The sequence below is a fragment of the Eleutherodactylus coqui genome, chromosome 5 (genome assembly GCF_035609145.1).
Source record: "Eleutherodactylus coqui strain aEleCoq1 chromosome 5, aEleCoq1.hap1, whole genome shotgun sequence".
In the NCBI taxonomy this organism is placed as follows: Eukaryota; Metazoa; Chordata; class Amphibia; order Anura; family Eleutherodactylidae; genus Eleutherodactylus; species Eleutherodactylus coqui.
In genome coordinates this window covers 199,149,450-199,221,538 of record NC_089841.1, presented here as the reverse complement: position 1 = coordinate 199,221,538, position 72,089 = coordinate 199,149,450, and the positions used below count along the sequence as shown (strand labels likewise).

At 43.3% G+C, this 72,089-nt stretch overlaps 1 protein-coding gene across 1 annotated transcript; it reads right to left on the bottom strand.

The window, feature by feature from the left end:
- Positions 1-28,874: 28,874 nt before the first annotated feature.
- DIRAS2 (DIRAS family GTPase 2) lies at positions 28,875-68,285 on the bottom strand. Its single transcript, XM_066601994.1, has 2 exons — positions 68,070-68,285; positions 28,875-29,716 (listed from the first exon to the last, which is right to left on the bottom strand). Exon 2 carries the CDS (start codon positions 29,676-29,678, stop codon positions 29,079-29,081), a length of 600 nt encoding a protein of 199 aa, XP_066458091.1. The 5' UTR covers positions 29,679-29,716; positions 68,070-68,285; the 3' UTR covers positions 28,875-29,078.
- Between the last annotated feature and the right edge of the window lie 3,804 nt (positions 68,286-72,089).

The following is a 72,089-nucleotide window of genomic DNA, read 5'->3' as shown; positions in this document are numbered from 1 at the left end:
TGATGTCCTTTTACATTCTCCTTTCTATATCTAAATATTTATTATTATTGGTTAATATTAGAGATGAGCGAGCGCACTCGTCCGAGCTTGATGCTCGTTCGAGTATTAGGGTACTCGAGATGCTCGTTACTCGAGAAGAACACCACGTGGTACTCGGGTCAATTGCCATTTTCTAGCCAATAAACATGTGGGGAAGGAATTACCACTTCCTGCTGTGACGTGCCAGCCCTATGCCCGCCAACAGCAGTGAGTGGCTGGGCCTATCAGGTGACCACCGAGTACTTAAACTGGTCTCGCCCATGGCTCGCCTCAGACGCATGCTGGCAGAGGTTAGGGAAAGTGCTGCTGCTGATAAAGGGATAGTGTTAGCGTAGGATCCTGTCTTCAAGAACCCCAACGGTCCTTCTTAGGGCTACTCCTCATTGTGTGCATTACTGTTGTGGCTGGCTGGGAGCAGTAGTGCACCAAATTTTTTTTAAGCATCTCGAGCTGTGCAGGCCATTTCAGCTATAGCGTTCTCAGTCTGCAGTGTATTACGCAGAGTTTAGGGACAAAGCTGCCTATATAGGAAAAGTTTTACAGGATTTCTGATCCTCTGTGCAAGGAACCCAACGGTCCTTCTTAGGGATAAATCCCACCGTGTGTATAATAGTTGTGGCTGGCTGGGAGCAGTATTGCACCAACTTTTGTATTACACATCTAGGCCTGTTCCCAGCCTTGCAGTTATAGCGTTCTCAGCCTGCAATGCCGTACAACCAGCTCTCACCGTGAACTACACTCTAACATTTCCTAGCCTACTGCAAAGTAGTTCAGTTATACTGTTCTGTGTGTGCAGTGCATTAGACAGAGGTCTCACCACGAAACAGTACTCTAATATTTTCTGGGCCACTGCAAACTATTTCAGTTATATCGTTCTATGTCTGCAGTGCATTAGACAGAGGTCTCACCGCTAAACAGTACTGTAATATTTCCTGGGCCACTGCAAAGTATTTCAGCTCTGCCGCTGTGCAGAGCATCTCACAATACCCTTTCCTTGGTGGGGTTGAGATAGCCGCAGTTACCAGCACTATCCACTGGCTTTAGAGTCTTCTCCCACTCCATACAGCCTCTCTTGTCTACAAGTCTCTGTGAGCGGTAAATCACCCCTAGGTATCAGCGCAAGACAGCGGGTTAATTTTTTCGAGTCACAGCATAGAGCCTCCGCTATCTACAAGTCTCTGTGTGCAGTGAATTAGCCACAGTTGTCAGTGCTGTACAGTGGGGTAATTTTATTGGGCCCTGCTCTATTCTTAATCCGCCATGATGAGGAGTCGGGGTAAGGGTCGAGGACGTGGACGCAGACGCGGGCGTCCAAGTGAGGTTGTGGGCGCAGGCCGAATTCCTGGGCGTGGTGAATCACAGCCAGCAACCTGTGTCGCACCAAGATCAGCTGGGGAGCCACCACTACCAGCTTCACCACCACCAGCATGCGCAGGCATATGATGGGCAAGCACCCCGCAAGGTGGGACAAAGGCCAATCACCACTTCCAGGTCACACCACTGCCTCTTCCTCTGTGCCACAACCTGGCACACAGATCCAATTCTCTCCCAGGACACAGGCATCAGCACCTCCCGGCCTGCACCCACACCCTCACCTCCACCATCCTCCACTCCATCCAGCAATGTCTCTCAGCGCAGCGTTCAGCTGTTGCTAACACAAGCGTTGAAGTGAAAGCAGAAATACGCCGCCACCCACCCTCATGCACAAGCTTTAAACGTGCACATTGCCAAATTAATCAGCCTGGAGATGCTGCCGTAGAGGCTTGTGGAAACGGAGGCTTTCAAAAACATGATGGTGGAAGTGATCCCGCGCTACTCGTTCCCCAGTTGCCACTATTTTTACCAGTCTGCCGTCCCCGCCCTACACCAGCACATCTCTCGCAACATAAATCATGCCCTCACCAACGCCGTTACTGGGAAGGTCCACTTAACCACGAACACATGGACAAGTACTGGCGGGCAGGGCCACTATATCTCCCTGACTGCACATTGGGTGAACTTGGTGGAGGCTGGGACCGAGTCAGAGCCTGGGACTGCTCACATCCTACCCACACCCAGAATAGCAGGTCCTACCTCGGTGCTGGTATCTGCGGCGTTTTAGGCCACCTCCTCCAAACCCTCCCCCTCCGCCACCTCTGCCTCTCAATTAAGAAGTGTGAGCACGTCACCAGTAGTCAGTAGCATGCGGCGCAGCCGCACAGCGGTGGGCAAGCGTCAGCAAGCCGTGCTGAAACTAATCAGCTTAGGTGACACGGCCCCCGAACTGTTGCAGGGTCTAACAGAGAAGACCGACCTCTAGCTTTCGCCGCTGAGCCTCCAACCGGGCATGGTCGTGTGTGACAACGGCCGTAACCTGGTGGCAGCTCTGCAGCTCGGCAGCCTCACACACGTGCCATGCCTGGCCCATGTCTTCAATCTGGTGGTTCAGCGCGGTTTCTGAAAAACTACATCCACTTGTCTGACCTGCTCGGCAAGGTGTGCCGGGTCTACGCACATTTCCGCAAGTCCACCACAGGCGCTGCCACCCTGAGGACCCTGCAACGTCGGTTTCAGCTGCCAGAGCACCGACTGCTGTGCGACGTGCCCACACGCTGGAATTCTATGCTGCACATGTTGGCCAGGCTGTATGAGCAGCGTAAAGAAATAGTGGAATACCAGCTGCAACATGGGCGGCAGAGTGATAGTCAAGCTCCGCAATTCTTTACTGAGGAGTAGGCATGGATGGCAGATATCTGCCAGGTCCTCGGAAACTTTGAGGAGTCTACCCAGACTGAGCGTCGATGCGGCCATCATTAGTGTTACCATCCCGCTGCTTTGCCTGCTGAGAGGTTCGCTGCTAAGCATAAAGGCCAACGCTTTGCGGTTGGAACAGGAGACGGGGGATGACAGTATGTTGCTTGATAACCAGACCACCCTCATGTCTATATCTCAGCGCGTTTTGGAGGAGGAAGAGGGGGGAAAGTGGAAAAGACAGTTGGCCACACTGCAGAGGGTACCCATGTGTACCCATGCGTGTAGGGGATGAAGAGGAGAATGAGGAGGAGGATCCTGAAAGTCATCCTGAAAGGACCCTCGCGTTACACGCATTCAGGCCAACATGGACTACTGGGTGTACACCCTTCTAGACCAACGATATAAGGAGAACCTTTCCACTCTCATTCCTGAAGAGGAAAGGGGTACGAGAGTGATGCAATTCCACAGGGCCCTGGTGGAAAAAGTGATGCTAAAGTTCCCATCTGGCAGCGCTAGTGGCAGAAGACGCAGTTCCGAGAGCCAAGTAGCAGGGCAGGCGCAGGAATCAGGCAGCATGTCCATCGCAGGCAGGGGAACACTCTCCAAGGCCTTTGCCAGCTTTATGGCTCCCCACCAAGACTGTGTCACCATTCCCCAGTCAAGGCTGAGTCTGAGGGAGCATTGTAAAAAGATGGTGAGGGAGTACGTAGCCGATCGTACCACTGTCCTCCGTGATGCCTCTGCACAACTATTGGGTGTCAAAGCTGGACACGTGACACGAACTTATGCCCTGGAGGTGCTGGCCTGCCATGCCACCTGTCAACTGACAGCGCCGACATGTTCATAAAGATAAACAAAGGCTGGATTTCCCCAGACTTCTCTTCTCCACTGGTGGAAAGCAGGATAATAAAGTATATTTTCGCTGCAACAGGAGAAAAATGCATCCTCTATCACCCCAAAAAAGGGGAGAATTAGCTTTATGTTAATATTACTCCTCCTCCTCCTAAAGCAGCATGTCATCACGCTGAACTGCCAATTTCTATGTGGCCCAAAATGCTCTGTTTAAAACTTTTAAAAGTTTTATCAGTTTTTAAAGTTTTGCCTCCAGGCTCTGTTACAAATTAACCAATAATGAGCTGTATCTTCAAAAAATGTTTGTGGGTTTCACCTGCCCTTGCGGTTGGGCAATTTTTCAGGGCTACACTTGTACTCTTAGTACACCAATTTTTCAGGGCATTGCCAATACTGTTTGCGAACTAATTTTTCCAGGCTTCGCCTATACTCTTAGTAGACAAATTTTTACAGGTGTTCGTCTATACTATTGGTACACCAATGTTACAGGGGTTCACCTATACTTTTGCTACAGAAATATTACTGGAGTTCGCCTATACTTTTGCTACAGAAATGTTACTGAGATCCGCCTATACTCTTGCTACAGAAATGTTACTGGGGTCCGCCTATACAGTTTCTACTGAATGGTTTGAGGGGTTCGCCTATACTTTTCCTACAGAAATGTTACTGGGGTCCGCCTATACTCTTGCTACAGAAATGTTACTGGGGTCCGCCTATACTCTTGCTACAGAAATGTTACTGGGGTTCGTCTATACCTTTTCTACTGAATGGTTTGAGGCTTTCGCCTATACTCTTGCTACAGAAATGTTACATGGGGTTCACCTACACTTTTGCTACAGAAATGTTACAGGGGTTCGCCTATACTTTTGCTACAGAAATGTTACAGGGGTCTGCCTATGCTGTGGGTGCACAAAGACTTCCCATTGCATTGTTTTACCTATCTGGCACAAATACACTGACTGACTAGGGCAGAAATGTGGGCTTCTGGCCAAGGTTCTTGGCAGGGTGAAACTCTGCCATGTTTGGGCACGCTGATTTCTTCCTGTGTAATACAATCTTTGTGCACCGACAGCATAGGCGAGCCCAAGGAACTCAAAGACTTCCCATTGCGGTGTTGAGCTATCTGACACCTACACAGAATAAATTGTGTGGGGACACATGGATTTCCAATTGCTATGTAACTCGCAGCACCTTGGGTCACATAAGGCGGAGGCTGGGACCGAGCCTAATCCTGGGCCCGCTCAGGTGCTTCCCACACAGAGTATTGCTGCATTGTGAGATGTGTAGAAGTGCTGGCACCTGAGTCCCCTTTATGCCCACGTTTGCGGCTCCTGTCAATTTTGTGACTGAGGTGGCACGGGATTGAAATGATGATCGTACGTCAATTTATCATTAATTCTCAACAGCATTGTGGGCTATCGCTCACACTTTCAAAGAGGGTTGCTGCCTGGCCCTGCCAACCCTCTGCAGTGTGTGCCTCCGGTTCCTCCTCATCCAGTACGCGCTTATAAATAGACATGAGGGTGGTGTGGCTATGAAGCGAGCGTGTGGCATGAGGCCAGCTGAACGCTGTGCAGGGAAAATTTTGGGTGCGTTGTGGATGCAGGGTCGTCTTGGGAGGTTGGACAGCAATGCCAGCAGATAACCCAGGAGAAGAGGCAGCAGTGTCACCCGCAGGCAGTGATTGTCCTTGGTTGCAGGTAGTGTGGTGCTTAGCTAAGATGTGCCAGCGCATGTGCCTTGCTAATGAGGGTTTGTCCCAAATAAATTGTTAGGGGGGTGACGCCAGACTCTTGCCCTTATTTTGGCTTAATAGTGGGACCTGGGAGCCTCAGATGCAGCCATGCATGCTGCCCCTGTCCTTCCCTATCCGTTTCTGTGGTGTTTCCATGATCTTTCTGATGTTTTTTGGTGTTCGACAAGTCATCACCTATGCGGAGCATCGGTCCCATACAAAAATGCTCGAGTCCTCCATAGATTTCAATGGGGTTCGTTACTCGAAACGAGCTCTCGAGCATTACGAAAAGTTCAACTCGAGCAACGAGCACCCGAGCATTTTGGTGCTCGCTCATCTCTAGTTAATATCTATCTATTGATATGTATATATTTATTCCCTATTCCTGTTGTAACTATGCAGTATGTATTATATAATGATGTGCAATATTTTAGATGGAAATTAAGACTTATAACATTATAATTAGGCTTTAACATACTGATAGTGCAAGAGTTAAGTATCAGATGTTTATCCTTGTTTTTAATTACACATGTTTTTTAAGGAAGTGGTGCGCATTGGGGTAATAAGGTGACCAAGGGCCAAGTCAGACCGAAACGCGTCCTGGGTTAACTTTGATACAATGGCATTAAATTAATAAAGGCTCTGGAATTCTTCATACAAGCAGTTCCTTTCCCCTATTGGATTTGTCTCCTTATGGACTGCCATTGGAGACTGCACGGCGAAAACTGCCTCTAAGAAGGCAGAAGTCAGTGTTACAGGGAGTGTGGCGGTGAGCATTATACATTTTTTTCTAGGTCGACGATAGCAGATCCCCTTGTTTTCTCTTCTACCTTTTGGAAGATAAAGTTGTCAGCAAGAGCAGATAAGAATTTGTTGGATCCATTACTTTTACCTGAGAGAGATTCACAACAAATGTCTGGATAGTTAAAATCTCCTATGATCACTGTCATGCTTCTTTGAGAGCTTGGCCATCTGATGTAGAAATTCATCAATATCTTCTGTTTGTCCAGGCAGCCTACAGTAAATGCCTACAATAGTGTCCTTTCTGTTGTTCTCTACTTGTATTCTTACCCAAACAGTTTCTACAGAACTCCCATGCTCTGAAACTTGAATCTCTGTGGAGATGAATGTTTTCCTAACATACAACACAACACCTCCACCTCTTTCTTTAGGTCTGTTTCTTATAAATAAACTAGCGTACCCGTCGCGCGTTGCTGCGAAGACAGACAGACATACATACATTCGTTTTTATATATCTAGATGACGGCAGCAGCGACCACTGAGGTTTTGTAGGCCGCTGCTTCCCCCTTGCGGGCTGAATAAAATAGCCGTTGTGTGGAACATCCAATTTATCCGGCTGCTGTGGCTTCTTGGGAAGATATCCTAGTACATGTTTGCCCACTTCCAACTCCAATGGAGACTGACTGTAAATGGCTGGCGTGCTCTAGTATTTATGGTTCCAAGCTGTACGTGTCATTGCATACAGTCTATCTATCTATCTATCTATCTATCTATCTATCTATCTATCTATCTATCTATGACATCAGGAAATGAGAGAATTAGATTCCGTACGTAAAATTTGAACGCTAATTCTTTGGCGCTTTGAATTGAATAATCGAGTTGGGACCCATTAACTTTTCCTATTTATGACAGAATCAATGCTCGAGCCAAATTTCAAGTTTCTATGACATTGGGAAATGAGAGAATTAAATTCCGTACATAAAATTTGGACGCTAATTCTTTTGCGCTTAGAATTGAATAATCGAGTTGGGATGAGACATAAGGCCTTGCCCATAAGCATTCCCCAACCTCCAAGAACTGAACCTACCTACCTGAATGAGATTTTGTAGGCCGCTGCTTCCCCCTTGCGGGCTGAATAAAATAGCCGTTGGGTGGAACATACAATTTATCCGGCTGCTGTGGCTTCTTAGGAAGATATCCTAGTACTTGTTTACCCACTTCCAACTCCAATGGTAATTGGCTGGCGTGCTCTAGTGGTTCCAAGCTGTACGTGTCATAATAGAGCCTTAATGACATCACAATGCAGCTTATGAGAACATGTTGGGGCATGTTCGCGCGTTGCTGCGAAGACAGACATACATACATACTACGTTTTTATATATCTAGATGACGGCAGCAGCGACCACTGAGGTTTACCGCTGGGGTATGTCACTCTTATTACTAATGGGGGGAGTGTCACTATTATTACTGCTGTGGGATGTCACTATTATCGCTGGGGTGAAGGTGTCACTATTACCGCTGGGGTATGTGTACATGTGGCAGAAATGGGCAGGGCTCTTTCAGAATAGACCGGGTGCAGATTTTGACTGCTTTTTAGATGCGGAAATGCTGCAGAATTTTCCACAGAAATCTCCGCTGAGGACATTCTGCAGTATTTCCGCGTCCAAAAAGCAGTCAGAATCTGCACCCGGTCTATTCTGAAACAGCCTTGTCCTTTTTAGAACGACGGGGGTAAAATCATACGTTGTGATAAGCCCCGCCCCCTGACGTGTTGGCACTTTGCGATACATAAGTGGGTTTTGGGTTGTAGTTTGGGCACTCGGTCCCTAAAAGGTTCGCCATCACTGGCCTAGTACATGTTTGCCCACTTCCAACTCCAATGGAGACTGACTGTAAATGGCTGGCGTGCTCTAGTATTTATGGTTTCAAGCTGTACGTGTCATTGCATACAGTCTATCTATCTATCTATCTATCTATCTATCTATCTATCTATCTATCTATCTATCTATCTATCTATCTATCTATCTATCAGGGTTATTGCATACAGTCTATCTATCTATCTATCTATCTATGACATCAGGAAATGAGAGAATTAGATTTTGTAGGCCGCTGCTTCCCCCTTGCGGGCTGAATAAAATAGCCGTTGGGTGGAACATACAATTTATCCGGCTGCTGTGGCTTCTTAGGAAGATATCCTAGTACTTGTTTACCCACTTCCAACTCCAATGGTAATTGGCTGGCGTGCTCTAGTGGTTCCAAGCTGTACGTGTCATAATAGAGCCTTAATGACATCACAATGCAGCTTTATAGAACATGTTGGGGCATGTTCAAGGGCGTCCGATGTTGATGACATCAGTGATGACATCACAATAGCAGGTGGCTTACTTATTCGATCTACGTGGGGGGGGGGGGCGTAACTTTCGACGAAGCTCGCGCGCCATTTATCGTAGGATATTTGTACTATGCCTATAATCTTCCCAGGAGTGTACTCAACAACTTCCCAAAGTTTCATGGCGATCGGATGAATGGTGTAGTAGCGCATAAAGGACAAACACGCACGCACGCACGCACGCACGCACGCACGCAGACAGACATACATTCAATTTTATATATATAGATAAACACAAGCCTTGTATTCCAATCACGTGTATCATTCCACCAAGTTTTCGTGATATTTATGACATCATATTTCTCTTTCTGTGTTAGGAGCTCCAATTCTCCTTGTTTGCTTCCCATGCTCTGTGCATTTGGGTAAAAACATTTTAGTTTGTGATCGGTGTCTCTTGCTCCTCTACTTTCCTTCTCAATTATTTTGTCTCTGTTGTTTCTTTCCACTTCTAATAGCAATGTTATCAAATGTATTCATTAGCTGTATATTTTTACCTGGCCTTTCACTTCCCTTCCCTTACCATATTGTTCTAGTTTAAAGCTCTTCTAATGAGTGAGGCAAGGTGCCCACTAAATATATGCTTACCTGTTTTTGTAAGGTGCAATTATGTAGTATTACAGTAATTCCCTAAATGTAGCTATAACACAAATAGACATTAGATATATTATGACTAGAGATGAGCGAGCACCAAAATGTTCGGGTGCTCGTTACTCGGGACGAAATTATCACGATGCTCGAGGGTTCGTTTCGAGTAACGAACCCCATTGAAGTCAATGGGCGACCCAAGCATTTTTGTATATCGCCGATGCTCGCTAAGGTTTTCATTTGTGAAAATTTGGGCAATTCAAGAAAGTGATGGGAACGACACAGCAACGGATAGGGCAGGCGAGGGGCTACATGTTGGGCTGCATCTCAAGTTCCCAGGTCCCACTATTAAGCCACAATTGCGGCAAGAGTGCCCCCCCCCCCTCCCAACAACTTTTACTTCTGAAAAGCCCTCATTAGCAATGCATACCTTAGCTAAGCACCACACTACCTCCAACAAAGCACAATCACTGCCTGCATGACACTCCACTGCCACTTCTCCTGGGTTACATGCTGCACAACCCCCACGACCCAGTGTCCACAGCGCACACCAAACTGTCCCTGCCCAGCCTTCAGCTGCCCTCATGCCACGCCACCCTCATGTCTATTTATAAGTGCGTCTGCCAGAGGAAAAGCAGGCACACACTGCAGAGGGTTGGCACAGCTAGGCAGCGACTCTCTTTAAAAGGGGCGGGGCGATAGTCCACAATGCTGTACAGAAGCAATGAGAAATCCAATCCTGTGCCACCTCCATCTGGAGCTGCACACGTGGGCATAGCAATGGGGAACCTATGTGCCACACACTATTCATTCTGTCAAGGTGTCTGCATGCCCCAGTCAGACCGCGTTTTTTTATAAATAGTCACAGGCAGGTACAACTCCGCGATGGGAATTCCGTGTGCACCCACAGCATGGGTGGCTCCCTGGAACCCACCGGCTGTACATAAATGTATCCAATTGCAGTGCCCATCACAGCTGAGCTAACGTCAGATTAAATGCAGGTGGGCTTCGGCCCACACTGCATGCCCCAGTCAGACTGGGGTTCTTTAGAAGTGGACACATGCAGTTACAACTCCCTGTGGACCGACAGCATGGGTGGGTGCCAGGAAGCCACCGGCGGTACATAAATATATCCCATTGCAGTGCCCAACACAGCTGAGGTAATGTCGTGCTTAATGCAGGTGGGCTTCGGCCCACACTGCATGCCCCAGTCAGACTGGGATTCTTTAGAAGTAGACACATGCAGTTACAACTCCCTGTGGACCCACAGCATGGGTGGCTCCCTGGAACCCACCGGCGGTACATAAATATATCCCATTGCAGTGCCCAACACAGCTGATGTAACGTCAGCTGTAATGCAGGTGGGCTAAAAATTAATTGGATTACACTGTAGGCGAGGGCCCACACAAATTGGTGTACCAACAGTACTAATGTACCTGAGAAAAATTGCCTATGCCCAACCAAGAGGGCAGGTGAAACCCATTAATCGCTTTGGTTAATGTGGCTTAATTGGTAACTAGGCCTGGAGGCAGCCCAGTTAAAATAAAAATTGGTTGAGGTGAAAGTTTCAACGCTTTAATGAGCATTGAAACGTATAAAAATTGTTTACAAAAATTATATGACTGAGCCTTGTGGGCCGAAGAAAAATTGCCCGTTCGGCGTGATTATGTGAGGTTTCAGGAGGAGGAGCAGGAGGAGGAGGAGGAATATTATACACAGATTGATGAAGCAAAAAGGTCCCCGTTTTTGATGGGGATAGAGAACGATGCTTCCATCCGCGGGTGCAGCCTACGTATTGCTTAGGTATCGCTGCTGTCCGCTGGTGGAGAAGAGAAGTCTGGGGAAATCCAGGCTTTGTTCATCTTGATGAGTGTTAGCCTGTCGACACTGTCGGTTGACAGGCGGGTACGCTTATCTGTGATGATTCCCCCAGCCGCACTAAACACCCTCTCTGACAAGACGCTAGCCGCAGGACAAGCAAGCACCTCCAGGGCATACAGTGCGAGTTCAGGCCACGTGTCCAGCTTCGACACCCAGTAGTTGTAGGGGGCAGAGGCGTCACGGAGGACGGTCGTGCGATCGGCTACGTACTCCCTCACCATCCTTTTACAGTGCTCCCGCCGACTCAGCCTTGACTGGGGAGCGGTGACACAGTCTTGCTGGGGAGCCATAAAGCTGTCAAGGGCCTTAGAGAGTGTTCCCCTGCCTGTGCTGTACATGCTGCCTGATCTCCGCGCCTCCCCTGCTACCTGGCCCTCGGAACTGCGCCTTCGGCCACTAGCGCTGTCGGATGGGAATTTTACCATCAGTTTGTCCGCTAGGGTCCTGTGGTATAGCATCACTCTCGAACCCCTTTCCTCTTCGGGTATGAGAGTGGAAAGGTTCTCCTTATACCGTGGGTCAAGCAGTATGTACACCCAGTAATCCGTAGTGGCCAGAATGCGTGTAACGCGAGGGTCCCGAGAAAGGCATCCTAACATGAAGTCAGCCATGTGTGCCATTGTACCTGTACGCAACACATGGCTGTCCTCACTAGGAAGATCACTTTCAGGATCCTCCTCCTCCTCAGGCCATACACGCTGAAAGGATGACAGACAAGCAGCATGTGTACCCTCAGCAGTGGGCCAAGCTGTCTCTTCCCCCTCTTCCTCATCCTCCTCATGCTCCTCCTCCTCCTCCTCAACGCGCTGAGATATAGACAGGAGGGTGCTCTGACTATCCAGCGACATACTGTCTTCTCCCGGCTCTGTTTCCGAGCGCAAAGCGTCTGCCTTTATGCATTGCAGGGAACTTCTCAAGAGGCATAGCAGAGGAATGGTGACGCTAATGATTGCAGCATCGCCGCTCACCATCTGGGTAGACTCCTCAAAGTTTCTAAGGACCTGGCAGATGTCTGCCAACCAGGCCCACTCTTCTGTAAAGAATTGAGGAGGCTGACTCCCACTGCGCCGCCCATGTTGGAGTTGGTATTCCACTATAGCTCTACGCTGCTCATAGAACCTGGCCAACATGTGGAGCGTAGAGTTCCACCGTGTGGGCACGTCGCACAGCAGTCGGTGCACTGGCAGATTAAACCGATGTTGCAGGGTGCGCAGGGTGGCAGCGTCCGTGTGGGACTTGCGGAAATGTGCACAGAGCCGGCGCACCTTTCCGAGCAGGTCTGACAAGCGTGGGTAGCTTTTCAGAAAGCGCTGAACCACCAAATTAAAGATGTGGGCCAGGCATGGCACGTGCGTGAGGCTGCCGAGCTGCAGAGCCGCCACCAGGTTACGGCCGTTGTCACACACGACCATGCCCGGTTGGAGGCTCAGCGGCGCAAGCCAGCGGTCGGTCTGCTCTGTCAGACCCTGCAGCAGTTCGTGGGCCGTGTGCCTCTTCTCTCCTAAGCTGAGTAGTTTCAGCACGGTCTGCTGACACTTGCCCACCGCTGTGCTGCCACGCCGCGCGACATTGACTGCTGGCGACGTGCTGCTGCTGCTGACACATCTTGATTGCGCGACAGAGGTTGTGTTGGAGGAGGAGGAGGAGGAGGGTGGCTTAGTGGAGGAAGCATACACCGCCGCAGATACCAGCACCGAGCTGGGGCCCGCAATTCTGGGGGTGGGTAGGACGTGAGCGGTCCCAGGCTCTGACTCTGTCCCAGCCTCCACTAAATTCACCCAATGTACCGTCAGGGAGATATAGTGGCCCTGCCCGCCTGTGCTTGTCCACGTGTCCGTTGTTAAGTGGACCTTGCCAGTAACCGCGTTGGTGAGGGCGCGTACAATGTTGCGGGAGACGTGGTCGTGCAGGGCTGGGACGGCACATCGGGAAAAGTAGTGGCGACTGGGAACTGAGTAGCACGGGGCCGCCGCCGCCATCATACTTTTGAAAGACTCCGTTTCCACAACCCTATACGGCAGCATCTCCAGGCTGATAAATTTGGCTATGTGCACGTTTAACGCTTGAGCGTGCGGGTGCTTGGTGGCGTACTTGCGCTTGCGCTCAAACACTTGCGCTAGCGACGGCTGGACGGTGCGCTGACAGACATTGGTGGATGGGGCCGAGGATAGCGGAGGTGAGGGTGTGGGTGCAAGCCAGGAGACAGTAGTGCCTGTGCCCTGAGAGGGGGTTGGATCTCAGTGGCAGGTTGGGGCACAGGGGGAGAGGCAGCGGTGCAAACCGGAGGCGGTGAACGGCCTTCGCCCCACCTTGTGGGGTGCTTGGCCATCATATGTCTGCGCATGCTGGTGGTGGTGAGGCTGGTGGTGGTGGCTCCCCGGCTGATCTTGGCGCGACAAAGGTTGCACACCACTGTTTGTCGGTCGTCTGCACTCTCAGTGAAAAACTGCCAGACCTTTGAGCACCTCGGCCTCTGCAGGGTGGCATGGCGCGAGGGGGCGCTTTGGGAAACAGTTGGTGGATTATTCGGTCTGGCCCTGCCTCTACCCCTGGACACCGCACTGCCTCTTCCAACCTGCCCTGCTGCTGCCCTTGCCTCCCCCTCTGAAGACCTGTCCTCAGTAGGCGTAGCAATCCAGGTGGGGTCAGTCACCTCATCGTCCTGCTGCTCTTCCTCCGAATCCTCTGTGCGCTCCTCCCTTGGACTTACTGCCCTTACTACTACCTCACTGATAGACAACTGTGTCTCAACATCATCGTCCTCCTCACCCACTGAAAGGTCTTGAGACATTTGCCGGAAGTCCCCAGCCTCATCCCCCGGACCCCGGGAACTTTCCAATGGTTGGGCATCAGTCACGATAAACTCCTCTGGTGGGAGAGGAACCACTGCTGCCCAATCTGAGCAGGGGCCCGAGAACAGTTCCTGGGAGTCTGCCCGCTCCTCAGAATGTCTCATTTTCATGGAGTGAGGAGGCTGGGAGGAAGGAGGAGCAGCAGCCAGAGGATTCTGAGTTGCAGCAGTGGACGGCACAGAACTGTGGGTGGACGATAGATTGCTGGATGCACTTTCTGCCATCCACGACAGGACCTGCTCACACTGCTCATTTTCTAATAAAGGTCTACCGCGTGGACCCATTAATTGTGCGATGAATGTGGGGACGCCAGAAACGTGCCTCTCTCCTAATCCCGCAGCAGTCGGCTGCGATACACCTGGATCAGGAGCTCGGCCTGTGCCCACACCCTGACTTGGGCCTCCGCGTCCACGGCAGCTTCCACGTCCTCTAGGCCTACCCCTACCCCTCAGCATGCTGTATTACCAGTAATGCAGAAACAGAACGCTGTAATTAAATGTGCCGCTTATTGACCTGTGGTTGGAGGCTGACTTCGCTTAAGGAACACCAGGAAATAAATTTGCGCAAGCCTGCTGTAACACTTAGCTGGCTGCGTATGAATTTGGAGAACTACTACCCCCAGCAGAGACCCAGAACACTGAGGACAGTCACAGGCAGCCCAAATAGATTTTTTTCCCCAAATGTTTTTGCAAAGGCCCACTGCCTATATTCAATCAATATGTCTTCTGTCCCTGCCTAACCACTTCTGGCCCTGGAGTATGTCAAAGAACTGCAGAGTGTTGCACTGTGGACTGCAATACAGCGGTGATTTAACAGCCCAGACAGAGCCAGGAAATAATTTTGCGCAAGCCTGCTGTAACACTTAGCTGGCTGCGTATGAATTTGGAGAACTACTACACCCAGCAGAGACCCAGAACACTGAGGACAGTCACAGGCAGCCCAAATAGATTTTTTTCCCCAAATGTTTTTGCAAAGGTCCACTGCCTATATTCAATTAATATGTCTTCTGTCCCTGCCTAACCGCTTCTGGCCCTGGAGTATGTCAAAGAACTGCAGAGTGTTGCACTGTGGACTGCAATATAGCGGTGATTTAACAGCCCAGACAGAGCCAGGAAATAATTTTGCGCAAGCCTGCTGTAACACTTAGCTAGCTGCGTATGAATTTGGAGAACTACTACACCCAGCAGAGACCCAGAACACTGAGGACAGTCACAGGCAGCCCAAATAGATTTTTTTCCCCAAATGTTTTTGCAAAGGCCCACTGCCTATATTCAATCAATATGTCTTCTGACCCTGCCTAACCGCTTCTGGCCCTGGAGTATTACTGCAGGGCGCAATGCTCTGCACGGCCGATATACCAAAAAAAAAAAAAAGTGCAACACTGCAAAAAGCAGCCTCCACAGTACTGCACACGGTTAGATGTGGCCCTAAGAAGGACCGTTGGGGTTCTTAAAGCCTAAAATACTCCTAACACTCTCCCTATAGCAGCTCCACCAAGACAGCACTTTCCCTAAAGTATGTCAGAACGCATCTGTGGCGTGCCGCGGGAGGGGCCGATTTTTATACTCGGGTGACACCTGATCTCGCCAGCCACTCACACACTGCAGGGGGGTGGTATAGGGCTTGAACGTCGCAGGGGGAAGTTGTAATGCCTTCCCTGTCTTTCAATTGGCCAGAAAAGCGAGCTAACGTCTCAAAGATGAAAGTGAAAGTAACCCGAACATCGCGTGGTACTCGTCACGAGTAACGAGCATCTCGAACACGCTAATACTCGAACGAGTATCAAGCTCGGACGAGTACGTTCGCTCATCTCTAATTATGTCTTAAATTTCTTTGTGGATATAACGGAATATCATTAAAGGCATTCAAGGTTATAAAATGAATGACAGCACAAAGGCGTAATCCTGCATATGAACAAAAAAACTGTTTCTGTATATGTGGCCATCTGTCAAACCAGATGTGATAGCAACTCTCATGTTCTCATGTGTTGGCATATTGCATGTTCTATAAATTGATACATTCAAAAGAACAGAACTTTCAACCCTTTGAATTACAGGATTTTTGCATTGATTACTAATAAATTGCAACAGGTTTGTTATCTAAGGGCCCTTTTAGACAGCACAATTGTGCAAATCATTAGATTAAATGATTTGCACAATAATTGTAAGGTGTAAATGCATGCAGTGAGCGAACGACCAGTGATAAATTGTTAGATTATTACTGATTGGATCTTTCATTAGGACTAGAGATGAGCGAGTATACTCGCTAAAGGCAATTGCTCGAGCGAGCATTGCCTTTAGCGAGTATCTCCCCCGCTCGAGACTGCAGGTTCGGGTGCCGGCGCGGGGGAGCGGTGAGTAGCGGCTGTCAGCAGGAGGGAGCGGGGGGGAGAGAGGGAGAGAGAGATCTCCCCTCCGTTTCTCCCCGCTCTCCCCCGCAGCTTCGTGCCCGCTGCCGGCACTCGAACCTGCAGTCTCGAGCGGGCAGGTACTCGCTAAAGGCAATGCTCGCTCAAGCAATTGCCTTTAGCGAGTATACTCGCTCATCTATAATTAGGACCTAAAAATTATTGGTTGTCTGCAAATCCTTTTGTGTACACAGGAGTCGAACAATCAAACTACTAATGACCACTTGTCTGTTGTATGTATGTGTGTGGGTGCTTCTCATGCTCTGCTACTGGTGACGTCATTGTAGGTCCTACAATATATATAAAACACAGAGCCTGACCGACAGAAGAACAACAAAGTTAGGGCTCTTAATAGGGAGGACAAAAATAACAAATGAGAATTCAACTAAGCTGTTATAATCTCAGACACAACTCCGCCATCTTGACAGAAGACACTGACCTACCACCACCACAGAGATCTGGCGAGCTGAAGGACCTGCGTTGACATCACTGCTGTGGAAGGAGCCATTGTGCAGTTTCGTAAAAAAACATCTGGTGGGCTGAAGGATCTGCGGTGACATTATTGCTGTGGGAGGAGCCATTCTGCAGTTTGGTAGAAAAAACTGTAAACTGGATAAGCCGACAGCAGCCACCAGGACCTGTGATGGCATCACCATCGTGTGATCACCTGTGTGGGTGGAGTCAGGGATCAGCTGGTGATGTATAGAAATCAGCATGGATGTACCACAGCTGTGTGTGTGTCATGTGTGGTAATCAGGATGGATGCAGTAGAGCTGAGTGTGTAATGTGTGTGAATCAGGATGGATATAGAAGAGCTGTGTGTGTGATGTGTGGGAATCGGAGGAAGTGGGGGGGTCACCTCATCTCCAGCTGGCTGACCCTTCTATTTCCTGTGACAAAGCGTACATTCACAGGCAGTCTCCTTCCTGCTCGGCAATATACGCTACGTCACCAAATCACCGTTTGTCTCTGCAAAAGATCAGCTTTCCTTCCTAGTCAGTAAACACTATGTCACAGGGACGTAACCTTTACTGACCTGCCGGAAGAAGAATGCCAGCTCCATAACAAGGTGAAGAGAATCCAGACATTTTGTGGTGAGCTGACATGCGGGACTGGTTAAGATCAGTGAGGGGAAAATGTGGCAAGGAGTCTGCCTGTGAAGGAATAGGTGAGTATAGACTTTTTTTAAATGACAAAACCCCTTTAAGTGCTACCTCTTGAAGAAGCTTAACCTTATGAAACTTGGTACAGAAGCGAGCAGGCTTTTTTTAAGGTGTTTTCTAGCAAAATTTTATCTGACCTTTTTGTTCTTGAGTCTTACCTCTAAGTTTGCTCCTCCACACCATTGTCTGGCTGAGTGCATATTTTAGGGCTTAAGGCCGTTGCGCCTGCCCTACGGCGATTGTGCCAATGGCGATTGTGCCTGCCTTATGGCGATCGTGCCTAGGGCGACCATGTCTGCTTTGTAGACTATCAGGTATTGCAATTTTGGCTTTTTCTGTGAATAATTAGTCTTACCTCTGGTTCGCATCTTCAGATAAACCCTCACTATTTACATTTAAGAAGGCATCTCTTGGTTGTAGACTTTGACAATGATATGTCTACTTCCCTGAGAGTGTGAGGGACTTAGCTGGATGTCTTAAAGAGGTTTTTCTTTACTAAGCGCTCCTTCACACGGGCATATTTTTCATCAGTATTTTGTAAGCCAAAACCAGGGGTGGGTCCAAAATCCGAAAGCAATGCAAATCTTTCCACCACACTTTCTCTCTGTCCTGGTTCTGGCTCACAAAATACTGATGAAAAAATGCCCGTGTGAAGGAGCCCTAAGGAAAGAATTCTGCAATCATCCACTTTAGTCATCTTCATGCTCTTCCAGGCCTTTCTGAGTTGCTTAGCTCACCAGTGCTTTCATTCTTAGTAAGAATCTACCAAATTATTGATTTTGCCACTCATAAAGTTTCTTCTATCTCTCTGACAAGTTTTCTTCCAGTCTAATGATGGCCTCCTTTACTTGCATTGACAGCTCTTTGGACCACATATTGAGAGATGTCATGAATGGCTACCAAATGCAAATGTAACATTTTGAATCAAGTCCAGATCTTTTATCTCCTTAATATATAGTGTAATAATGGCCAATTAGACCAATCAATTATCCAATTATTCTTCAGCCTGTGATAATGGAATAGCAAGGTAAAAATGGCTGCAATTTCTAAATAATTACAATATTTTTGTTAAACCTCTGAATTAAAGCTGAAAGTCTACACTGCAATCAAACTTTGCTTTTTGTTTCAAATCCATTGTTGTGATGTACAGAGGCTGGATTATAAAAACTATTGTCCCTATCCAAATCTACCGTGTATATTCTAGCCTATATTATATAAAATATATATCACACATTGAAAGCATTAGCTTCTATGCAATTGCAAACTCTTTACGCCTACCATTCATTACTAACTAAAGCTTTATATTCACTACATGACAATAATGCAATTTGTGCAATATGGTGGATTCTCCCCTTTGTTATTCTGCACTGTTTGAAGAAGACAAACAGCACATCTATTATGCTTTGAAACAAATTTGAATTTAATAGGATGACTGCAGACGGCTCATTTTTCCTGACTGCCAGTGAAAGAGATAGCAGAGACCTGAAAGGTAATCCTGGGCCAGACGCACATTATTTCTTCTTTGCTGATGATGAATCCAAGCATAGAAAATAGAATGAGTCACAGACTTTCCTGCCCACAGTATTATCTCTATGGAAACCACAGTTGCCAGGTGAGGAATTTTGTCATAGTTCATTACAATCACGTTGCCCAATTTAAGCCGTCACATTGAAAAATGTGTATCAATCAACTAAATATTATGCATTGTCTTACTGTGTCATATATAGTATCGTTTTATATTAATGGGTGATTTGTGTATATAATAGGCAGCAGGGACCCCTATAGTCTCTTTAAGATAGTAGCGGCCCCCATGTTTGCAGGGCCCTTGTACACTTGCACAGGTTGCATATATAGCTATCATTTAAACAATTTGATATATCATTAGAATGATGTTATTTGTGGAGTCCAGGCACTGAAGACTCCTGTAGGCAGGGGCATAGCTAAAGGCTCATGGGCCTGGGTGCAACAGTTTATCTTGGGGCCCCCCAACTTCTGTTATGCACAGGCATAACTTGAAGCTCCTGGGCCCCAATGCAAAACCTGTAATAGGGCCCCCAACTAGAATGCTTTATTCATGGTACTGGGATCCCTATATGAAGAAGAGAGGCCTTATGGGCCCCAGAAGGCTCCTGGGCCCGGGTGCAACTGCATCCTCTATAGGTGCACCAGTGCCTGTAGGCAATGAGTTTGTTCCCCTTTGTGCTATATTCTTCATTCAGTTCCTGATCCATTGCTGCAGACTACGAACCCTGTGCATTGTCTGATTCTGTAGTAAGGTTTTCCCATGCTTCTTGCCAACCCACTTTTGAGGAGTGTAAGTTTCCTACACTTTTCCAGGAGTATCTTATAAAAAGGTTGGATTATACGTCCATATTTAAAAATGAGTCAAAAGACAAAAACAATTTCCTAAGAGGCCCATTAATGAGATGTATCCTAGATATACATTATATCTAGGAGTGCACAATATATTCAGTGCACTAATATTCTGAAGATATTCGGCATTTAGATAGCTAGGAGTCATATTGGTGGTAAGACAGGAAGTAATTTTTGTTATTTTAATTATGATAGTAGGAATCTGACTGTACTGTACAATATGTACACAGTTATCAGCTTGTCAGAGCAGATGCTAGCATAGTAGAGGATGCCACGAAAAAAGGCTCTGAACGTCATTAAGAAATCTAGAATCCACAAGGAATCGGAAATGATGTCAAGTAATGCTTTTTTTTGGCATATAAAAGCAAAGGAAAACACTAATTGATGGAGAAGAGTTAAAGATATTGACATACAGTAGTTAAAGCAAGAGTAGACCTTGTATAGTAGCTAAAGGTTGTAGAACATGTCAGGCAGATAATGCTGCGGGTGTGATCTAAGTTGTGGGATATGAGATTTATAGAGGGGGCATGTAATAGATGGCATCTTTTGGGTCTGTATACTGTATTTTGAACTGTAAATAGTAGAAGATTAAAACAAAAAGGGACGAGGAAAAGGTGGATTTAAAGGGGTTGTCCCGCGAAACAAAGTTGGGGTATACACTTCTGTATGGCCATATTAATGCACTTTGTAATATACATCGTGCATTAAATATGAGCCATACAGAAGTTATTCACTTACCTGTTCCGTTGCTAGCGTCCCCGTCTCCATGGTGCCGTCTAATTTTCAGCGTCTAATCGCCCGATTAGACGCGCTTGCGCAGTCCGGTCTTCTCCGTGTTGAATGGGGCTGCTCGTGCTGGAGAGCGCTCCTCGTAGCTCCGCCCCGTCACGTGTGCCGATTCCAGCCAATCAGGAGGCTGGAATCGGCAATGGACCGCACAGAAGACCTGCGGTCCACCGTGGGTGAAGATCCCGGCGGCCATCTTCGCAAGGTAAGTAAGAAGTCACCGGAGCGCGGGGATTCGGGTAAGTACTATCAGTTTTTTTTTTTCAACACATGCATCGGGTTTGTCTCGCGCCGAACGGGGGGGCTATTGAAAAAAAAAAAACCCGTTTCGGCGCGGGACAACCCCTTTAATGAAAAGTCTACTAGTGATATTTTAAAGAGTATGTGCCAAGTTGTTAGAAACAACCAGTCATCAGTTGTGACTGTCGGCACTTATTGTACCTCTGTAGTGTAGTCAAGTTCATAATCTACTCCAGTGTTTGTTTGCTGGAGCAGCTGGTGTACTTCCTCTAGTTGCTCTCTACTGCCACCTGCTTCTCTAAGGCTTTATAAGGACACTACCCAGATGACTCATAATTAGAGATGAGCGAGCGTACTCGGTTCGGGTGTTTTTGCACTCGAGCACCGCTTTTTCCGAGTAACTGACTACTCGGACGAAAAGATTCGGGGCGGCGTGGTGGAGCGGGGGGTAGCAGTGGGGAACAGGGGGGAGCTCTCTCTCTCTCTCCCCTCCCCACTCCCCTCTGCAACCCCCCACTCACCCCCAGCGCCCCCCGAATCTTTTCGTCCGAGTAGTCAGTTACTCAGTAAAAGCGGTGCTCGAGTGCAAAAACACCCGAACCGAGTACGCTCGCTCATCTCTACTCATAATGCATCAACAATGAGCTGCTGCATGTCCTTTATATATTCCAGCTCAGGACTCTTTAACCCTTTCCAATCCAAATTGTATCCTGGTTTTCCTAGGGGGCTTACTCTTTTTCTGCCGTTATACAAAGGCGATATGTGCTGGCTAAAGCCAGTACTGCATGAGGTGACACGTTGGATAGGCTCCGGCAGCAGAGAGGCTGGCAATATACAGTAAGGGTACCCTAACGGATGTCTTCCAACATCGGAGCTGTACAGCCTTAAATCATAATGTCTTTAGATGTCATACAGTGGATTGGAAAGGGTTAATAGTTTTCTGAGTTCCTATTTATTGCAGAAAATGTGCTTTTGACTCTATATACATACTCATCAATAATCTTGCCTATTCTTCATGTCTATATGCCATTTAACTGCCTCAACCTCTCTCCATCCACTCACATCCAACCAAACTCCTCCTGTCCCAATTTCATGCTTATCCAACTACAATCCTGTGCTGCACTTTTCGATTGCTGTCAGCTGTTGCTATTGGAGACCATTAAGGGAACCACATCTAGGGGATGCACTCTGGGAAACTCCATGATGGGGTTAAGCGAGAAAAGGGGATTGTCTCTTAGACTGAGCACTCTTGTCTAGCTCTAAGCCAAATCCAATAGTGGCTTCATGAAGTCACCTCTTGGTTTGGTACAACATTTACGTGCACATACACATTATTTGCATTGCATGAGCAAAAATATTCAGAAAAGTGTATTTGGCAAATCAGTCTTTCCGTATCTTGCATTAAAAAAATGTGTTCTTCAGCTTTTGCAAATGGTAGATGAAATCATAGATAAAAGAACACAAAATGGAAATCTTTCCCCTTTACTAGATTAGGAAAGCACTGGTAATGACGTTATATTTCACCGTGTATGACAAGTGTACACCCAACCATTTAAAAACATTCTCCAAACAGTACTTCGTACTTAAAATTTTATTTCCTTATGATTCTTTATATTCATAACAGCACTGGAAACATAGAAACATGTAGGCACAGATGATTTCTGTATCTGTATATTGAGTAAAGTAGATGACAATAAATACAGCCTGAATACTACACGGTGTCATAGAATAAATATCATGCTGTTGTGTTTAATTGAACCATTCATCTTACATGTTCAACATATCCAATGGTTTATGTACATATCAAAGAATTGGTGTCCAATTGCATACATTCAAAAAGAAACAATTTATTAAAGCTGTATATTATTGGATATATTCTACAAGTTATTGTTTTACTACCAAAATAAGCATCGTGTACCAATTCTACTGTAGGAGAACAATCATTGTAACCAGTGTACTCTAGGCAAAAAGTACTGAAAAAACTACAATAACCATATACAGGTAAAAAACTGGAAAGGAACTACTCGTCCAAATCTAATATTGCTTACTGGTCTTGCTTAATTCCATGCAAGACTCTTACATAAATCATGGCTTTACCATTCGGAGACTGAAGATGAATAAAAGTGTAAAAAGAAGTCTTAACGGTTTCTTGGGAAGGGGTATGAGAATTAGACAACCATAAATAAAAAGTATAAAAATATATAGAACATCAGAGACAAATTATTTGCTTATAATGCTTTGATGATTTTTTGCTTTTGAAGTTCTACTCTTCATCCTTTCGCGTTCTTTATTTACATATTCAGTGCTTTAAAGCATTAGAACTATGCTGATAATACATACAGTAGATCATGTAAACACTGTTTTTGCTATATGGAAACAAACTACCAGTAAACAGACAGCAAATGTTAATAGCTTTCCATCGAAACACAAAAATACCACAATAAATAGAAAATATATTTTCATGCCAGTCTATCATTAAATAACGTCAAGACAAATATAGTGTAGCCATTGTGTATTGTTATAGGTGAGGGCGCGGTGCTTTAAAATTAGAATATATGCAAAGTGGCATCAAATATTTACAAATCCATTCCCAGGACTCTATGATATGCATGGCTTGATATCGTTACCAATCAGCAAAAAGTACCATGTTAATGTTGGCATATGTAGATGAACTTGTTTTTGTATACTAGAGTAGTCATAGTGGTGGTCTGGGCATGGGCGCAGCCCTCCAAAGCCATCTGCACCCTTGGAAGCCTCAATGACTCTTTAGAATAATAGCTGATCCTCAAAAGGCCTCAATAACTGATTCTCAAGAGGCTTCTATAAATATAACCTACATTATGCATAAAAATGGCAAATAAATAGCAAATTTTATTAACACCACTGAACTATACATAATGCAATGTATAGGCCCAGACCTTGAAGCCACAATCTTGTGCTTTGAAATACAGTGTCATATTTGATCTCAAGAGTCTAGTGTTGTATAGTAGTGTTTTATCAAAGTACTATAGTACTACATAGTATTATAGAGATATTGAGCACAGTTCATATTTTTTTGTTGTTGTTGCATGGTTGTATCAAATATCCCAATTGTGCTTAGTTGTAGTATAAAATTATACTATATATTTTCCAAAATTTGCAGTTGTTAGTATATTGTGCCTATAGTAGCACCATTACAACCATGGTCATGTTTACAGAAAAAAAACAAGGATTTCTTGGAGCTAAAGTACAGAATTAGTTTGGTGACTATTCTCAACAAGTAATAAGGCTTGCATGCAGAGGCGCAACTAGAAGCTCTTAAGCCCCAATGCAAAATCTGTAACAGGGCTGCCTACCTACTATGTGCTATTTATAATACTGGTATCTTCTTATGTGAAAAAGGTGTCTTAGCGCCCCCTAGGGTCTGGTAGCGACTGCTACTTCTGCACCCTCTATAGCTACGCCCCATCTTGCATGCATAAATGCATTTGGATAGGTAGTTCACTGAGCAACTACTACTGCTAGGTGGTAGCCCTTCACTCCTACACAATGACAAGCCAGTTTGCTGCCCATTATCAAAACCAGAGCTGACTAGTGTTTCCTCTACGCTGTGTGCTCTAGAAAGCAAATGGTTAACACAACATACTATTGAGAATCAATGAGCCCAATAACACCCCTACTTGTCTGCAGGATTTGGAATAAAGGGAATAGATATGCCAACCCCAATCTTCCCATATCCGGCATCCAGTGTATGTGCCCCACCAGACACTCTTCCTCTTTACAGCCTGAGATGATGTTCATAGTTCCATAGCAATCACTGAGGTTAGAGAAACATAGCACTAATAACATGTACTAATTATCAGTTCCTAATAGTATATTAGACTAGAAGGTGTTCAGTAAGTATATTGCCATTCAATCACCATCATAAAGATCCAGTCCATTAAAAATCAATTTCATCCTAAATAGCTTAGAGTCTCATCTAAAGTATAATTGTAAATAATGCCAAATTAATTGCCGTCCCAATTATAATCTGAGCAAATAATCTCAAAGGAGACCTTAGATGAATAGTAACAGTTGAAGGAATAGACGTTCTTACGCCTTTTACCCTATGCACAGTATAGAAGAGTAATTGCAGAATCAACTAAATGTACAGAATGAATCCCACATTTTCTACCATCCTGTACACACAGCTTGTGCTTTCAAACACAGTTGAAATGCAGTGATTAACATGACATAACAGCGGTTGATGCCTTTTATCTACGCCAATCATACTTGACAGGTAGCTGCCACCTTGGTCTACTGTGTCTTTAGCGGAAATATTGATTAAAAATCTAATGTTACTTTACCACGAGGAAAATCACTTCTTGGTTGGCATTACCTAACAATGTACGGATATATAATAAATATTGTTGCCCTACAAGACATTGCCATCACCACTTTTTATATGAAATCACTACAAACTAAAAAAAAAGGGGGGTTCTCTGGATTGGATAACATTTTATAGAAACGAAACACAATAGAAAGTCTGATTACTGTTGTTGGTTACTTGACTAAGGAATGTGGGTGGCAGACATAGACATCATGGGTAGTAGCAATTGCCCTATGTGCTGATGTGCCCAAATCTTTTATGCATAGTTGAATATTGGGATTTGTGTCAAATGGACATATGATCATTAATTAGTTATGGTGGAAACAAGAGCTCTCAATTTGAGCTCTGAATTTGGAGAGTATGCCAAATGAATGTGCCTGGCATAGGGCAGTATATGTGGGCACTGAAGTTGCAGTACATTACAAGAGCTTGGGGCTGAAAGGCATGAACATATCATCTTATAATAGGCCACTCTATGGTAAACGTTTCATATTCCTCTATGTATGACGATACCGTGAAGTTATTGCTGTGAGCACAGCAGTGAGGTGGATATTAGGAAATAGCGATGTACATTTCGCATAGGTTCATAATATTGGGTGCAGGGCTTCTTCCTTAGGATATAAATATGTCTAAAGGTACAGTGTAATATTAATGCACATAAACTAAGTAATAAAAAAAAATATAAATGCTGGACAGCACTTCAATAGGAAATAATCTATAGAGTTTTACTTGGTTTCTGGGAACTCACTTTTAAATGACCCCAGTATTACACAATTAAACAAGATTTCATATATTTTTAGCAGGGGAAGGATGGGCTACAGGATGGGGTTACCGTGGAGCTGTAGATGAGCCTACTGTAGTTGTCTGATTCGGTATATGCAAAATATGGGCCTTTCTTGAGCACTTTCCCTTCTCTCCGACACAATGCCAAGTGAGTCTGCTGCCCATTATCGAAACCAGGGCTGACTAGCGTTCTCTCTACGCTGTGTGCTATAAAAGAAAACCATTAACACAACATACTAATGAGGATCAATGAGCCCAATAACACCTCTACCTGTCTGCAGGATTTGGAATGGAGTAGTGCTGGCGACCCCAAGCTTCCCATATCCGGCATCTAGTGTATGTGCCCCACCAGACACTCTGACTCGTTACAGGCTGGGGTGATGCTCATAGTCCAATAGCAATCACTGAGGTTAGAGAAACGTAACACTATTAACATGTACTAATCTGTTCCTTCTTTCCTACCTCAATTCCTACTGTACTTCCAAGAGTATTTTCTGGACGATTCCTCCGAGACATGATCTTCTACAACTATGACATAACCCCAACAAGCACACAAAGGAAGGATGATATACGAGTTAGACAGTTATTTAATGTCCTGGTACAGCTTGTGGGACACCATTTTCTAAACATATATGGCTACTGTAAGATAACAGAGTAGATGTATCTGCTGTAGTATAGATATTTCCTCATTATTATACCATGGGGAGCTGTGATGATAAGCAACTCTATTCCATGAGCAGGAAGCAAGGTATACATATATTGAAGGTAGTCCCTGCAATTATTATGTGGCCTATAGAAATTACTCTGACCCATCCATAACCCCAAATGCAAATGCATATTAGTAATCCAGGAAAAGCTTACACAGCACTCCTGTAAGAGATGGGGAGAGGTGAACGAACAGTCGTCCCTCCTCTTTCAAATAGTTGTGTGAAACAACAGAAAAGGGGTGAAACCCCAGGTTATTTTTTTTGCTATGGGACCCTCTCCGCTCCATTGGATTTGTGTCTATATGTACGGTACTTGTATCTTTTTGTTAGCTCTATATATGGAATTCTTTTCATTTTAATCTTGGATCATTCCTTGAAATAAAGCTTCCATTACGATGGTTTCTTATCCTGAAATATTGCAAATGTAATAGGAGATGTTCTTATACTGCAGAATTTGTAAGAACCTAATGTCTGATACCATATCATCATCTTATTGATAGTGTTGGAAAATGACGGCTAATGGCCTTTGTGTGCAGTAATAGACAGTAGTTGTTCTGGAATGGATCCATCCATTGAGCTCAAATGTCTAATTTGGCACCATCTAGTTTCTCTCTGTACCTGAGAAGAAAAACTAGATGTAAAGATTAAGATTTGGGCCCCAGCATTAAATTGTTGGTGGACTACGATTGTTCATGTCACATACCACCAAAAGTTCAGTTCAACTTATTTAGTTAATATTTAGACTCACCTCTTGAAAACCATTTTACATTTTACCTTTAGAAATAATATATAGGTAATGTTAAGTAATTATGGAACTACTTTGCTCTACTTATCTTGTATTGATCTCCAATTAAGGCATGTACTAAGAATTATAGAATCATAAAGTTGGAAGTGACCTCCAGGGTCATCGGGTCCAACACTCTGCTCAATGCAGGATCACTAAATCATCCCAGACAGATATTTGTCCAGCCTTTGTTTGAAGACTTCCATTGAAAGAGGACTCAACACCTCCCGTGGCAACCTGTTCCCCTTATTGATCACCCTAACTGTCTGATAACTAATCTGTATCTCCTCCCTTTCAGTTTCATCCCATCGCTTCTAGTCTTAGTTTGTACATGTGTAATAATTCACTTTACTCCACAGCTTCATTCACCGTTTCGATGACTATTGTTTAGTTTTGACCTCCTATATACCCTACTGGTTCAATTTCTGCAAAACGTTTGCTCTTCTGATCTTCATTCTCAGAGGTTTAGCCTTACACTTGACCAGTAGATTATAAAAGGGGCTTACAGCAAAGTTAAGAATTAGACTCCTATCACGTACTGCTAGACATCACTACACTCCTCGCCACCGGCGACAGAAGATCCTGGTGCCTTAATCTTATTTTCATCATCTAACTTTTCTCCTTCCTTGTTTACTAATATAGCATTCCTGTGTATATTCTTACCAATGTTGATGAGACCAACCTGACCTGGGCCTTTTCTTCCAAGGGTCCTATAGCAGCCAGATGGGCTGTCTCTGCACTAGACAATATTTAATATATAAAATCCAGTTTAAACTAAGCTATTAGGAAGTCAGCAGTGGTAGTGGAAGCGGCAGTCAGTAAATGCTGACGGCTTCCAAGTAGCAACGAACAGAGTCGAGCATGCAGCTCTGCATGCGAATACGACTCAACCAAACAGTATTACAAAATGAGTAAAGCAAAGTAACGCAACTATGTATCCAAAGGCAAAAACAGTAACATGATCTTCACAGGTGAATATACACTTAGAAGAACAAATCGCCATGGGATGCATTAATTGGTGTAAAACCGGCTCTACATCATCACATAGTCCAATCCCTGTAAAATGTAATTGGAGAGAGAAGAATTTCGTTAAGGCAATTAACATTAAGAAAGAAAAATACACAATTAAAACATGTCTGGCTATGTGTTATATATATTTTTATAAAATATGCTCTAAAATGAATACAGCTGTAGTATGGACATGTCCTATCATGCATGAAAGGTACATAGTCGTTTGCGCTTAATATTTCCCCAGGTAGTAAACCCCAAATATACGAGTTGTGAATCCCCAGAAATCCTGCACTATAGCAATACACAGGAAAGTTTAATGTTACTTTAATCTTATTATTAGTTGTATATGCATGGCTATCACATGCAATTTTATATTTTCAGTCTCTATGTATAAATACAAAAATCTAAATTTTTCTCATAAGCATTTCTAGCAAGTTGCATGCTGGAAATGACAAATTAGTCCTATTAAATGATATTGAACAAGATGAAATTGACACTAAATTATTTTCAAGTCTAGTCATTTTCTACCTCAAACATTTCTTGAGGTAAAACTGGTAAATTATGTGCCATTTATTTCCGGATGATAAAATAGTGCATTGCCAAGTGTTGTGCATGCAGTTTCCCTATCATCTCCAGCGCTGCGGGGTTAGAGGAGCACGAAATAGACCTTTACATGACAACACATTTGCCTTTCAGTTTTTCTTTTCTTTTCTGCTGCTTGCTCTTCTTGCCGTCTATCTGAAGGCTCACAGTCCTGCGTTTCTCAAGGTTTAGAAGCTCTTGGAACAGCTCCTTCACATTGTGATTCATCTTGGCCGATGTCTCCATGAAGGCACATTTCCATTTTTTTGCCATTGCTTCTCCATCTGAGCTGTCCACTTCTCTGTTTTGGCTTTCATCACTTTTATTTCCAACCAACATAATGGGAATGCTCTCTACATCCCCCTTAATCTGGCAAATCTGTTCATAGATTGGCTTCAGTTCTTCCAGGGATTGCCTGCTGGTGACGGAGTAAACCAAAATGAAAGCGTGTCCCTTCGATATAGACAGGCGCTGCATAGCTGGGAATTGGTGGCTTCCAGTGGTGTCAGTAATTTGCAAAGTACATATACTTTTGTCACAGCTGATCACTTGCCTGTAGGTGTCTTCAATAGTTGGTATGTAGCTTTCTCGAAATGTCCCTTTTACAAAGCGTAGAACCAGGGAGCTTTTGCCCACACCTCCGGCTCCGAATACTACTACTCTGTAATCATTACTTTGTTCAGGCATTTTCACAAATAGATCAGATGCTTTTCTTGGGTAAACACCTAGGGAAGATAAATACAGAATGGTTTATTAGGGTTTTACAATTATTATCATCATCATATCTATAGTTTCTTTAAATGATGATTATATGGATAAAAATGGGATCAGAGCCGAAAAAGTAAATGATGCCAAACTAATACACATTAGCATGAATTCGTCTGTGCCCTCTTATCCTGTCTCCAGAATTTATATAGTGCAAATCAAGTGCACCAAGTTTGTGCCCTCCCATGTGATCATGTGTCATATTAGAAACGTCTTTAGATTTGTTCCGTTTTGCCTGAGGAAGGACCCTGTGAGGTCTGAAAGCTCGCTATAACATCATGTATTTTTGGTAGCCATTAAAAGGTATCGTATCTACAAGATTACTTGGTTCCTCTTACTGAGAACAATCACACATTGCTCTACTGGCTAAAGGCCCATTCGAACCTGCAGATGATCGCTCAAGGATCGCTCAAACAACAGTTTGAGTGACAGCTTTGAGCGATCATTTTGCATAAACTACTAAGTAGCTACTCAGCTACTTTGGAGCAATTAAGTGTGCAAATGAAGCCTTAGATGAAAGCAGTTAATAGCCCGAGGGCTCTTATCAGCATTCAGTTCTTTTGTTCTCCAGCGGGAAACAATGCTATCAGCACTCCCCGTGGAGAACTGCTGATAAGGCTGAAGGACGATTTTTAGGTTGGATAGAATTTAACGATCAGCTAGCAGTGCGGGAAAAGTGCACAATGAGTCCACATTTAGACACAACGATTATCACTAAAACGATCGCTGTTTAGCGATTTTTGAGCGATCATCGCTTCATGTAAATAGGCCTTAACACAATACATAACTTTTTAAATATATTTTAGATTCACTATAAAAAGGTCTATTCAATCCTGTTTCTGTAACTCCCATAGGAGTGGATGAGAGTTGCGTAAGCAGCATAGCAAGCTACAATGTTTCTGTAATTTTAGAAATATGGAAACAGCATGGCTACGTTGTTTTGCAACTCGGAATAAGTTGTTGCTATACAAATAAAGATTATTATTCTATGGAAGTTACAGAAGCCGTGTAGAACAACCATTTTGCTGTTTCCATAATGCCAGGCAACAGTGGGTGCTGCAGTGACCTGGAACAGGGGGGTGGGGCAATTAGGGAGATCGGTGCATGTCCAGCAGTGAGATATACTTTTATCAGACATTTATGGCATATCCCATGCATATGTCATACATGTTTGAGATAGGAATACCCTTTTATTAGAAGCCTTTGGACAGCCACCTCTAATAGCACTATGGCTATTTATTCGGGACTCACCCCATACAATTCCAATAGTATACCAACTGTAAAGTCCCTACGGCAGAATCAGAGGCGTAACTTGAAGATCCCAGGCCCCGATGCGAAACTTGTAACAGGGCCCCCAACTATAATGCTTTACTCATAGTACTGGGTTTCCTATATGGAGAAGAGAGGCCTTATGGGCCCCCTAAGGCTCCTGGGCCCGGGTGCAACCGCATCCCCTGCATCCTCTATAGTTACGCCCCTGGGCAGAATTCTGGCAGTATAGTCTGGGCAAACCTCTAGAAGTCTTGTTCATAGTCAGAATAGCCTATTAGCAGTTTGACAGTGTAGGCTAGACCAGTGTTTCTCAACCTCAGTGCTGAAGTACCCCAACGGGTCATGACTTGGACATATCTAGTATGTAAAACAAATGTGACAATTCCTTATGCGCTAACAATAATTATATCACCTGGGTTATTAAAGACATCCTGACAACATGACTTGTTTAGGGCATTTTATGACTGCAGGTGAGAATCCAGACTTTGCCGTATAAGATCATTACGGTCGTGCATTCTGGATGTCACCCATCTAAGGTTGTCTTCACATAGATAGCGTAAATGCTGCAGAAACTGTGCAGTGGATTTTGCTGTGGATTTCTGCAGCATTTACAGTTCAAAATGTTCTGCAAGGAACCCACAGATTTTTGGGAAAATGCTGTGGATACTGATTCCACAGCATGTGTATTAATGTTGTGGATTTCAACCCTTGAAATACAGGGGTTAAAATCTGCAGCAGATCCACAACAGAAACTGCGGTAAAATCTGCGCCATTTAGGTGTAGATTTTGCCACTACGGATTTCTTGTGGATTTGCTGTGGGTTTTCCGCTGTGGACTCCCGCACCAAGCTGTGTGAGAGGCAGCCTAATAGTAGTCAGGCTAAGTCATCATTCGAGTTTCACTATAATGTGAAATATAGGTCATCCAGTACATCTAGTTTTATGGAGACACAGAACAAAATTAAGGCCGTGGCTTCCAGTAAAATCTCAAACTCTCATACAGGAATTATTGCAATTCTCAGTAGTCGAAGGAAAAAGAAACTGCTGGGATTGAAATCTCGCTCAAAGCTTGTTGGAAGAAGAAAACTGACTGTCTTACAGGCAAATGTACAGCCAATGTTAAAGGGGTTGAAAACAGGAGACATTTAGGAATCAAATATCTAGTAAGAAAATAAAGTATGGGCAAATGAACGATGGAATAATCCTCTAGAGCGCCACCTACTGGAATGGTAGCTACTTTAAGTAAAGTATATATTCAATCCCTGCATGGTTCATGTAGCCGGCTCAAGGTTGACTCGGCCTTCCATCCTTCCGATGTCGGTAAAATGAGTACCCAGCTTGGTGGTGGTGGGGGGGGGGGGGGGTAATAAATAAATTACCTGAAAGTGCTGCGGAATAAGTTGGCGCTATACAAATACCAAGATCTATGTTTATTTATTTATTTGATATATGAATGCTACTACTATAGGTAAGATATGTAACTTTTTTAGGCCTGGGGAAATTTTATAGACACAACAGGGTTCTCTTTTCTCTTGATTTTAGGTCAAAATGCTCATTTATCAATATGGCATGTACTGAGAGAATACCAATAGATAAGGGGGTCCATCACATTTATATTTCTGTGACTGAGCAGGACACCCAAGAAGAGAGCTCTGATAACTTTGGGGCCGCTTTCATATGAGTGTATTTTAAATCTGTATTTGGTCCGTGTTTTGGGGACCATCATACGGAGCTAATGTAGAACTATGCATGGACACACATGGGCGTAATTTTCATGTTCGTTATTTAAAAATGCGGTAGGACCTATCATTTTCCCGTTTTTGCCTCCGTATTGGTATATTATTTTCTGTTGGGTAAATATGAATCTGTATTTGCACAGTAGAAAATAAATATGACAGTAAATACAGATAAGGCCACTCTGTTGTAAAAACGCAGTATTTTAAATGCAATGTTTTACAGCCTTTTTGGACAGCATTTTCAAATGCATTCGCCAGCGTTTTTTTAACTCACCCCACTATTGCAATGGGTGAAGAGGTGGTTAAAAATTGCGAAACACACTAAAATTGTGTCGGACGCTCGTCTGAGAGGCCCCATTGAGGCGTTTTACAGTGTTTAGCGCAGTGTTTGAGACGCCCCGCTAGACGCAGTTAAAATTGGCCTATGTAAGAATAGACTAAAATGCTGATGACCTACACTTGTAATGTCATCTGTAATTATGGCCATATTACTGATCTGTACACTACGAATACGCGGGTCTGAACTGGCCTAAATGTGTAATTTGTAAATGTGTAATTTGTAAATGTGTAATTTTCTGCAAAACTAAATGGATTTTCTAATGTAGAAAACTTAACTTCAAAATACCCTAATAAGACATTCTGAATTAGCAGAGGCGTCCGACTAGTCCATCGGAGGATCAGGAGATCCCAGTGTCCCGGGGTGACTTCTCCGGGCAGCACATATTTCTGGCTATACAGCGGTTCGACACCATCTCTTAGTGACTCATTACAGAGGCAGGTTCCTAGGAGAGCTCTGTCAGCACTGGCGGAAGTGCTCATTGGTCCAGAACAGCTGCTGCCAGCCTGAGGTCATGTGACAGCTGCTGCCAGCCTGTGGTCATGTGACAGCTGCTGCTTTATGCAACCAATGCTTCTTCAGAGTGCAGACAGAAGCAGCTGATTGAAATGACTTGCAGCAGGAGCAGATCATATGAGCGCTGCCCGTATGGCCTACAGGGGAATGAGCCACAGCTGACCTTTGTTCAAGATGCAGATATCCTTATACAATTCATATTAGGAGATCTATGGAGGCTGACAGACAACATACAGAAGCTGCATACAAGCTTCGGCATACACTCCTGGCATGCCTCATCCGGGAAACTTGTAGAGCTCAATATGGCCGCTCCAAGAGTGTGTAAAGACATGACTGCTCCACCTTCATTAGCCCTAATGTGTTCCATGTCTCGTCCTTATGAAAGTTCACTCTACTGTCTACTGTTAAGGTGACAATATTTGCTGATCTCAGAAGGAAGGAGGATTCATCAACGACATGCTACAGACACCTACCAATACTGGGTCAAGGGCATTTGTGGTTTTCAGTCATGTAAGGGGGTATATCCAAGAGGTTTGTTATTTAAGAATGTTGTGATATTTGGGTTATTGTGCCTTGTAATATAGATCATAGAGTTTGGAGTACTAAAGCACTTAGCATGGGTCTCTAGGTGTGTCCGCTCTTTGTCTAATCTTGTGTAGTCTCTGGTCTTTTTCTGGGCTTCAGTGAGAGAAGGAAGCAAGTGCAGCAGCTCCACTAGACCCAATGGATGACCGGCACCAAAATGTCTTACAGGCGTAGGAGAGGAGGCAATGCCCCAACTGCATTTTCTCTTGTAATGGTCACTCCCAGGATATCAGTTTGTGGCAGCCGGTACTTGAATCTGAAGTTACTAAATGGCACTAGTGAACTTAGACTGTGAGTATCATGTTTGCAACATACAGTAACAAGCACAGTTGTGCTAAAGGACTTGAAACTGCAGTTTGACTCGCTCAGAGAGAGGACTCCTTTAATTTATTTAAAAGGCTGCAGCAGAAAACAGCCTTGTTACTATTGCTGACATATAATCGTAGCACAGATTAAGAAACTGTTATACAGCTGGACCGGGCAGAAAATTAAATTTGCTAATACACTGTTCAAATTTGCCCAGCAAGGATGTCTGATGACTGTTCCTACTCAGGGAACATCTCCGCAGCCCTCAGCCTCCCATATTATCCCGGACACAGTTTAAGGACACTAGCCCCAACATACCAGCACGCGAACGGCAGGTGGTTGTGCAGCGACCTGAGCAGGAGGCCCGTTGCGATGGGGGCGACCACGGGGAAACAAGATAGAATGTCACGGGTGGCTCTGCAATCTCTCCCAGCAGCAGTGCCAGCTTGGCCTAGCCCAGTTGCTCGCAATACATAAATGTAATATTAAAGAATCTGAATGTCACGTGACGCCAGCACCTCTTTTAGGCCAGTATTCACACGGTGCAAAATAAAGAGTCCACAGTCCAATAATAAGTTTTCCAGGAAATCAACCAGAGGTGCACGGTTGTACTTTACTCACAACTTTTCAACTTGGATCCTCCAACAAGTAGTAAATTGTGCAGACATAACAATCTTCTTTACAGATATTCACTTCTCCACACCTTCAATGTTACAGGCTTTCTAGGAGACACTCTTCCCTCTGAACTCCTGACGTCTTCAGTCTCAGTTATCTGATAGACTGTCCGTGGGGTCTGCACTCCCGACTCATTAACAGCATTCACTCAAGTTTTCTATTTGGTTCTCAGGTGTTTTAAATTGCTTCCCTTCCTCTTGGTAGTGGCAGGAGACCCATTACTCTGCGCCTAGCTCAGCGTAGGAACGTCCACCACCTCAGCGCAGGAATGTTCACCACCTCCGACTACATTTTCTCAATTCTTCTCTCTAAACTTCGCCCCTCAACTACCCAAGCCTTTCAATCATGTCACTCACGCAGTTAAAGGGACACACACACATGACTCATCCACAACAGCCAGTTACATACATTCACAACACAACTTCGGGCCACTGCAGTTGCAGATGCCCCCTAGTGGATAGGGAGTCCCTCTGGCCTACACCTGGTCAGCGACCCCCTCTTCAGTCAACAAGTAAGCAAAGTTTAGGACAACGCTCCGAGAAAATGTATTTAAATTAGTAAAGGGTGCAACAGAAAATATATCCATAGGACTCACCTGGTGTGGACTACCTGGCTTGTGACAAGCTGCCACACCTAGTTCGCCATCAATATCCTACTGATCTGCTCTATCAGCTAATCCTTGTGAAGAGCCAGGTTCGTGGGGAGAGCGTCAGAGGAAGAGACGCTGGTATCTCAGTCGCAGATACAGAAAAATATTGGTTTCATAATTCTGCGTTCTTACTTACTCTTGCATCACGTGAAAATTGTGCAATGTTCTCGCCAGTGTGAAGGCGCTCTTACAACCAAATAAGTCCCCTTTATCAAACATGTAACAGTCAAACCGCCCTTGCTTGGATATTCTGGGATCTGCAGTTCTACAAAGCACTTAGCTTGTATAGCATTACTGACAGATGGCCAACGGAGCTCCGGATTCCAGCATTAGGCCTTGAATGGTTTGCTGCGTCATTTAATAGATTCAGCCATAAACCTTCTGCAAAGCCAGTTAATCATAATACAACTTGCAAAACATTTAATAGCACCATATGGTAGAAACTTTTTAATTAAAAAGTAAGACAATGTACCCCTCAGGGTTCATCTGTCACCTAAATGCCTGTTTCTGATTAATTCATTGCAGAATGATATATTAACCCTTTAGTGACCAGTCTTTTTAAGTTCTAAAAACCAACCCATTTTTCAGTTTTTTTTATCCCTACCTTCAAAAGAGCCAAAACTTTAAAAAAAAATCTGTCAACACAGCCATAGGAGGACTTGTTTTTGCAAGATGAGTTGTACTTTTTAATGCCGCTTATGAAGTAGGAAACCGGGAGGTTGAGCCATCTTGGCATATCAGCTACTGTTCTCTGGTACCAGTTATTTTCATGCCTGGAAAAGCTGAATGAATTAAATGCAGATGCCCAGGTGTGTATCCGGTCACAAGCAAAGCTCAATTACAATTTATAAGGCTTCTTGTCACACCTAAATAGGAGTTTTTTGACTCTATCCTCCGTTTTTGTAACTTTGAGGATGCGACAATTAGCATGGCCATGGCTCTTTGTATCTCCATAATGAAATTGCAAGCCAGAAACAACCTCACTATTGTTTCCATCCACAAGCCCAGACTATACGTCCTGCAGATGAAATACTGCTGTCAATCAAAAGAGAAATGAATAACTGGGATTGTGAGTCCCCCGAGGGGTTTAGCACAAAACTAGTTATATTTTTGGAACCAGGAGTCAATTGCAAACTCAATGCATCGGCTCCCATTGTTGTGTGATCTCCAGAACACGTGAATCGCATACCCGCTGGACTACTCATATTTCACATATAATGTTTGCTATCTACTTGTAGGTAAATTTGTTATAAAATGTGACGGCCATAGGTTACCTCCTGGAAAAATATGGCCGAAATATTGAATTGTCTCTTTATCCGGAAAATCTGTGCATCCACTTAACCAGATGCTCCCTGATGTCATGGAGGAGAGGTCAGAGGTGCAGCTAGTAGAGACTTTAAAACTGTGGGGGATAGGGGGATACCCCCCAAACTGCCAGACCAGGGAGCTGTATCTGATACAGGACTGTCCATATTTCAACATGTTCCTCGCAACCAGGACTATTTAGACCGGCTTCGTAAGACAGTTTTTTTTCTATTATATCCATTTTATTTTCAGAACTGTTTTGTGTATATATTGTATGTTCCCTACTAGAGATGAGCGAGCACCAAAATGCTCGGGTGCTCGTTACTCGGGCCGAAATTTTCGCAATGCTCGAGGGTTCGTTTCGAGTAACGAACCCCATTGAAGTCAATGGGCGACCCGAGCATTTTTGTATATCGCCGATGCTCACTAAGGTTTTCGTTTGTGAAAATCGGGGCAATTCAAGAAAGTGATGGGAACGACACAGCAACGGATAGGGCAGGCGAGGGGCTACAGGTTGGGCTGCATCTCAAGTTCCCAGGTCCCACTATTAAGCCACAATAGCGGCAAGAGTGGGCCCCCCCCCGCACTGTCAGCGTAAAGATCGTTCTCCTCTGCCATAGCTGTAACAGCTGTGGCAGAGAAGAACGATGTTTGCCCATTGAATTCAATGGAGCCAGCAATACAGCAGGTTCCGCTGAAAGCAATGGGCTGCCGGCGATCGCAGGATGAATTGTCGGGAAGGGCTTAAATATATAAGCCCTTCCCTGCAATTCATCCAGAAATGTGTTACAATAAAAATATATACCGGCGTATAAGGCGACGGGGCGTATAAGACGACCTCCCAACTGTCACCTTATACGCCGGCAATACAGTGGAGCAAAGAATAAAAATCATTACTTACTTCTTCTGACGTTCTGCGCCGCTCCTGCCGGCTGTCGCTCCCTCCTGGTCCACGGCAGAGCATTGCTTTCTGCACGCAGGGCTTGAAATCCCCGCCTCCAGAAACACAGCCAATCACAGCCATTCAATGACATCATTGTCATTGGCTGTGATTGGCTGAAGGCACGTGTGTTTCTGGAGGCGGGGATTTAAAGCCCTTCGTAGAGAAATCAATGCTCTGCCGGGAACCAGGAGGGAGCGACAGCCTGCAGCAGCGCCGCAGAACGTCAGAAGAAGTAAGTAATGATTTTTATTCTTTGCTCCACTGTATTGCCGGCATATAAGGTGACAGTTGGGGGGTCGTCTTATACGCCCCGTCGCCTTATACGCCGGTATATATTTTTATTGTAACACATTTCTGGATGAATTGCAGGGAAGGGCTTATATATTTAAGCCCTTCCCGACAATTCATCCCCGCGCTCGCCGGCATCCCATTGCTTTCAGTGGAACCTGCTGTATTGCTGGTTCCATTGAATTCAATGGGCAAACATCGTTCTTCTCTGCCACAGCTGTTACAGCTGTGGCAGAGAAGAAGGATTTGTCTTCTATATGTTCTTAATGGGCTCGGCGCTGCTGCTGCCGGCCCCATTGAGCGCATATAGAGAAGATTTATGGCCTTAAGAAGGACCGTTGGGGTTCTTGAAACCTAAAATCACTCCTAACACTCTCCCTATAGCAGCTCCACCAAGATACCACTTTCCCTGAACTAATGTCAGAATGCATCTGTGGCGAGCCGCGGGAGGGGAAGATTTTAATACTCGGGAGACACCTAATCTCGCCAGCCACTCACTGCAGGGGGGTGGTATAGGGCTTGAACGTTGCAGGGGGAAGTTGTAATGCCTTCCCTGTCTTTCTATTGGCCAGAAAAGCGCGCAAATTTCTCAGGGAAGAAAATGAAAGTAACCCGAACACCGCGTGGTACTCGTTACGAGTAACGAGCATCCCGAACACCCTAATACTCGAACGAGTATCAAGCTCGGACGAGTATGCTCGCTCATCTCTATTCCCTACCCCTTTGTACATTATCATTTTTTGTATGTTTTTATATGAGCATTACTACCTTTTAGAATAAAGTTTGAAAACTTTGTTAGTCTGTCCTTCAGGCAATAAGCTATTCATAATCTCAAAGCTGAAGTAACAGTGTTTGGACTGCTGGAAATTGGAAAAGTCCATAATCCAGCTGGTGAGCATAAATAAGGTGGCTGACCTTATGGTCAGTGGTGGCAAGTGTTTTGGGGCATGGAAGCCCATGTTTGGGTGTGATTAGGCTTCATCTTGCATGAGTGTAGGATCCGGGGAGCTGGAAATAAGTTCAACCTGTGGTCTATCGTTGGGTGCTGTAAGTCACAGGTCGGTAATGGCCATGCTGTTACCTTGACAATTGGTGGCAGCGGTGGCGTTTCACATAAAACTTTTTTTGGAGGGGGTACTGAGGGGGTACTTGAATTCCAGGATTATTTTATATGAATAATCTGCAATATTTGAAGACCATTAAAAAAACAAACAAAAAAAACTTGCTATTTTTATAGCTCCAACTTATTCTGCATCACTTTCAGGTAATTTGTTAATTACCCCCCACTAGTGATGAGCGAGCATACTCGATAACGCAAACTTTTCGAGCGAGTAGTGCCTTATTCGAGTACCTGCCCGCTCGTCTCTAAGGATTCGGGTGCCGGCAGGGGGCGGGGAGCGGTGGGGGAGAGCAGGGAGGAACGGAGGGGAGAGCTCTCTTGAGTATGTTGATTGCTGAGAAATAAGTTTATTAAAGTGGGACTTCCTTTAGAGACACCCTGTATATTGTTCAAGAGCCTCTAGTAAATGCAAACAGCTGACTGGCTGTCCGATTGTTCTCATATTCTTTGCCGAGTAACAGTGAACATGATCGGTCAGACAACAAGCAGAGACCTTTTCGAGGAGGAAAAAAACCTGACTTGTTTGACTCTAATTTACATTTACTTAAAAATGTCCCAATGAGTTATTGCACAGAGACATTCTTCACTGTGAAGGACTTTTATGTAATACTGTGTTTTTTAAAACATAACTTTTAATAATTTCATATTTTAAGATTGGCGCCTCCAAGACACCATTAAAGGAGATGTCCCGCGCCGAAACGGGTTTTTTTTTTTTTTAAACCCCCCCCCCGTTCGGCGCGAGACAACCCCGATGCAGGGGTTAAAAAAACCACCCGCACAGCGCTTACCTGAATCCCGGCGGTCCGGCGTCTTCATACTCACCTGCTGAAGATGGCCGCCGGGATCCTCTGTCTTCATGGACCGCAGGGCTTCTGTGCGGTCCATTGCCGATTCCAGCCTCCTGATTGGCTGGAATCGGCACGTGACGGGGCGGAGCTACACGGAGCTACTCGGAGCCCCATAGAGAAGAGGAGAAGACCCGGACTGCGCAAGCGCGGCTAATTTGGCCATCGGAGGGCGAAAATTAGTAGGCACCATGGAGACGAGGACGCCAGCAACGGAGCAGGTAAGTATAAAACTTTTTATAACTTCTGTATGGCTCATAATTAATGCACAATGTACATTACAAAGTGCATTATTATGGCCATGCAGAAGTGTATAGACCCACTTGCTGCCTCGGGACAACCCCTTTAACATGAAACAAAAAATTTTTTTTTTATATATATATATATATTTTTTAAATACACACAAGAAAAAGGATATGTTGACCCCTGCTACTCTCAGGTCTAACTAATATTAGTGCGCGAACACCAAGTATGACTTTCACTGATCCGAAGGTTATAGATACAAAACAAATGATGATTGAGGGATGGTGTCAAACAATGACAGGCCTTGATATAAGGGTATTATGCATAGTGTGTCATTCTTCTAATGACAACCATTCCCACTTGGGTCGGGTAAGTTAGTGGTGCTGTGTTTGTTGTTAACCACTATAGGTAAGTAGGCGAATTTGCACGTTATTATCCTATAGTTCTTCTTTCGACCACTTCTTCATTCACAGGGGTACATGGATGAAATAAAGAATATAAATAAATGAACTGGACTTTCTGTCTTTTGTTACCACTTTAAATCCGCCAGTTATATTAACGTACAGTATGAGCACGCTCACTCTGATAGGACCCTTGAGTTAGTCACTTAGTACAGACGCATTACGGTGAGGCCAAAAGACTGGTCACTCAAATGTATTTTTTAGGGTTAACCATTAGTATCACTCAAATGGGTATGTGGTTTTGAATGAAGATTAACGGATGGCAGTTACATACAGATGCTTAATAGATCAAATCTCAGATCAACGCGTTTCCTCAGCCAGATGTAGATATTATTTAGGCTGATTCATCAGGATCTTGTATAGCTTGATGATGGAATTTACATATGACGCTGTACCGTCTACGTTAAGGTGGTAGAACTATTGGTAAATAGTTTCTAATAAGACAACGCATTTAAAGGGACTGGCCACCTTATATAGAATAAGAACAATTCAGAGGATATGTAGCATTTGGGCCATTTACAGCACTATTGTAATTAGGATAGTTTTAGCTTGGAGCGAGATGAGCCCCATATGAATTTAATGATTGGAAGGAGCGCTTTGGTATTTTTATTGGCATGTGCTGCAAAGTGTAGATGCATTTAGGCTGTATGGCCATTTTGACTAGGTTTATATGTCCAGCCACTGAAAGTGGTAATTTGGACCATAACTTAAACTTCAGCTTAAAGGGGTTGTCTCGCGAAAGCAAGTGGGGTTAAGCACTTCTGTATGGCCATATTAATGCACTTTGTAATATACATCGTGCATTAAATATGAGCCATACAGAAGTTATTCACTTACCTGCTCCGTTGCTGGCGTCCCCGTTGCCATGGCTCCGTCTAACTTCGGTGTCTTCTTGCTTTTTTAGACGCGCTTGCGCAGATCTATCTTCTCCATTCGGCTCGTCTCGGCATCACCGGCATTTTGGCTCCGCCCCCTTTTACGCGTCATCGCGAAGCTCCGCCCCCGTCACATGTGCCGATTCCAGCCTCTGATTGGCTGGAATCGGCACATGTGACGGGGGCGGAGCTTCGCGATGACGCGTACAAGGGGGCGGAGCCAAAATGCCGGTGATGCCGAGACGAGCCGAATGGAGAAGATAGATCTGCGCAAGCGCGTCTAAAAAAGCAAGAAGACACCATAGTTAGACGGAGCCATGGCAACGGGGACGCCAGCAACGGAGCAGGTAAGTGAATAACTTCTGTATGGCTCATATTTAATGCACGATGTATATTACAAAGTGCATTAATATGGCCATACAGAAGTGCTTAACCCCACTTGCTTTCGCGAGACAACCCCTTTAACAGGTTCCTGCAGTGGGTTTATATTTTCTGCTATCGCATTTTTATGGTCGGGGACCATGGTTATTCCTAGGTATTTAAATTTGGAGACCACTGACAAGCGTGTACATGATGGTGGATTTAGACCAATTTATATATAGTCCAGAGAATTGAGAAAAAATATATGTTTCCTGGCGTGGGGAATTGAGTTCTCTGGATTTTTTAGGAACAGAATCATATCATGAGCATATAGTTCCACTTTACTTTCATGTCCTTTCCAGCTAATGTCCATTACGGAATGTAATGTAATTAAGAGTTTTGCACAGCTCTCTTCTTTTATGAAGCCATGTCCCCTGGCAACCAAAGTCATCCTTCTGTACAATGCTGCCTCTCCATCCTGCAAATGGCTGCCGATAGAGGCACATGTCATACAATCCTATCTATCAGCGCCCATGGAGAGGTGGGATTGTATAACAGTGGATTCATAAGAGAAGAGTGCAGAATAGTAGAAAAATGGTGGAGCAACCCCGGCAGAAAATGGAAATATGAAATTGAGAACAATGTGCTTTTCAAAAGGCTGAAGGCTTAGAGGATGGCAAATAACCATTTCTGAGCATATAAAAGAGGAAAGCACAGAACTCCTATATACGTAAGTTTCCCAAATACCACACATCTACTGTCCTGTATTGATTATACAGTATATGGCAGTCAACCCCTTTAACTAAACATTGCTGCCAATGTAAGGAAATAGTGTTAGAGCTACCTGCATAGAAAGGCAAAAACTAATTAAAAGCAACATTTGGTAGATCTTTGGAAGGTCTTGTGTGTAGTAGTATTGGTAAGCCCCAGCATTCGACTCTCTCTAACCGTTGACCAGATATTATTGTGCAACTGCTGCTCCAAAGATGTCTTTACTCCAGGGTCCAAACTGTATAACCCAGGCTAAAAACCATATCAATATTGCCTATCTCAATGGTCAAAATCATATAGCAGGTACTTGGCACCGTGGTCTACAAACTAGACATTAAAAAAAAACGGATATGCAGATGGATATTATTGATAGAACTAGGCTTGTACTTATAAAAATTCTTCCACATTTTCATCAAATGAATTTATTTGAAAGTGGAACGATGTTTCTAAAGCTCAATGTACAACAGATGCCTATACCTTGATGCCAAGTCACTGCCTCCCTGTTATCACAGGCGCTGGTGGCTTTTTATAGCTATATACATGCCTTTGTGTGAGGAAGCAAGCTGTAAATATACTGTCGTCACTAATCAAGAGCAACATATGTTCAACATTTTATAGCCAAGAGCTCATTTGCACTGTAACTAAGCAGCAAGGCTGTAATTGACCACGAGTGCATGTCACGTACTGTGTGGGGGTACGTGGCTTTATTCAATATGTAGCTCTTACTGAGTAAGCAAAGCCTCTTTATTGACATGTGACTCATAGAAGTTCTAACAAGTTTAAGAGGGCAATAAAGATAGTATTGTATTTCTATCAGCAAGTGGCAGAACCCTGTCATTTCTTATACTGCTCTGGTTAGTATTTGGCTGATGAGACTATTGGGAAATCGGCCTGACCATACACAAATTCCCAGATGGCGTAACGCAATATTTTAAACAATAAATTAATTTTTTTCGCTACACAAAGCAAAACCCTTATTAGCACATGAAATCTGTGATTTTGCTGTGAAAAAAGAACTGTTTATGGTGTGAAATTATTACTTCATCTAACAGTGTTATGAAAGGGAAAGCCAATGCTAGGTTCCAGCTAGGTTCACATCTGCATTGGAGCCTGTCATAAAGAAGGAAAAAAATGCAAAAATTATAGGCACCCTGCTGGAAATCTGACAGACTCCATTATAGTCAAAGGGGTCCATCAGTTGCAGTTGGGGTCGTTCATGTGAAGGACACGGTACTGTTAATAGTTTCCTTTCTCTGTTGCTATAATGGAGCAGAAAACCGAAATATAAGGGCAGATGTGGACCGAGCCTAAGAGGAGCCACAGATGAAGTAGAAGAAAGGCGGAGAAGGGAGGGATCAGTAATCGCACATTGCAGAAAAGTTACATCTAGAAATAAATGCTAAAAAAAAGAAAAAATCTATGGCAGTCTTCCTGGTATCAGTTCTGATGGTGCAGGCTGGGTCTGTTGGCAGCCACCCTTTCCCCACCCTGGGTTGAGTTGAGTGGCTGCGCAATCAGCGGGCACCTGAACATTTTTGCTCCTCTTTACAGCAATCTGGCTTACTGCATGCTATCAGGTCAAATGGCGATAGAGCATTTTGTGTAGTATATATCTAATATCTGGCCTCTTTTTCTGTGAGTTAGAGATGAATGCTACAAGTAAACAGATAACACTAGGTAACAGAAAAGTATTTTTTGTTTGCAAGAATTTAATGCTTGCGCTGCTAAGGTTGCATGTAACTGTAATGGACTTTTTTTGAGTCATAACTGGTTTTGTACCAATTGGACCATTATTTTAGCTGGCCTTTATATCTATGGCATATGCAGCATATCACAGCACACATCACACCCACTTGTAGAAGGTTGTAAACAAATGTGTCATTGCGCACGATGCGTGTATCTGTTTGTTTTTGCAAGTTCAGAGCTGCCTAGAGACCTGACGTATACTTTCTGTTGTCTGCAGGCGACAAAGTATAAGCATTGTTTTCCCATGGCCTCGAGAGGTTGCAAGTATATGCATAGACAAATATGTTTACAGCGGCGCCCGGTGGTTGCGCTAAGCTCTGCCCCTCCGGTCAGGCAGTCTTACAGCACAAGTAAGGTTGGGACGACGAAAACCGGTATATCGCTAATGCTTTGGTGATACTTTTTATCGATATTGTTATGTCCGATATATCGGTAACATCGATAGTTTCAGGCGATATACTATCGATTTTTGGAAAGAAAAAATGTTTCTTGCGGTCCAGTGACCAGATTTTCTTCCTTTACATTCCGCCCTTTCCTTTGTGTTGTACAGGATGTAGTTTTGCTCTCGGCACTGATGAACTTATGAACAAGTTCTAGAAACTTTTGGAAAGTTTTCTGAGAGTCAGGCAAAACTGACTCTCAGAAAAAGTGGGGTCTGAGGTCCCTTCTCCACATGCGTTTGTTCATCGCGTTGGACGCACGCTCTGAACGCTTACGTCTAACGCCATGGGTGTGGGCAATGCTTTCTAAATGAAAGCATTTCCACATGCAGATGGAGGGCTGCGCTGAACGCACGAAGGTCGCAGGACACGTGACATGTCGTACGTTCAACGTCTAACGCGAACACAGTGCCCATAGAAAAGATAGGAGACAAATCTAACGCAATTACAATTGCGTTCAGGGCACTGCGTTCGCGTTACCAGGCCCTGCATTGTTTACAAGTTGCCATGGAGACCGTTGGTCACTCAGCGGCAACTTGAAAAAATGCAGGGCACGCAGCTCCACAAATACCCACACACAGAGATCATGCTCACTTCCCGTCAGCTCCAGAGTCCATCTTCTGGCTTCCTCATAGCTGGCAGGACTGTGTTTCTGTGTGTTTGCTGGTTCATTAGATAACGATTATTGGGGCCAATGATAAAAAACTTCTTTTCATATTCCTAAATTTAATTCTATGTTTCATCTGTAATTTTTTATTTTCATTTGTGACTTTAATACATTTTCATGTTATTAATAGTTATAAGTTAATAATAAATTCGGAAGTTTAAAGTTTTTAAAGAAAACTATAATTTTTTTGTTGATTTGTTGCTTTATTAACCCTCGACCTGTTTTATTTTTGTACAGCATTTAAAAAAGTCGATATATTGAAATATCGACAGTTTTCCACCGATATTTTACAATAATCGATAGTTTGTTCAGCGATAGCCGATACTATCAACTATGGATATTTTTGTGTCGATGTCCCAACCTTAAGCACAAGTGAACTCTACTAAAGTTACTGTAACATTTTAAAAGACCTTGGAGGAGATTTATAAAACTGTCTAAAATTAAAACTCTCTTTGTTGCCTATAGCAACCTATCACAGCTCAGCTTTCATTTTATATTCTGCCTTTGAAAAATGAAAGCCACTCTGTGATTGGGTGCTATGGACAATGACGACAGTTTTATAAATCTCCCCCTGTGACTCTCTGTGAGAAGTGACTGTATATATTTCTCTATAAATCTAGATTTGGCTGGTTCAAATATATACTATTATCTGTTCAGAACTTCTGCCTCTGCAACCTTTCATTTATTGAATGACCTAAGAGGGAAGAGCCGTCCCCACACTCCGCCTTACAGCTTGTAAGCAGTGAAGAGAAAGGGGGTGCATCCTCTGGCTGCTTGGCGCAGCATACAGCTGCTTTCAGCGGCTGCCGGTGGTTGCGCCAAGCTCTGACCCTCAGGCCAGATGTTTGGTCAGGCAGAGAGGGATAGACAAAGACGGCACTTCAGGCGCAATTTTGGTGCAGCCTCAGGCAGGGCTGTGTTGAGGGGGGTTCCACCTTAGGTGATACAACTGTGAAGACCGACCCCATCATAGTGGAAAGTGTGAGGGCTAAGTGCACTCCCCTAGGGAACACGGGAGAGAGTTCTGGACACTTCAGGCACCCTGTATATAAGCAATTTTAGCTGCGTCACTGAGGAGTTCAGTGATAACAGCAGACAGACACAACATCTGTGAGGGTCAGCAGAAAGGTCACAGAGTACATGGCAGTGGCCACTGAGAGCTGTGACCAGGGTGTTGTCCTCATACTGGGGGAGTAGAGCAAGAATAGGCTACCAAAGCAGCCTGACGACCAGAGGGTCCTTATGACTCGGGGGTCAAGGTGGAGAAGCAGCTCTGTCACCATAATGGGAAGCAGCACATGGAAGCACTGGGATTATCAAAAAGGCATGATGAGCTGGACGCCGAAATTGTCATCACACTGCGTGGAAGAAGAGTCAGTCTCTCTTCCTGCAAATAAAGCCTATGAATCCAGGACAATGACAGAGCAAGCTGCAGGACATACAAGACTAGTCCAACGGGATGTTAGTTTGCACATACTATGGACTATGACAGACGAGTACAGACAGGGAGAGTACCCCTCAAGGGGACTGTAGTTAGTTGGGAATTGTGGTGCAATATTTAGAGAGAGAATTTAAGGTTATTGTTATTACATAATGCAATATGTAAAACATATTGTTGTATAACAGGGGACAAGGCATTTTTAGTAGGGGCATTTTGCTCCAGCATAAGTTATGTAAGACGGAAGTTAACTGTAGATATCTGTTCACACCTATGATGCATTGAGTCCGCAGTGATGCGAAGCTCCTGAATTGGAGATGTACTGTGACACCTATGGTGCGTGAGGTTGGGATTTTAGTCATGTTGTGACCCCTAAAATTATTTTGTAACCTTAAATTTAATTTGTAAAGCTCTCAGACAAACTCTTTCAGGCAGCCCCAATGAAATGTTCTTCAACCCGGGCACAGCCATCCTTTGAGTCTCTACTGTATTCTTTAGCTATATTCTTTCTGACCATATTTGCATTCAATAAACTAAGTACAGTGAATCTACAGATTTTATGTAGATGAATGTTTAGGAAATACCTTACATAGAAAAAGTTGTTTCTTTAATGACCTCATGAAACGAGAAAAAAAATTACTTTCACTCAAATTGAGAAAATGTTTACTTTTTGTTTTTGAGGTTCCTTTTACATACAATGCCCTGTTGGGCACAGGTGCCCAGAAGGTCGTCCCAGCGATAATAGTTCTTGTGCTTACACACAGGAAAAATCCTCACTAGTGAATGAAAGCAGAGCCGGCCGGGGATCGTTCCGGCCCACCCACCTACATTCACAAAAAAACAGGCAGTTATTCATAAACGAACGATTGCCTGTTTACACGGGCCAATCCGATGTTCAGTTTTCTGCACGCGGAAAGTGGATGATGAACAAGAAGTCAACAAATTCTCATTTGTCGTTCATTTGGGGTATGCAGTTATACTGAACGATAACCGTTCAGATTCCAGCTGGATGCAGGAATCTGAATGATTTATTGGCCCATGTAAAAAGATCCTTAGACCTCTGATTGCCAGTTTCTAGGTTCAGTCTCTGACAGCACCACCATTGGGTGGGCTAGTTGTTCATAAGGTGATCAGCTCATCAATATAGTAAATGGAGAACTTTTTTAAGTATTTAAGTCACTTCCATCATCTTGCAGTTAATTTTAGAATTATTTTCAAGTATATCTGCCATACATCCTTTTTTAAAACTTTACCAACACACCATATTGAGTACTGCTTGGTACCTACTTTAAATAAGGGCAACTACAAGGTAGTTCTGTGGCATTATGTATAGCAAAATATACATCAGGCAAATTGGGGTCCCAACAGTGGATGCTTTGTGATCAGATTATTGTTGGGAGGTCCTACTAATAGAAAGGGATTACCCAGAGCGGACAGCCCTTTTGGCCTAAATTCTCATTCTGTTTTAGCATTCCGTTAAAACACCCATTTAACTTAACAGGATGTTAACAGGATGATAAAATGTGATGTAAACCTAGCCTTACAGTAACTTTACTTACAATTTAATGTTGCTATAATTTTGCATTGCCTATTAAAGTAAGTCTGTCACCCGCTTTTCTCTCCATCTATGAATTCTATCCATAGATAGTGGAATGAAAATAAACCAACCCATGCCTTTAGTATAATTCTCAGCAGCTCAATGGCCAGGAAGTCTCCTGTTTTTCAGCCTGCACACCGTATGCATATTTAGACTGAACCGTCCAATGGGTGGTTCAGTTCTGGGCACTGAGCCAGGCTTCTTCCTCCATTCTAACCCCACAAATTGTCAATTGATTGACATTTTCAGCCCTCTTCAGTTGGAGATTACATGCATTCCAGGCACTGTGCATCCAATGGGAGTAGTGCAGATCAGACCAGTGGGGATATATCGCGAGAGGTGAGTATTCTGTTTTCTATTTTATAACACAAATAAGGCCATTATTAGTACCAAGCAGGGGCATTGAGACTAGGGATATTACTAGAGGCTGGGGCAGTATCCAAGATTGGGCACATGACAAAGGGACATTCTTAAAAAGAGGACATAAAAGGTGCACAATTAAAGACCATGGGCATAAAAGGGAACAATTAAAGACTGCGGGTACTATTATAGATTAGGAACATAACAGGTACATTACTGAAGAGTGAGGGCATAAAGGGAGCATTATTACTGAATGGGATCTGAAGACAGCAGTATTACTGTGTTGGAACACATTTACTGTGAGAGTGGCATTAAAAGCATCACTTACACGGGACACAGAAAGGCATATACTATTGTGTGGGACATCACAGATGGACTTATTACTATCTTGGGCAGTATGGATAGGAACATTGTGTAGAGATGTGGCTAATGTAGGGGGGTGTTGTAAAAGTGATGAGCCAAAGATGTTTATATCAAATTCTGCAGACACAAGTTAAAGCTGAGTAAAAGTCATCATGGCAGTCTGGCTGGATAGAGAAGAAAAGGGAACGTGAATAACTCCAGTCAGAATGGATGTCACCAGTAAACACTGAATATAACGCTACTGTAACAACTTATATGGTCTGCAGAGCCAACATTCCCCACGCTACTGCCAGGAGCAGGGGGCCGTGTCCTTAGAGGACCTGTGGAGTATCATCCCTTGTGAGACTCCCACCACTCACTCCCCCAGGCGCTTCACATGCCCAGTGTCCTAAACATATGGCCTCTTCAGCTTAAAGTTGCTGGAGACATCAATTGGCAGGATTAGCATAGTAGGAGAAGAAGAGACCCAGACCAGTTTAGTCCTAATTTGCATATGGTGCTCAGTCTGAAAAAGGTGATTTTGGGGCTCTGGAGCTGCTGAGATTTATACCAACGGTTGGTCTTCAAAAAGGATTTATAGATGGAGCAAAAATGGGTGCAGACTTTAATATCCTTTAATGTCAATATATGTAATGTACAGTGAAACTATATCAGTATTGATTATTGCTGCTCTACATCTATTTCAATAGAGAGATATATTGAGTAAACACAATCTATTATGATAGATTTCTTTTTATTCCATCCGGCAACTTGATACTAGTCCTTACCTGAAACATAACCTAGTGACTGTTTTCCTTTTCTGCATGTGAAATATGTTGGAGCAGAAGCTTATAATTTCCTTCCCCCCCACAAATCCAGAGCATGGACTAATCTGTTTTTTTGCTTTTAAGTAGACAAAGTCTAATTGTGTTAGAGACACCAGCTGCTATTTTGTCTTGTGTGCAAATCAGATTCATTACCTCATGGTTGCTGCTATTCTGCATACCTGACAATATTCAGTACACTGCTACTTGCAACCATTGTGATATGGATTAGCATGCAGATAACCAAGAGTTATTCTTACCGCTTTAGAACACATGAGAGCTTCAAAAGAGAACACATCAGAGAGTGCAATAATGCTCTCATGTTTGTATTTGCAGTGCCCATAGACATGACTGGCATGAAGGATAATAGGATGGCACATGCCAAGCATCTAAGAACAGTAGAGATCAACTAACTATTGGAAAGGCCTTCTGAGTTGGAATGCGTCTGCCCTCACCACCTTGTGGAATTATGATCAACTCTGACCACCAGTAGGTGCTGGCAAATAGTTAAAAGTATCAAAAATAAATAACCGGGAAATAAAAAGATGACTTGAGATAAATGTGATATTAACCCCCAAACCCACGTTTTTCAGTCTCTTTCTTCTTCAATGTGGTATTCTGATGGTGTCAAATTGGTATTGATTCCTAATAAATTCTGTGCATTTTATAATAATCTGATACGATAGATTACTACACGAATGTGATAATTAGAACGCTTGGTTTCATACCTAGTAATAGCGCTAAATATATATTACTCCTTAATGATTTATGGCATCATTACTGTTAATAGCTCTTTAATCAATATGTGCCACCTATTTTTTGACATAGTGAGTGACACTGCCAGATCTTCACAGGAGTGTAGATCTATAACACTGTCACATTCTGACAATGATGTCTGTTGGCAATCAATGAACTGATCATATTCTTGCTTGTATTTAGTTAATAGTGGCCCAAATAAAATTTGCTAGGTGCACTGAAACACACCCTAGTGTATACTTCTAATGGTAACTACAGTTTAATTATAAAGGTACAGAAAAGTTTAGGTTCACATTGGAATATAATTTTACAGTTTACGAGGGGGTGCTGATAAGCAGGGGCGTACCTAAAGGCTTAGGGGCCAGGGTCCAAATATTTTAGCTTGGGCCCTCCCTCCCTTCCTAAATCGTGCTGCATACAGCTGCAAAACAAATTTCCATTCACGATCTAGCCCCTTGGCATAAGCTTTGCAAACATGACTCATTTCCTGCACTGCATCAAAATTTGTTTATACCCCTTAGGCCACTCTCACACACACACAGACTGGTTTTTACTGCTATTAGCAGCAGCATCCCGAGCGCCGCGCTGACAGTGGTACAATGCTGCCATTGATTTTAATGGGGTTACTCAGATCTGAGCTCGAACATGGTGTTTTTAACGCCGCAATTCTCGAGAATTGTCTGTTCTATGTTTGCCTTTTGGCGTTTTTAATGCACCTCCTCACCCATCACAATGGGTGCATTAAATAGCGCTGTCAAACATGTGTTCAAAAATGCCACTGGAAATTGCGGTAAAAATGCCAGAATTTCGAGCTACGTTTTCTGAAAGCATGTATGAGAGTTGCCTTAGCATGTGTTCATGTTTTTTGTTGTACTTTTGAACCACAATTAAGAAAAACACACAAAAAAACTGCATGCTGTATACAAAGACCACATACTTTTCTAAAGAAATGGCATACACTATTAAAAACTGCATGTGTTTTTTTTTTGTTTTTTTTTTAATTGTGTGTAAAATCTGCAATTATAACAGCATATACAGGGAGATGTATAACTTATGCCAGCAAAAGATAGATATGAGATAGATATATAGTTATCCCACACCATTTTTCTGTGTGAAGAGAGCAGCAGGGCAGGCAGACGTGGCCGCCGTACACTCTGTTAGCAGGAGCAGCAGGATGATGACATCATCATGCTACTCCACTCAGTGCCATGTTGTGCATCTGCCTCCCTCCCTTCACTGCTTCGGCTTTCTCTCCCTCTCTGGCTGGTCACACTGCTGGACGCTTATGTGCAGCAATAAACGCTTTTCCATAGCATGCTATGGAAGGTACTGCGGAATCTGGAGGCGGATGCCCGCTCTGGATTCTGCAGTGTAGGGTGCTGTCACATGCACTCTAATATTCTGCCAAGTGCAAAATCCATATGTTGCACATATGGATTTTTCCACAAGTTGAAAATGAAGATTTTGATGCGGATTCGAAAAGGGATAAATTCCAATGCCAATCTACATCTAAACCAGCATTTTAGATGTGTGGATTTTAGTGTGGATTTCTGTAGCAGAATATTCTACTGCCTTTTGCAGAATATTCTAGTACATGTGAAAGCATGCTAATAGATAAAGGTAAATCAGTTATTCTGCACTCCACCGTATAATAAGTGCTATTTGCAGATGTCACTGGAACAGTAAAAAGCTATGTCTTTTTTCAAATGCTCATCATCACAAGTCGTTCTTTGTAGAACTTTCATTTATCAACTACAGAGATCAAAGTGCTGTGTCACTGGAATCCTCTTAACATTTGTTTTATACAGTAGACAATGTAATTATAGAGGAGTGTAGCTATACTTTCCAGGCCCTTAGAATAAATAGCATGCGCATACATTAAAGAGAACTGTCTCACAAAATACCTTATGGCATATTAACTAGATCATATCACAAAAATGAAATTGCTGGGGGTCCAGCTGCTGGGACCCATACCGGGGCAGAGAACTGGGGTGCCTGGGGGGGAGGTGGGGACACTTGCTAATTAATGTATGACTAAATACTGGCATAGAAAAGTTGCAAATCTTCCTCCTGTTGTGTCAGCATAGCCACTTTTTAAAAAGTGGGTGAGGCTTGTTGAAGGGGGCGTGGCTGCCCTGAACCAAAAGATGTATGTGTAATTAAGCATAAATTATGTCACACATTTACGCCTGGTCGGGGCACAGCATACATTTCTGTGAAGGTGCTAGGAGGTGCTGGGGTTGCTCTAAATACAAGCAGACTGGCACGTCTGCCAAGGAAAATCATACTAAGCCTGTAAATCCCCCCCCCCCCCCCCCCCAGATCTCTAGTCTCTAGGTGAAAACTAGACAAACATGGCTGTATCAAAAATTTGCATGGACGATAACGGACCCACATCTTTATTTAAAGCGAGGTCCTGTAGACATGGAATATTTATGGTCAATAAGCCATAAAAGTTTCAATGTGAAGTTTTTAGATATTTGAATTTTATTTTTCAATAATTTTTTTAAACCATTGGAGAACTGACACACAAGGCCTGTATTCTGTAAACATACCAAGAGGATGCCAGCAAGGATTTAGATTCCATTCTCTCTCCTTCATACTGTTATGAGAGTGTTTCCACTTATAAAGATATCTTTCTGATAATATAATTGAGTTAAAGCCCATTTACACTCAAAGATAATCTTTTTAAATGACTGAAAGATTTAGCTAGCGTTTTGTATAAAGTGTTAATGGCCATTAACAATCATCTTCATCTGCATGTAAAAGGGCCTCCTGGAGCTGTTTGCAGAGCCCAGCATGTGATTAATCACACACCCTGCTGTGCAAACAGCTGCATTGTTCTTGTCCTGGCTGCAGGCAGAATACAATGCTGTCTGCTGGCTCCCTGTGGAGATAACAGCCTGCGGTCTACAGAGAGATAAGTGTGTTTGCTTTATCTTCAGTAGCTGAACCATGGATTTTAAGTTCAACTTAAAATTATCATTCAAACGAAAACTGCCCAATGCCCGCTTTTACATGTAATGATATCACTCAAATTCGGTCGTTTGAACAACTTTTGAGTGATAATTGTTACGTATAAATGGGCCTTTACTTGTGCAACAGATGCCAGTTCAAAGGTGACACTGCACAACTACACATTAGACACAGAATGTCTTTGTAACTAGAATTTGTAACTCAACTACTAACTTTCTATTGCTTGTAAATGCTCATGTGAGCAGTTCATACCCTTTAAAAAGAACTTCAAGTAAGAGGAATGTGGCTCGACAAGACTAAGAGGGGCTATAAGCGAAAAAATTTAAAGTACACTATCCTAACCGTTTAAAAAACTTTTGACATGTCATGGTGACATGACATGTAAAAAGGTTAGATCAGTGAGGGTCGGAATGTGGAGACCCCCACCGAGCGCTAAAATGAACAAGCAGAATGTCAATCGATGCCGCAGCTCAGCCAATTCATAAATCCCGCCTCCACAATGTGATTGGTTTTTCAAATTCTACTCAGCCAATCAATGCAGAGCTGGATGAACCAATCACAGCCCTCGCATTGGTTCATCGAGCGCTGCATTGATTGAGTAGCGCTGGATGAACCAATCAGAGCCATCTCCTGCTGGAGGCAGGGTTTTTGAATCCCGCAACCAGGAAGTGATCTTCTGTGGATGAACGAGGACTGCAGGAAGCCATGTGGAGCTCCGAAGAGCAGCGGGAGGACTCGGACTGAGCCTTTTAGGTAAGTATTCCTTTCTTTTCTAAGGGAATTCAGCTATGGCTTATTTTATGGGGAGGGCTTAACCTTCTCATGATAAAATCGCTGGCAGCAGTGAAGCAATGCATGATTTTTCACAAGAAAAATGCATTACTGATGCTACAAAATCACAGGAACACAAAGAAAAGAGGTATTTTGCATTATGAATAGATATATTATTACTTAGAACAGGGGTGCACAACATACAGCCGGGGGCCACATGCGGCCCAAAGTGCCATTCTTTGCGGCCCTAGTCATCTGGACACAGAAATACCTATGCTTGGCTGCTCACATATAGTTCAATGTCCGGATGCAGAGAAGTGAAACATAGTAGGGCAACAGGAACAGATAAGTACTAAGGGTGCATTGTGGTAGCCATGTTTGGGTCCCCTATATATTAGGAGAATAAAGCCTCTTGACTATTTGGCACTTCAGAAATGAGGTATATGATTTAGAGGCTTTGTATATGTATGCAGTTCTCTGCATTTTTAGTTTATCGGACTTATGAAATGCCGGGCCGTTACCTCGACATCTATCATCTACAATGGAAAGAGCCGCATGCATTGTCTCCTCCTTTCTGCAGTGTTGATTGGCGTGGAAAGTAGCTCTCATTTTCTCAAGTGAAAATTTGTTACTTACGCTATAACATAAATGTCTCAGATGGAAACACCCTTGCGGCCCATGAAAGTGGTTCAGTATGGTAATGGGGTCCTCAGACCAGAAAAAGTTGTGCACCCCTGGCTTAGAAATGAAACTGAAACCATAAAACATCATTCTAGGAAGAGTTGCATTTTTGCGCAAATATTGGCATCCTCTTACATGCAACTTTTTAACCTTCGCACTTCTTGCTGAAAAAAGATATAAATTGAATAGTAAATGTGGGTGATTATACTATTATTCAGGATTTTATCATTTTGTACCGTCCTGCACCTGGATCAAAACAAAAAAGGAACTTTGTACATTTAAAGATATTGCTCACATTTACTTTTTCTCTCATTGACTTCATTATTGATTTACTAAGTGTATGCCAAGTTTTGGAGTGAAATGCAATACTATTAAACACTGCAGCATCTCTAGGAAGCGCACAATCAGCAGACACCTTAAGTGTGGTTGAAATAAAACACAATGCAGGTTCTTAAAAGTTTTTCACACATCGATTAAGTATCTAGAATTCTAATAAAGTGAACAAAACTGCTTGATCCTCCAGAATTTCCCATTTTCGTCACTTATATACTTTCCGCTAAACCTTCATTTCTAATTGTGACCTTTTTCTTATTATAGAGAGCAGTGTAAACATTGGGTAAAACTGGTCATAGACATAATGATTCTCTCTCAATAGAAGCATCTCAACTAGAGATAAGTCAGTTACTCAGGCAAGCCTCGCTCTTCTCGAGTAACTGCATTCTTGTCCGAGCGTGCTCGGGGGGGGGGGGGGGGGGTCGGCGGGGGATAGCGGAGGGTAGAGGGGGGAGAGAGTGAAAGAGATCTCTCTCTCCCCCCCGCTACCAACCGCCCCCCCCCCCCCCCCCCCGAGCATGCTCGGACAAGAATGCAGTTACTCGAGAAGAGCGAGGCTCGCTCGAGTAACTGACTCATCCTAGCGTGCTCGCTCATCTCTAATTCCAATGTTCTGTGAATGCTCCTCCAGAAAGGAGGCAACACAAATAGATATTTCCCATAAACAGTTTGCAGAGTAAACAATAAGTGTTTTTAAATCAATGGTGTAGATTTCCATTGGAAGAAACATAATTTCTCTTGACATAATTATTGTTAGTGATTGTAAAATGCTTGCATAGTTTAATAATAATACTGTAGTTGTACATAGCTAATGTTGGCCATCAACAACAGTACTGTGCAAATGTTTTAGGCAGGTGTACCAAAAATGCTGCAAAGTAAGATTTTTTTCCAAAAATGGAAGGCTTCTGACTCTGAATTTATTCTGCAGCAGGACAACGACCCCAAAGAAGAACAAGGAGTCCTGAAAGTGATGACATGGTTACCACAGAGCCCCGACATCTCAACATCAAGTCTGGCTGGGATTACAGGAAGAGACAGAAGGATTTGAGCAAGCTACATCCACAGAATATCTATGATTTGTTCTCTAAGATGTTTGGAACAACCTCCCTGCCCTTTGTACAAGTGCACCTAGAAGGATTGATACTGTTGTGAAGGCAAAGGTTAGTCACACCAAATAGTCATTAGAATTCTCTTTTGTTCATTCATTCATTTTACATTTGACAAAAATAAACTGTTAACACTTCTATTTTTGAAAACGTTCTACCTTTGCAGCATTTTTCCTCAAGTGCCTAAAACTTTTGCACAGCACTGTATATCTAAAAATGACTCAGAGTCTCCAAGAAATTGCTCCGGTACTATTGTATCTTGTCTCCACCACAAGTTTGGGTGGAGACCTTGTGATGGGCTGTATCCACCCAGTGCACGTTATTAGCTGTACATGCTTCCATTTGAGAGTGGGGTCACATTAACATAGAAGCATGTGCAGGTAATAATGTAAGGCTAACACTAAAACTAACCCAAACCCTAACCTTCCATCCCAGGCAATACTCATTCCACACTGCTAGGATCTTGCTGTCCGTGTCACCTCATCTCCCCTGAGGTCTCACATCCCTCTCCCCCTCTGCGCTGCCAAGCTGTTACAGGGGCCGCGACCTTCCATCCTGGCCACGCAGAAGCCATGAGCAAAGAAGGGAGATGAGGGGGTGAGTAGCAGGACGTGGGAGGGCAAACGTGGTGCCATGATTGATGGGAGCTGGGAGGGTGCCAGGAGGCTGAACATGACTGTAGGCATGAGGGGACAGAGGAGGACCCGAGGACAAACCACACAGCAGGGTCACTCATCACAGCCGGTGGGAACAATTTACAGCAGCCCAGCAAAAGGCACAGCGGCGGAGGGGTGAGTGGAACCAAACAGGAACTGGGGGCGTCACCTGACTGTCAAGTAGCCCATCACTAGGTCTTCACCCATTCTTGTGGTGGATACAAGATACAAAAGTACGAATTGCTCTAGTTTGCAACATATTCAATTGCTACAAAACTAACAGTTGCAAAAAAAGTAAGTAAATCATTTAGAATTACTCAAATTTCTGCATTGTTTATTAATTAAATGTAGACCGATTATTTTCTAAGTCCCAATTATACACAAACACAATCTAGCTGAACTAATAACATACAAGCTGTGGTACCATTCATGTCTTTTATTGAGCACACTGAGTCAACATCCACAGTGCAAGATGAAAAAGCAAATGAACCACTATGCTAACTACTTCTCCAAGAGGAAATTGCCAAAAGGCTTTTAGTTCATTAGATTTCTCATTAAACAAATGCATACAAAGCTTGGTTACTGACAAAGAAACATTGGTTTATGTGAACCATGCTTGATGCAAACAACTTTCAAAAGGCCATGGAAGATGTGCTATAGAGGCACATGAAGCTAGAAAAGGCCAAAGGACAAAAGCATTGCCAAAAATCTGTGTATACATCAATCCATGGTTAGAAAAAATATCTATCAATTAAAAATTCAGGGCTTTTGCAACTCTCCCTGGAAGGCAATCCTGAAAGAACTGAGAAAGAGTAACAGCAAGAGAGCTACAGAAGACTCTACAAGCTGAAAGACCTGAAGAGGGCTGTATATGCAAAGCATCCCAGAAATATTGATAAACTGAAAAACGTTTTATAAAATTCCTCCTCAACGTTGTGCAAATCTTATATACAACTGCAGGAAACTTTTGGTGGGTGGTGATTGATGCTAAAAGTGCATGAATAGGTTATTAAATTCAAGGCTCCAGTTGCTTTTTCTCGCTGCACTGGGGATGTTCACTCAATGTGTTCAATTAAAGACAAGAACAATACAAGTTAGTAGATTAGTTAAATTGCCTTTGTCTGTATTTGGGACTTAGTTAACAATTAAACTACATAATGAATGCAGAAATCCAGGTAATTACAAAGGGGTCACTTACTTTCTCTTGCAACTGTTGGTGTTGCACTAGCTACTGTTCTATTTGTTTCCTATGGGAATATCTGCCTAAAGTTTCATGGTTAGTTATTTGCCCCCAGAGAGCTGGCAGCTAGTGAGGAGAGAGCCAGCAGTAAGCAAGCAAAAGAACTCTTATCGTTAGTCCTAAGTTCTATATTGTAGCTGCGACTCTGAATTACCTTGAGGAAACTGTGAAGACTCCTAGATGGTGGAGAACCTAGGCATGTACACAGGTGAATGCAATTTCGATCTATGAAAAATGGAGCAGTTCCACTGCGTTTGTGCGTATTGATTACGTTTTTGTTGCGTATGTGCAGGTTTTTTAACATCCATGTGCCATTCGTCTGTCATCCGTTTTTCATACACACAAAAAAAATGCAGCACGGCTAAACTGGTGGGACTTTTTTTGTTTCCTGGCAGCATGCATAAAAAAAATGTAGCACCACACACATGTAACATTCGTGTTCGTAGTAGCTTTTTACACTCCCATAGACCTTCATGGGTGATTTTGGTTCAAGAATACAGCGCAAAATAGGACAAGCTGCGATTTTTTTCCCTCTTTTACACGCGACATTGGTCTGCATAAAAACCGCCCACGTGAATCTACCAATTTGCTTTATTGGGTCCATATACTGTTCTTATTCAGTAAGCAAAAAATACAGACAGAACACAGACAGAAAATACGTCCCCGTGTGATGCGAATGGGCCCTTACTCAGAGTGAGAGAATTATGCATTGTCAATTGTCAGAATATAGCACTAAATTCTCGATTTCAGAGCAGCTAAGAAAAGAAAGAAGTGATATAATTACTTTCTATGAGCAACCGCTCCGATGTTATATCAAGTCTGTTGTGGCCTTATATATTCAAGCTAAAATGTGTAGTGTGGCCGATAGAAGTGAAGCTTTAGGCATTTTTAAGCTGCGTTTTTCCGCACGTCAAAAAATTCGCACTAGATAGAACCAATGCTTTTCAATAGCAGTGGTCACATGTGCGAATTCTACATGCGGAAAAACGCCTGCGAAAATTATGGGACACTGGTTCGTAGAACGCATGTAACAGCGGCAAACCCGTGTTCTATGTATGTGAAACCTCTGGATGCTTTCGCATCCAGGGCTTTCACCTTGCGCTCAATGGGGCCGGCAGCAGCGCCGACCCCATTGAGAACATATACTGAAGATCGCAATCCTCTGCCACAGCTGTCACAGCTGTGGCAGAGGAGCGCAATGTTCTCCCATTGAATTCAATGGAGCCGGCAATACAGCTGGCTCCATTGAAAGCAATGGGCTGCCGGCGAGTGCTGCACTGATTTTCAGGGAAGGGCTTATATTGGAAGATCAATTCAAAAATGTGTAAAAAAAAAAATCTATACTCACCTCTCTGCAGTTGCCGGGGCTCAGCTGCGTCCAACCGGCTCTTCTCCTGCACTGCTCTGAGTAGTATTCAGCAGGCGGGGATTTAAAATCCCCGCCTGCTGAATGGGCTGCCGCTGATTGGCTGAGCACTGTGATCAATCAGAGACAGCTCTCAGCTGTCATTTAATAGCTGAGCCCTGGCAGCTTCAGAGAGGTGAGTATAGATTTTTTTTTTTTACACATTTTTGGATTGATTTTCAGGAAAGGGCTTATATTTGAAGCCCTTCCCCGAAAATCACTGCAGCGTTTACCGGCAGCCCATTGCTTTCAATGGAGATGGCTGTATTGCTGGCTCCATTGAATTCAATGGGAGAACACCGCACTTCTCTGCCACAGCTGTGAAATTCTGCAGTTCAGTGCACAATTTCATGTGGATCGGGTGCACTTCTGTGGGGCCTTTTGTGTGCACAAAGATAGAGCATATCATGGATTTTTGCAAAATGCGCAAAAATACATAATGCAAGGGAATCCATTGAAATTAATGGGTTTTATTTTCTGCGTTTTACGCGTGTGAATTTTGCACATGCAAAAACATCCTTGTGCAGAAGCCCTAAAGCTAAACTACAGTCAGTTCTATGAGCAGCAAACACATTGTATGGCTCACATGAGCGCATGGTGACAGCGTATTACACGTGTACCTTTTGCCCACATAAAAAAGCATAAATGGTTGCACATAAGTGCAAAAAAATATCAGCGCTACTTACAGGAACTGTAATGGTCAAGAGAATTCACAAAAGAATAATAACAAAAAGGATTCTTTATTGGGACACACGGTCCTTGGTGCAACGCGTTTCGTCTAAGAAAGACTTTATCAAGCACAAAAAAGATATGAACTTTCAACAAGAAAAAAAAAACAAACTGGTTCATGCGCTACTATGCTCCGTAGCAGCAAACGTATTTGAGCATGCGCCAGTCTGAAGCTGCCCCTAATGAAATACTCAATGGCAATGTACCTGTGAGTCTTGACTAATACTAATTGCGGGTGTGTTTTTTTTACATTTAGTATGGTCAAGTCAGGTCAACTCTTTCATACGAGTGTGTTCTCGCAGCGACTAGCTGCAAGAAAATGTTGCCCAAAAATCGCTACCATGTAAAACATTGGATTCCAACGCACTCATTTTACATTGGCGATTTTTAGCTGCGAGAAAAAAAAATTGCGACTGAAAGTCATTGTCAATTTTCAGCCTTGATTTTTTCTTGCGGCTTCAAAACATAAGACATGATGACCTATCTTTTGCCAAAAATCACAGGGAGCTCCCATAGATTGCTATGGGAGGGGGAGGGAGTTTGCCTGCCCTGGCGTTCATTGCAGAAGACAGCTGTCTCTATTTAGCTATTTAAGCTAAATAGAGCCATTCTGCCGAGCGCCGCTGTAACGTCCTTCTGACGTGATGCAGCCATGTGAATCGACGAAAAAACACAAATTCTTTTTGGAATCAGAATGGGACAATGCAGTGTTGCTGTGATTTTTTCACATGATGCGCTTAGTGTGAAAACGCAACACTCATGTGAAAAAGGTCATGTAGAAAAATATGCATCAGTGTCCTTCACATCCCGTATGTCCCTAATGCTAGTGGTTTAATAGATGATCTAACTCAAGCTTCATAAATAGTAGAGCCATCCTGAAAAATAGTGGTCTTTACTGGTGTAATCACTCGAACAGCCATATTACTCTATTTTACATACACCTACTGTGGTATAGGAAAAGGAGGACTCCAGCATCCACGTAGTTAGGAGGTTATTGAGGCTCTGTTACAAAACTACCATTAAAATCCATCACAAAACAGGAATTTCTGGCAATTGTGATACATTTTATGTAAACCCAAATAACCTTCTAACTACAGTATATACAGAAGTTGCTGGAGTCCTCCTTACTAGAGATGAGCGAGCATACTCGCTAAGGACAATTACTCGATCGAGCATTGTCCTTAGCGAGTACCTGCCCACTCGGAAGAAAAGGCTCGGCTGCCGGCGCGGGTGAGAGGTGAGTTGCGGCAGTGAGCAGGTGGGAGCGGGGGTAAGAGAGGGAGAGAGAGATCTCCCCTCCGTTCCTCCCCGCTCTCCCCCGCCGCTCTCCGCCTGCTGCCGACAACCGAACCTTTTCTTCCGAGCTGGCAGGTACTCACTAAGGGCAATGCTCGATCGAGTAATTGTCCTTAGCGAGTATGCTTGCTCATCTCTTCTCCTTATATGTATGCCTCACATGTCCATGCATCATGGCTCCTGTGGTGATAGGACTTTGCTATCCCTAAATTTGTATACCGTGATATAGCTCCATTCTCTACCATAATATAGCTAGATGCCAATGGATGACGCATCATATATTTTAGCTGTACTAAGTACATAACAGTTTTAACCATGTAGAAATGGAACTTCTTATGTTATGGCTACAACATACAATAATTGTAGCTCGTCTACAGAGTAATTTATGACTCGTTTACTAACAGCAATAAATGTAATCAACAAACACAATATCTCCTGTTAGCTAGTGACAGACATATGCTGCCCATGAAGCAATAGAATGAACCATTTGGTTTGATTTGGGATGTTTTGATGACTTGAAACCTTCAAAAAATATCAATAAATTACCAGCAATGTGTGAGAAATATCAAGACTGCAGCATGAATAAGAAGTCAGTGGCTTCTCCAAGTGATTCATGTTTTTCTTATCTTTCCCTTAATCCTGCAGCTTGTCTGAGACATTTATATTTATGTCGTTTTTGTTCGGCTTCTTTTGATTTTTAAGTACAAAAAAGTCACATTTTTCTAAGTGAAAAACTACTGACTTCAATGTGGAACTACAGAAAAGGATTGAAGATTCGAAAGCTGTCTTATGCCTTCCTGAGCACCTTGTCTCTTCAAATTAAAAAGTACATATACAAATGTTTATTAAAGGGGGGCATTCATGACGTATCCACTGAAATACATAAGCTGCTTGAGCTGTGTCTGTAACTTCCATAGACTGCAATGTCCATTGACTCAACTTGTAGAATGGTGGTTGTGGACCTTCGTCCTCCAGATAGGATATGCCATAAATGTCTAAGATGGGAAAACCCCTTAATGTGTAACCTATATATTAGGGCCAAAGGCAGATTAATCAATTTTGAACATCAGTTATTTATTATTTATTTCATATAATATACAGGGTGTAGTCAGAAAGACTAATCCAGCATTATATCTCAATATTGGTGTCCTATATTGAAACAACAGTAGCGTACTAGAATAGGAAGACATGGATGCTCTACATGATGGTATGGTGCATGGGTCTTTGTGGGCCCCGGAACATGGATTTCAATTTTGTGTTGTGGCCAATGTTAGAGAATAAAACCCCAATGAAAAGTTGAAGACTAGCATGTGAGAAGTAGAAATCGGCTTTCTGCATCTTTCTAAGTGCCGTAGGACTGAAGTAAGGAAACATGACTTTTGGTAGTTCGCCTGTGCAAAAGCATACTTGAAGGAGGCAGATGGTGGATTAGTACCTGCATCTCCTGCAGACAATGGTGGATGATCCTAGTTGGAGCAGAAGGAGGCCATTTTTATTAAGCTTTCACATAGGTCATACTTACAGAACTTGTGTTTTCCTACTTCAGTCATAGCAGTAGTCCCATGGCTTTTAGAGAGATACAGTAACTTTGCAATAGGATTTTACTCTCTCTTACAAGGGCCACAACAAAAAATTGAAATCTATGTTCCAGGGCCCACAGTGGCCTGTGTGCTATACCATCATGTAGCGCATCCTTGACTTCCTATTTATGTATGCTATTGTTGTTTCTATATAGGGCACCAGTATTGAGGTATAACTGGATGAGTCTTTTTAACTACACCCCGGATAAATCATTAAACCTAGAGCGAAGAACCCACCATTCCAGCAGTCGGTGGTGATCTCAGCTTATAAAACACTTTAATGATTAGATGAATTAAGGTGAACCAGTATTTTAAGAGTCGGATTCCATTTTTTAATTGACGTGATTTTTATTTTGTTCAATTACTACCTAATGGGTAAACAAAATAAAAAGAATAGCATCGTTTTAGAAAATTTTCGGCTGGTTCTGAGGGTTGTGTCTATCAAATATTATTGGAAATAGTGATTTTTATCATTTGTAGGGCCATGTTCCACCACTGCTGGCAGTAAATACCTTCGCTAAACTTCCACTTTTAAATATGTATATTATTAGGTTTGTAAGAACATGCACATATTTTTATGCCCAGAGCAAAATTAGATTGGATTAGACGATTATCCATTATTTATAAGGCCATAACACATTCAGCAGTGCTGTACGGGGAATGTATTTACCCATAAGTTCCCTTTTTCCCAAAGTAATTTCTTTTCTCTCAGACCAATTTCACAGCAACCAAAACCTTTTGGTCCCATGAATAAGTGACTTGGCATGTGCATACTGTACAACTATGGAAGTGAGTTCACTTTTGCATGGTACAACCTCGGCATGCCCACATGTTTTATAGCAATTACATTATTTTAGAAAGTAGATGAAATTGAATTAAAGATAAGATTCTTTGGGTTGTTGACCTTTTGCACTCAATTATTCTTTACTGCATCCCAGTTTTTCTTCATTTGCTGTTATTGGTGATCTAGCTTACCATTTAGGTAACCGAAGTCAGGTGGTCTGTGTGATGTATGCTATGATATGTATCAGTACTGCATGTCTCAAGACGTATAATAAACGTTATTTTCTGCTATCATGAAATAAAATCTACTTGGAATTGGAAAGGTTTTTCTGACCCTCAAAAATAATGCTAAACTAATTCTAATACTATGAAAAAATTAAACCTAGTAACTTAGTATGTAAGGCCAAAAAAAAAACATATGTCCATCCTGTTCAGCCTATTTCCCTCCCAATGTTGATCTAGGGGAAGGCAAAAAACCCAATGATGTAGAAGCCAATTTTCCCAATTTGAGGGAAAAAATTCCTTCCTTACTCCAATCCAGAATCGGAATAAACTCTGGATCAACAAACCTTCTGACGTTATTAACAATTATAACCATCTAATATTATAATGCTCAAGAAAGGCGTCCAGGACCCTTTTAAACTCTATTGCACTTACCCAATCCCCTTCTGCAGGGGTGATGTGACACCATAGTGCAAATATTGGCTGCAGTGACCACATGATTGGCAAAGCATCCTAACTGTGTGATAGTGAAACATGTTGGTAGATTCTGATACCAGTGGTTAGAAGGCCTCTTTTAAGATCACTGGATTGCCCTCTTATGTAAAGACTATTGGTTTGATTATTATTTTGGATCTGTAGATGCTCGGTGAGAACTATTAATATCAGCCAGTACAGTATCCATATGGGGTTGTCACACAATTTTTAAGGAACCTTGAAAGGAGAGTTATATTGCACTGCAATTCCTTTATGTGCCATTTAGAGCCTATGGAAATCAGTGTGACAATGCCTGTGCAATGGCAAGAAACCTCAAAAACTGCTAAATAGGAAATTAAAGTGAGAGCAGTAAACTGCTACTTGTATTAATACAGATTTTTGTTTTATGCAAAATAACTGCACCCGAACTAATCAGAGATTTCACCAGCTGCCTGTCGTCTTGGATAAAAAACATGCATATAATAGGGAAGATTTACTAAATTCTGGAGTTACGTTATTTGCACCAAAATTTTGGTGCAAATCACTTTAGAGAAATCAATAAATGATTTACGCCAAAAAAAAAACAGATGTTTGCACCTTACTAGACACTTGTTCAAAAGCACCAAAAAAAAGACAATAATTTGTCAAGTTGTAAAATACACCTAGTCTATATACTATTGATGACCTATCCTCAAGATAGACTAGGGTATATCGCCTGGAACCTCAGCCGATCAGCTGTTTTCTAGGTTGATGCAATCGTTTATTGAGCTCATTTCTGCAAGAAGTAGACAGCTCCGTTCATAATGCAGTGGCCTGGTTTGGTAATGCGGGCCGCAATTCCATTGAAGTGAATGGCCTGAAATACAAAATCTAACCACTGCAGAGAGAATGGAGCTGTCCACTTCCTTCTGAAATCAACTAGGTGCACAAGCACAGCAGCCAATAGACAGATCACTACCGATCTCCTATTGATGACCTATTCTTAGAATAAGTCATCACTAGTTTATAACTGGACAACCCCTTTAATTCTGCCTCAGTGTATTTTTTTTTATTTCTGTAAATATTTGATTTTAATACTATAAATATTAGGTATATATCAAGCTATTTTTTTCTTTAAAATATACAATAATTTCATTACCAACCTACTCATTGACCTCAATTGTATATGGTATTGCCTGCAGAAACTCACTGACTGTGCATTATAGTATATACAAGATGATCTGATTATCTAACTATAGATGGCAGCCAAAGCAGCATCCTATGGGAGGGCAAAATCAGAGTAGGATATACTTACTGCAAATGAGAAAAAAATGTGGCAGAGGATAGATGAACATTTTACAGATGTAGCAGAGCTGAATTTGCTCATTTTTCAAGACTCTCTTTTTTGCACTTTGAGTAACGATAATGGGATGGATTCCTCGGAATCCTATGTAAAGCCATAAATATTCTATAATAGATAGCTCAACATGCCATGTAACAAACTCAACTCTGTACATCTGTGGCACATCATTTCCATAATGGTAGAGAATAAGCGTCCAAGTTTCTCTTCATTATACAATTCTGTATGTAAGAATCAATTCTGCACCTTGTTATTTAAGGCAATATTCAAGTGATGAAAGAAAAGTTATGACTTAATAAACATGTCACTCTGCAAATCAACATATTCATAAATAATCACTGTGCTCGTAAATAAATAAAGCATTGCCACAGTGTCTGACAGATATAAATAAATAAGACTTGTTTGTGTTTCCTGCTGGATCAACAACATAAGAAAAACATCATTAAAATATACAATAAAACATTGAACATTGCATTGTAACATGATATAAATGGTGGCAGGAAACCTTGCTGACCCTAACATTTAATCTCTGTTTTCCCCGCAACCATTCACTGCCTTTTGCTGAGAGATTGAGGGAGCTAAGCTGATTTAAAGGCTGTGGTGTTCCAGTATCTCTTTTCTGAATCATTGGGGGTAAGAAAATCAATGGTAATGTTTAACAGGAGTCCCATCATCAAAGGCCAGATTTCCTCCCCTTAACATCCCGCAGCAAGCTATGCTGCTATTCTTTAAAGTTGAGAAAACAGAACAGGGATGTCTAATTGCTTCCCCTGTGCAAAGTATTGATTCTAAATCAGGATTACAGTACATTAACTGAAAATATCCTCCACACAACTGAGATGGATTTGCCTTTTAATGTTGCAGCCCTGCTGAGCATATACATAGTATTTGCAGAGTAAGAGCTCCAAAGCACAGATATGAAAGGAAAATCTATATTATCCCACCCTACGTAGAAGTCTACAAGCATCAGGGGGACATTGTCTTTGTATAATCGGTAGAAAGAAGAGGATCTAGACCCAACGTTATGGAGGTTTATATGTATCATGCAGATATGAGCAATCATGTGTGTTATTCGCACATTGTATCTCTGCATTAGATTATGTTACAATGTAGCTAGACTGTGCAAGGCTCAAAAACAGTGAATTGTTCAGGTGTAGTGAATTGCTGCTGACCTGGATTGTAGCATCCAGCAATGCACAATGAGCATCAGCAGCAGTGTAGCAGAACCCGTAGACATTGTATATAGGTAAATTGTAGAATAAATACCTGATAATGAAGAAATCAACAGGGAAGATCTTCAGAGTTTTGCTGTCATAATACAAACAGAGCTGGTGGGGAAGAAGGAGCTGTCCCTTCTGGAAGTGCTCAATCTGCTGCACTGTGATTCTTGCCTTGTGCTGCTTGGAATTGCTGCGTGCTTCTTGCTCTACTCTCTGGTTGTGTCTCCCTCCCCCTTTTGTCTCTTTCTGCCTTGGCCTGGGCTGTTGCTTTTGCCTCAGTACCTTGGCTACAGTGCCTTGTGCTCAGGGATGGACTGGCTCCAGCCTCTGCTCCTACTCCTGCTTGTCTAATGGCGACTGCAAATTCAAAGAAGCCTTTTAAGTGCCACCTACTGAATGTTCATGTGAACACTCCTTTTTTCTGATACACTGCATATTTCTAGTTAGCAGGTTTATACAAATATAACTGTATTTGAGAAATGTACTGACTGTATAGAACACATCTAATGGAACGGATAGAAAATCACTTAGAGGAAAGAAATATATATATATATATAAAAAAGGACAATATTTGCTAAACCCAACAAAACAAATTAGGGGTTGTGGTGTAACAATGTGTTGTGGTAGAGATAAAAGGTATAATTACATGAGAAAATAGAATCATTAAGATATTCATCCCTATCCCTATCTATTAATCTATTAAAGCATTGTCTACGAGGAAAAGTATGAGGCTAGCACTTATTAAAAAGTGCAATTATTTGCTTATTACAGTAAAATGCAAAAAATGCTACGTTAACCCAGAACTGTAGTCAGTCCATGCTTCTGACAGTTTCAGCTAGAAGATCCCCAGATAAAAATACAAAAAGCTAATTTTACTATTATACAGAAGATATAAAAAGTCTACACACCCCTGTGAAGACGCCATGTTTTTGTCATGTTAAAAAATCTGATAAAGATGAATCATTTCAGATTTTTTTCACCTTCAATGTGATGCATTATCTGTACAATCCCATTGAAATAAACACTGAAATCTTTTAGGGTGGAACCCCCCACTCCCATCAAAAAAAAAAAACTAAAATACTGTGGTTGCATAAGTATGCAACCCTAAAACTAATATTTTGTTAATGTACCCTTTAACTTTATGACAGCTTTCAGGTTTTTTTTTTGGTTAGGTTTCTATCAGCATAGGACATTCTGACTTGGCAATCTCTAATGGACATCTTGACTTGGCAATCAGAGTTATCTCTAATCGTGGCTGTTGTGACCGGGTGCTGCTATGTATGGAGTAAGCTTGGGTCCGGGGCCTACTTCTTATAATGATACCTGACATGCACAACACATGTATGGCACATGTCAGGAAGGAGTTAAGGCTAAAGGTACATAGCAACTTTGGCCATGACACAGCCCACATGGCCAAAGACCAGAATTTGGTGCTGCAAAATCGCACACTAATTAAAGGAGATGTCCCGAGGCAGCAAGTGGGTCTATACACTTCTGTATGGCCATAATAATGCACTTTGTAATGTACATTGTGCATTAATTATGAGCCATACAGAAGTTATAAAAAGTTTTATACTTACCTGCTCCGTTGCTGGCGTCCTCGTCTCCATGGTGCCGACTAATTTTCGCCCTCCGATGGCCAAATTAGCCGCACTTGCGCAGTCCGGGTCTTCTCCTCTTCTCTATGGGGCTCCGTGTAGCTCCGTGTAGCTCCGCCCCGTCACGTGCCGATTCCAGCCAATCAGGAGGCTGGAATCGGCAATGGACCGCACAGAAGCCCTGCGGTCCATGAAGACAGAGGATCCCGGCGGCCATCTTCAGCAGGTGAGTATGAAGACGCCGGACCGCCGGGATTCAGGTAAGCGCTGTGCGGGTGGTTTTTTTAACCCCTGCATCGGGGTTGTCTCGCGCCGAACGGGGGGGGGGGTTTAAAAAAAAAAAAACCCGTTTCGGCGCGGGACATCTCCTTTAAAGTCAATGTCGCCATATTGTGGCTCACAAGCTTCTACAACCTGACAATCACAGAGGTCCAAACGTCTTCCAGTAATTTACAATGTTACAGGGAAACACTGTGATTTTTGGCCACACAACTTGTGTCATGGCCAAAGTCATTCCAACCCAAGCTAAAAGGTTATACAGTCCAAAACATATCTGTAAGGCTCCAGACTCACTGAATAATTGAGAACTATAACCTAGTGTATCAAATGAGCAGCTGAGCCATACGATGACTGCCTCCTTTGCTGATCTAAAATGCTTGCCAGTTCAGGCTGGTCAGTGGGCGATGGTGTCACAGGGGCAGATCACAAATAGGGGGGGGGGGAGAAGCACAGCACAATCCACTGGAGGTGGAGGGTGAAGGGTCAGGCTAAATGGCTAAATATAAGAAAAATATGCTCTCCCTAGTACAGTGGCACAGAGTTAGGGCCCCACAGCACTTATCTAGCTACTTAATTTGGTGTGTATATATGTATGTATGTGTGTATTGTCAATTGGGTTAATTTATGTGTATTGGCCTAGACAGGTCACAAGAATGTCAATGTCTGGTGTCTTCTCTGACTAACCTGGGTATGACTGAGCGCAATTCACCCTAACCCACTCTGTCCCTTGTCAATCACCACTAACTAGCCCAGGATTGGGTATTGGGAACTTCCTTTAGCTCAGAATTGGTTAGAGGGGATAAATACGTCAACCCTTTGGGAGTAAGAAGGAGGAGGGGGAGAGAAAGAAGGAGAGTAGACGAAGTCTGAGCTCAAGTCACATCGAGACTAATGTAGGCTTGACCAAGTCAAGCAGTGCCTCGGGAATTCAAGTTGTGGAGCTGGCCGCAGGAGAGTCTTTTTCTACCCTACCAGAAGTCATATGACAGGCAACTAGAAGGAAATCAGGCCTAGTAACCATGATTTACCACATCTCTGTTGAGTCAGAAGCCATGGTGTCCACGAGAGAGTCTGCATCTGTCCCTCCATTCCTCCACATATAACCACCCAGTGCAGCACCAGCTACCTTAGTCTGGCAGTCTTATTCTCCGAGAGAGAGTTCAGGACAAATAATCTTTAGTTTCATGTGTGAGAGAACAACTGTTGAAGTTTCTACTACCTGCTAAAAACTGTCCAGTGAATTCTAACCTAGTCAGTAGAAACTGTGCGCCTCCAGTTTTACTAAAGCTCTTTGGTCTGGACTCTTTATTTCACTGTTGCATCATACTCAGAGGCACTGGCATCACGTGAGCTTGTACCATTTGCTGTCACCAATCCCCCTTGTGAAATCTGCCTACTGCTCGAGCAATCTTTCTACGCAGAGTAGCTGCCATCGTGACTAGCCCTGAGTTAGAATACCCACTCGAGGTACTTCTGCTAACTTCAGCTCGTTGTACCAGCAGCACGTATTAATAACCCTCCAGAGTGAGGCAAAATTCATCCACAGCCACAAAGGAATCTGAACCTTGCTTCCATAGTAAAGTCCATAAAAAAATGTTCGTGGCAGCATAAGTAAGGTGCAGTAAAATTCAAATACTTAAAGGGGTTGTCCCGCGAAAGCAAGTGGGTCTATACACTTCTGTATGGCCATATTAATGCACTTTGTAATGTACATTGTGCATTAATTATGAGCCATACAGAAGTTATCAGAAGTTTTTCACTTACCTGCTCCGTTGCTAGCGCCCTCGTTTCCATGGAGCCGTCTAATTTTCAGCGTCTAATCGCCGGATTAGACGCGCTTGCGCAGTCCGGTCTTCTTGTTTTCTGAATGGGGCCGCTCGTGCCTGAGACCGGCTCCTGGTAGCTCTGCCCCGTCATGTGCCGATTCCAGCCAATCAGGAGGCTGGAATCGGCAATGGACCGCACAGAAGCCCTGCGGTCCACCGAGGGAGAAGATCCCGGTGGCCATCTTCAGCAGGTAAGTAAGAAGTCACCGGAGCGCGGGGATGCAGGTAAGCGCTGTGCGGTGTTCTTTTTTAACCCCTGCATCGGGGTTGTCTCGCGCCGAACGGGGGGGGGTTGAAAAAAAAAAAACCGTTTCGGCGCGGGACAACCCCTTTAAATCCTCCATGGAAAAGTTAAAAGGCGAC

Coding starts and splice junctions, on each gene's coding strand:
- DIRAS2 (XM_066601994.1), bottom strand. CDS start 29,678: ATGCCTGAACAAAGTAATGATTACAGAGTAGTAGTATTCGGAGCCGGA.